General features: G+C 34.0%; 1 long non-coding RNA gene across 1 annotated transcript; it reads right to left on the reverse strand.

Moving 5' to 3' along the window:
• Positions 1-43,356: 43,356 nt before the first annotated feature.
• LOC127713904 (uncharacterized) lies at positions 43,357-45,047 on the reverse strand. Its single transcript, XR_007987529.1, has 3 exons — positions 44,985-45,047; positions 44,547-44,612; positions 43,357-43,641 (listed from the first exon to the last, which is right to left on the reverse strand). It is a non-coding gene; the product is annotated as an uncharacterized LOC127713904 (long non-coding RNA).
• Between the last annotated feature and the right edge of the window lie 27,042 nt (positions 45,048-72,089).

Genomic DNA, 72,089 nt, shown 5'->3' on the forward strand with positions numbered 1-72,089 from the left:
TTCAGTTATCCGACATATAAATAGCTTAATTTAAATACATGTGTATATAATGAAAATTGTTACAAGAAAGCTTATTGTTGAGGATTAACTGAAGGGCTCGACATGACCAGCCGATTGATCGGACCGGGTCCATCCGACCTCCCGTTTAGATGATATCAGAGCCAAAGCAGCTTATTGAACTATCGTCTCGTCCGTCCGGGTATTTTCTGACCGTAAGGAGTCTAACTACAGCCCTCATCCGCAAGGATCTCGTCAACCACCGACACGGGTAGCAACCCACGGCCAACGGGTTGGAGAGCCTATTTTATTCAAAACATCGGGCAACTCGTACGATGTTCGGATCACTTTAGTCTGGTCTCTACCCTTCGACCTGTCCAGCATGGATAACCCTACCAGGAGACGAAGCTCCAGCTGGCATAGCTTTTGGGGTCACTGAGACACGCAAGCCCCCCGACCACGGCAAGGATAGCGATCCACCGGGGGGAAATGATGAAAATAACCGGTCACAAATGTGATAGAAGATTACACTCTTGCCATTCAGATTCAAGTTATAAACAAAAAAGGAACTACCCTGCCATTATCCAGGGAGATTCCAACACTATTAATACCCAAAACGATGTTGTCCCAGCCGCTTCATCTAGTTCAAGCTCAACCGTACAGCAAAATTTTTCCATTGCAAACGAGACGAGGATGCCGTTTACACAAAAAAAAACAATATAAATCAGAACGTAATACAACAGATAAATAACTTAAAACAAGCCTTCTTCTGCTCAGACCAACTTCCAGTTGTTTCAACCAGCACCTACCATCTCACCGTATAATCAAATACCTGACAACCATCTTTAAGATGCCAAACTAACCTCAAGTTGTTCAAGTAGACGATTCACAGTAAACCTTTTCAGAAATATTTGTTTAGTGGAAGATGTTATCAACTTAAATGTAAAAGGGAAAGTTTTCCAAGAGAACGCATCATTGAAGGGAAAAATATCCACTGAGAAGATAAATGCAATTAGCTTCGACTGTCAGAGCTATTATCCGTCAATACCATCAAATGCCGAGAAGAACTGGTCAACTGTTGTGTGAGCAACTGACAAACCTTCTTGGAACTTTCATCAACATTAAAGTAAATACTTTGATCTGTCTCATCTTAATGTTTTAAATTGAATATGAAAAGCACTGATAATTCAAATATCCACCAAAAGTTTGTTTTGATTTTGTTTTGAACACCCTTACAGTAAAACTGGAAGAATATGAATTTTAATATTAATAAGAAACTTGATTTTAAGTTGATTTGATACATTTAGACGATTTTGTTTTAGTTGTTGCAAATACTATTTAAGTTAGATATAAGTTTTACATTTAAAAGTAAATATGATATATCAGTTGAAATAAAACTTAACATCAATTCTCTGTATGCACCAACCAACAGCTGGCCACATAAAAAAATTAATGTGATAGAAAAACTACTTCTAACATCAAAGTTAGTTGTATTATTCATAAAAATCAGTTTCAAATCTTAATCGTCCAAGTCCTTCTAGTCGTTGCTAAGGAAAATAAATTTCCTTAGCAACCAAGTAAAAATTTACCTCAAAAAGACCAGATTTCAATAACAAACAGCTCAGTTTTCATTGCAGATAGCCATAAATAGCTTATCTTTAAAAAAACAACATAATGTGCTTGATAAAAATATATTTATTAAAGTAGATCATATATGGTGACATACAGATAGAATATTAGAGCCAATAGGTACTGTGGATCTTTGAAAAAAGAGTAAAATTTGACCAAGTTTCTGCCCCCAAATTTTTTATTTGCAGAAATATAGCCAAAACATGACTATATACACTTAAAGATTAGGTATTTAGCTAATCAGTAATGAAAAAATATCTCCGGGTAAATATATTTTAAATTAATGGCGGATAATACAAATTGGGTCATATTAGGGGGTGTAAACTGTCCATGTAGGCCAATTTTACGTATCTTTGATATTAAAACAGACAATTTCCACCATATAAACCAACTAATATGTTATATAGATTTCGGTGTTTGTTGAATATGTTTGTTCAAATAACTGACCTTCTGTTGTGACTAAGAAACCTTATTGCAAACCTTAAAAAGGGGGGGGGGGGGGGGGGGGGCGGTGGTCACATCGCGTTTTTTTTTTTTTTTTTTTTTTTTTTGGCACAAAAAATTAGTAATAGTGCACCAATATCAATGAATTTTGGAATTTATACTTCTAATGATGTTTTAAAAATACAGTTTTGAGATGAACCAAAGGGGTTCATTACTGGGTTTGTAATATTTAAGGAAAATTTAGTTTTTTTGTTAAAACTGGGGACTTTGATAATTAAATTATTTAAAGGTTATACTTTAATTAATTTAGGAAAAACTCTTTTGAATCAAAGTTTAACATATAACTTGTTATTCCTTTTTTTCAACTTAAGTAAAGGTTATAGGACAAAATCTTACATTTTTAGCTCACCTGGCCCTAAGGGCCGACATGGCTAAAAATAGAACATAGGAGTAAAATGCAGTTTTTGGCTTATATCTCTGAAACTAAAGCATTTAGAGCAAATCTGACATGTGGTAAAAATGTTCATCAGGTTAAGATCTATCTGCCCTGAAATTTTCAGATGAATCAGACAACCCGTTGTTGGATTGCTGCCCCTGAATTGGTAATTTTAAGGCAATTTTGCAGTTTTGGGTTATTATCTTGAATATTATTATAGATAGAGATAAACTGTAAACAGCAATAATGTTCAGCAAAGTAAGATATTCAAATAAGTTGTCATGACCAAAATTGTCAGTCGACCCCTTTAGGAGTTATTGCCCTTAATAGTCAATTTTTAACAATTTTTCGTAAATTTTTGTAATCTTTTACAAAAATCTTTTTCTCTGAAACTACTGAGACAAATTTAACCATACTTGGCCATAATCATTATTAGGGTATCTAGTTTAAAAAAATGACCCTGCCTTCCAACCATCATGGCCGACTTGGTTAAAAATAGAACATAAGGGTAAAATGCAGTTTTTGGTTTATATCTCTGAAACTAAAGCATTTAGAGCAAATCTGACAGGTGTCAAAAATGTTCATCAGATTTAGATTTATCTGCCCTGAAATTTTCAGACGAATCCAACAACCCATTGTTGGGTTGCTGCCCCTGAGTTAGTAATTTTACAAAAATTTTGCATTTTTTTGTTATTATCTTAGATATCATTATAATATCTAATATCTAATACTATTAATTATGATTTTAACCTTATTTTACATGATTTCCAAAGCATCAGTAAATATAGGTGAGCGACACAGGCTCTTGAGAGCCTCTAGTTTTTGAAAAACCTCAATTTTGGGATGAAGTATACTTTAGGCAGATGCTTAATTTAATAAGTATAAGTGGCAGTGCTACTGTTGTTCTTTCGTATTTATACTTCAAATTTTTTTTTAAGAAAAAAAGTTTTTGTATTTTCTTTAAGTGTTTTTTTTTTGCTATAGACAATTGCTAATAGCCTTTAATAAAGAATAGCTACTTTTCTTCTTTGGCAAAACATGATTAGTTTCGCATGTATTCTAGTTAGTTTTAACAAATGTGTTAATTTAAAATTGCTTGGACTATAAATCATTTTGTATTGAAATTTTTAGTCAATACCCAATATATGTATCATACACATGATACAGTTGTAAAGACATTTTTAAACAATAAATCTAATAAACACAAATCTCTTATTTAAAATCAGATATACTCAAAATTAAAATATGTGTTTATCTTTTAAATAACAAGAATAAGAAAAATGAGATGGCAATGCAGTGCTAAGTCCAAAATTAGTTCATCAATCTATGCAAAATACTTTTAAATATGTCACACTAAACTCCACCAGGCAGATAGAAAATTTTGGATTTTGTAGTTTCACTTATTGTAACAGAATAAACAAAAAAAAATAATTCAGTCAGACAGAGATATATTGAATAGGAAATATCATTTAAGTTATAAAACCAATGTGACTTTATCTGACACAATGAAAAGAAGCATTCTGTGAGTATTTCATGGCAATACAAAGTCCTTTACCGGTTAAAAGTCATTGAATTGGAAAAAAGCTTACTTGATCTATAACTTGTAATGGTGTAAGCTATTTAACAAATATCAATAAAATTGAGAATGGAAATGGGGAATGTGTCAAAGAGACAACAACCCGACCATAGAGCAGACAACAGTTGAAGGCCACCAATGGGTCCTCAATGCAGCGAGAAACTCCCGCACCCAGAGGCGTCCTTCAGCTGGACCCTAAACAAATATGTATACTAGTTCAGTGATAATGGACGTCATACTAAACTCCAAATTATACACAAGAAACTAAAATGATACAAGACTAACAAAAGCCAGAGGCTCCTGACTTGGGACAGGCGCAAAAATGCGGCTGGGTTAAACATTTTTTTTGAGATCTCAACCCTCCCCCTATACTTCTAGCCAATGTAGAAAAAACAAACGTACAACAGTACGCACAGTAAAACTCAGTTTAAGAGAAGTCACAGTCCGATGTCAGAATAGGAAACAAAAGAAAATAAACAAAATGACAATAATACATAAATAACAACAGACTACTAGCAGTTACTGACATGCCAGCTCCAGACCTCAATTAAACTGATTGAAAGATTATGTCAACATCATATGAATATCAGGCACAATCCCTCCTGTTAGGGGTTTAGTATTATACCATCATAAAATATATGAGAGGAACATACCCGTGTCATGCCAACAACTGGTTTTAGAATAAATATGTTTAATTCCGATGCAAAGACCCTATAAGTGAATCAATATTAAAGCCAAAATATGCAATCTTTAATGACCTGACAACAGTATCGTAACTATATCCCTTCTTAATAAGTCTGTTTAAAGGTTTTGTTAGCTTTTGAGGTGAATACTGACATTTTTGTGCTTTGTAAAGAATATGACCATACAAGATTGGATGTGAAATACCCGAACGTATAAGATGTCTGCATGTTGAGTTATATTTACGAATGATGTCCTTATACCGATGATAAAATTTAGTAAATGTTTTGACTAGTTTATGATATCGAAAACCCTGGTGTAATAATTTTTCAGTAATACATAAATTTCTCTCACTAAAATCTAATACGTTGTTACATACACGAGCGAATCGTACAAGTTGAGATATATAAACACCATAAGATGGTGACAAGGGAACGTCACCATCTAAAAATGGATAATTAACGATAGGAAATGAAAAATCATCTCTTTCATCATAAATTTTTGTATTAAACTTCCCGTTAATGATATAGATATCAAGATCGAGGAAAGGACAGTGGTCATCGTTAGTATAAGCTTTATTTAAAGTAAGTTCAACAGGATAAATTTCTTTAGTATACATACTGAAGTCGTCATTATTGAAAGCCAATATATCATCCAAATATCTAAAAGTATTGTTAAATTTTTGTATCAGATGTTGTTTTGATGGGTCTTTGCTGATTTTAGTCATAAATTGTAACTCATAACAATACAAAAACAGGTCCGCAATAAGTGGTGCACAGTTAGTCCCCATTGGAATTCGGATAACTTGACGATATACGGAATCTCCAAAGCGAACAAAAATGTTATCAAGTAAAAATTCAAGGGCAGATATAGTATCAAAGCATGTCCAATTGACATGGCTCTTTTGTTTGTTGCTACTAAAAAATGACCTAAAAGAGTTTGAACATATGTATTCGCATTCCGACTTTTTAAATGCCCATTTAATTAGGTGTGTGAATTTATATCCAAAATGTTAACAGAATCGGTTCTTGATATATTACCAATTCCTATGATATTATCATTAAGACCAAGAGGGTAGACTGTCAAGTCAATATCTTCAACCTAGAAGAAAAAAAATGTTGAAAACTGATAATTTGAGTGAATTTTGTAAGTCCAAGGACCATAACTCTGCACGAAATCATCAGATCTGAGTACAACTTGAACTTGATCTGTAACTTGCGATAAAACTTTATACTAATTTTCAAATCAATATCTTCCAAAAAAAAAAAAAGTGCTGAAAACTGATTATTTGAGTGCATTTTCTAAGTTAAAAGACCATAACTCAGAACTAAATCATCAGACCGGAACAAAATTCAAACTTTACAGTAATTTGTCATGATAAAGCAATACAAGAAATATCAAATCAATATCTTCAAGCATGAAGGAAAAAAGTGTTAAAAACTGATTTGCCAGACTGACAAATTGACAAGACAGACAGACAGAGTGCAAACCTAAAGTCCCCTTTTATTTCGTCGGTAGGGGACTATTAAAAATACTCCTTGCAAAATTATCAATAAAACAAAAACTTGTTCATTCTTCTTGAGCAAATTATTGTCAGCCCATCTTTCAAAAGGCAAATACTTCTATAGAAAATTCAAACCACAATCCAACTCTTTGGCAATTGATACAATGCATATGAAATGTGAAAACAATAAGGTTGACAGGAGTATAACTCTTGAAAATTTAATTACATTGGGGCTTGAAAATTTTCAGAAAAAAAAGTTATTTTTTTCCCTAACCATTCAGAAAAATATGATTCCCCATTATTGTTTGAATATTAAAACAAACCTTTACAAAATAAACCTACTCATAAGAAATTTCTGACTGTATTTCACTTTCCTTGCCTATATATTTATTTCCCTCAGATGCTGGGAAGCGGGAATTTTTAAGCCCTAGACATATGTTAGCCAATAAAAGATAAAAGATGGACTTTAACCATGCTAAAACAAAATCAAAAAGACATTTTTATATTCAAGGAAAGACTTTTACTGCTGTTCCTCATTTTGAAATTTGCTCATTGTTGCTGAGAAAAGAAAAATGTCCACTTAAATGTTCAAAAGACTGGTTATAGTACCTGTTTGGGATGCATTGATAGGGTCAAATTTCTAAATATCAAATACAGCCTTTGCAATTGTTGCAGGTTTAAAATTGTTAATAGAAATGACAATACATAATACAAAATATTGAGATCAGTCACCACAGGTTTATGTGTCTGCATTAATGTTTGCCAATACTTCTTGTGTAATAATTGATGTTTCATTTTCTGATTTAGCAGCTATTCCATCATTATATTTGGAGTTTATCTGTCTTGAATAACGAGAGAAGTAACTAGCAATTTGTTGAGGTACTAAAAATTCTTCACGCTTAAACCGTCTCTTCCCATTCAACACTGCTGACTGCATTTCTAAAGAAACAGAAACTTGATCCTCTTTTTTGCCAGTGATTTGCCCAATTTGAAATTTTTCATTTAAAAATTTCTTTTGGTCTGTGGAAAAGGTGACATGAGCCTTCCTGGATTTCAGAGCCCACCCTTTCATCAGTTTATTAGTGTCTATTGTTTCCTCAGCATTCATACTCAAGTTGAAACAATGACCAACAGCCTGGGTTACTTTCAGTGCATATAAGTTTTTATATGTGTCACTGGTAGATTCGCATTTCGATTGGAAGTGACAGTTCCCAATGATAATGTGGTCTTCTAAAGATTTATGTTTTAGAAAACTTTTGGTACATCCAGAAACTGGGCAACAGAAAATTCCACAACTGTTTTCTGAATTACTGATGGCAGCACCGTCATCTTCAGAAATATCCAGTTCAATTTTTTCCTGTTGATTAATTTCTTGAGGTTTTATGTGTTGTATTTTCATATCTCTGAATGATATATTCTCTGAAGTATTTGTAATCTTTAGGGTCATGGTGAAAATTTGGCTTAGATCTGTCACTTTGCTCCATGGAATATTCATTCCTAAAACATATCAATAAAGGATTGTAAAATTAGTATTCTGGAAAAAAAGGAAGAAGACAATGAGCAGCAAGGAGACTAAATTTCTTAACTACTTTTATTTTACAAAATCCTGAAGGACTCAAATCATAAAGTTATTTTTATATTCTAAAATTAAGAAATATTGCACTGTTATATTATTGAAAATAGAATGCTCCGCTGGGCACAGCTTGATACGACCGCAGAGGTGGAACCCTGAACAGTTGGGGCAAGTATGGACACAACATTCAAACTTGATACAGCTCTGAATTTGGATTGTGATAAAATATTTGACACAGCATAGGTTTCTGACACAGAATGAATGTGGTCTAAGAACTTAAAAAAATTTAATTTACCTATTATGGGCCATTATAAAAAATCTAAATACATACACGGTTAGATTCATCATATCAAAGAACCCCAAGAATTCAATTTTTGTTAAAATCAAACAAAGTTTTTATTTTGGACCCTTTGGACCTTAATGTACACCAATTTGAAAATTAAGAATCTAAATACACGGTTAGATTCAGCATATCAAAGAACCCAAATATTTCAATTTTTGATAAAATCAAACCATATCATTATTATTTGCTTTTATATATAAATAAAAAATAACCAACTTAAAATGGAAAATTTTAAAGAAAAAAAAAAGAAAAAAAAATCCCCCCCCCCAATTTTTTTAACCCCCTTATGATTAATCACCCCAAACTCAATCCCAGCCTTCCCTTTGTGGTATGGTACCTTGCAGTACAATTTCAGAGAGATCCATACACTTGAACACAAGTTATTGTCTGGAAACTGTAAAAAATGCTTGTTTTTTGGCCCCAAATACCTAAACGTTTTGGGCAATTACCCCCAAACTCAAACCCAGCTTTCCCTTTGTGATATGAAACCTTGTAGTACAATTTCATAAAGATCCATACACTTACATACAAGTTATTGTCCTGAAACTAGAAAAATGCTTGTTTTTGCCCCTTTTTGGCCCCTAATTCCTAAATATTTTAGGCAATTACCCCCAAAATCAATCCCAGCCTTCCCTTTGTGGTATGGTACCTTGCAGTACAATTTCAAAGAGATCCATACACTTGAACACAAGTTATTTTCTGGAAACTAGAAAAATGCTTATTTTTTGCCCCTTATTCCTAAAAGTTTTGGGCAATTACCCCCAAACTCAATTCCAGCTTTCCCTTTGTGATATGGAACCTTGTAGTACAATTTCAGAAAGATCCATATAATTACACACAAGTTATTGTCATGTAACTAGTAAAATGCTTGTTTTTTTCCTCTTTTTTTGCCCCTAATTCCTTAAATTTTGAGGCAATTACCCCCAAAATCAATCCCAGCATTATTTTTGTGATATGGAACCTTGTGGTACAATGTCAGAGAGATCCATACACTAACACACAAGTTATTGTCTGGAAGTTACAAAAATGCTTATTTTTGGCCCCTAATTCCTTAACTGTTGGTACCATAACCCCCAAAATCCATCCCCACTTTCCTTTTGTGGTATTGAACCTTATGGTAAAATTTCAAAGAGATCCATTCACTTAAACTAAAGTTATTGTGCGAAAACCAATGTGTCTTCCGACGACGACGCCAACGTCATACCAATATACGACCGCAAAAATTTTTTTGCCGTCTTATAAATATTCAGATAGAACGTTGACTTAAATAATCTAAACTGACATTTTGACTCTTCTACTTGTATTCTATGTAATAACAATTATGTAAGTAAAGATTTTTGTATTTGTTACAAGTATGATTTGGATGCACTTGGCTTCATCTATGTTTTATGCCCCTGACTTGTCTGTCCCTAGGTCTGTCTCTCTGTACCTTCTTATGTCTGTACATCCCAATATTTATTTCAGTACTTTACCTTTTATAGTTTGCATCAACTAAATGTTATGAAACTCCTACACAACGCTTAACAACACAAAACACAGAGAAAGTTCTAATTTGGGTGGTGTTACTGTTGCAATTCATGAGTTATGCCCCGTTATAATGTTCTATGCAAGCAGGGACATCTGTTTAACTTCGACACATTCTCCGTTTATTTTTTATTTTGTGATGAATTTTTTTTTTTTTTTTATCAATAAGCTCAGTCATTGTGGTTGAAAGAGCCAAGTGGAGCCATGGATAGAATTCATTTTTAAAATAAGAAGTAAATTCATTTTTAAGGAAGCGTTTACCTTTCCCAATACCAAATCCTTTCCAAACTGTAAGTCCACTTTCTGAGTAACTGAAGTTAGTGTATGAAGTAATATTAGGGATACTCTTAACAGTTGGCTTCAAACTTTCACATTCCTCTACCACTTTGCACATGTAGGTCTTGTTACCTCTAGAATCAATAGCCTAAGAAATATAAACAACAATATAAAAAAAAAAATACACACAGTCTGATTGTAAATTTTATTCAGATTAACTTAGTGGCAAAATTGCAGTAAAGTTATTCACTCAACTGATTCAAGAAATAGCAACAGTACCAGTTTTGTATACTTATCCATGCATCAAAAACCTAATGTTTTATAGTTTGTAAGCAAAGAAAACATGAAATTTAATGTTCAAGAAAATTCAAAACATTCATTTACAGCAATAGTTTGTATTGATAGCTAGGCCATTTTATAAGACATAGCACAGATTCTGTTTCTACTGTCAACTTGTAAAGTATTAATTACATTATAAAACAACCTGAAATCAATAATGGCTGGCAAGAGAAGCAATTAAAAAAAAACCCAGAAAGCCATATTTTTGAAAAAATTCCAGCATAAACTGAAGCTTAAAATATCTAAGCAACATCTGTTGTTTTCATTTTAAATTTAAGAATCCAGATTGCATTCCTTACAACTAAGAATAGGACAATGCAATTGTATTTTTTATTAATATTCAGGATAGTGCATCAATTTACATACTTGCAAAAAACAGACTTATTTTGGATTTGTGGTAACTATAATATACATTGTGTCATAGGTCAAATTTATTATACCCCACACAACGAGTTGCAGAGGGTATGTTTTTGACCCGTCCGTCCGTCAGTCCTATTTCTTGTCATCGCAACTTCTCTCAAACCACACAACAGAATTTCACGAAACCTTTTTAGATAATAAGGACATACTATGTAGTTGTGCATATCGACAGGAAATTACGATTCAATTCTTTTTCTAGGAGTAACGCCCCTTTGAACTTATTTACTTTAATGTACTACTGCAACAGTTTGTCATAGCAACTCCTCTCAAACCACAGAACAGAATTTCATGAAACCTTTTCAGATAATAAGGACATACAACGAAGATGTGCATATCGACAGGAAATTACGATTCAATTTTTTTTCCAGGAGTTACGCCCCTTTGAACTTATTTGCCAACTATACTACTGCAACCTTTTGTCATCGCGACTCCTGTCAAACCACACAACAGAATTTCATGAAACCTTTTCAGATAATAAGGACATACTACGTAGATGTGCATATCGACAGGAAATTACGATTCAATTTTTTTTCCAGGAGTTACGCCCCTTTGAACTTATTTGCCAAATATACTACTGCAACCTTTTGTCATCGCAACTCCTCTCAAACCACACAACAGAATTTCATGAAACCTTTTCAGATAATAAGGACATACTATGTAGATGTGCATATTGACAGGAAATTATGATTCAATTTTTTTTTCTGATACAATTTTTTTTTCTTACACTTATTTTATTTCTCCAATGACAATGTGGGGACGTGGGGTATGTGAGCGCGCTCACTAAGGTTCTTTAATTTGTTCAGTGTATGTTCAATGGTGTTAATATGTCCTTTGATTGAGTTAAGCTATTTCAATTGATATTTTATAGTGTGTCTTTCTATGTTGTGATGTTACACTATTGTTTCAGAAAAAGGGTGAAGGTTCGGTACCATTAAAACGTTTAAACCCGCTGCATTTGTTTGCACCTGTCCTAAGTCAGGAATCTGATGTTCAGTAGTTGTCGTTTGTTGATGTGGTTCATAAGTGTTTCTCGTTTTTTATATAGATTAGACCGTTGGTTTTCCCGTTTGAATGGTTTTACACTAGTAAAATTTTTTGGGGCCCTTTATAGCTTACTGTTCGGTGTGAGCCAAGGCTCCGTGTTGAAGACCGTACTGTTACCTATAATGGTTTACTTTTATAAATTTTGACTTGGATGGAGAGTTGTCTCATTGGCACTCATACCATATCTTCTTATATCCATATAATATAGTTTGACATTTGGGGGGGAGGGGGGATGGGGGGGGCATTTAGTGCTTGTTATGCAGTATGGACTGTTTCTCACTGTTGAAGGCCAGCAATACTGGATGCTGACATCCACATGTTCTACTTTAATGTCATTTTGTCTTACTCATGCATCCCCCATATCCTTTTTTCCATATTATTGATGAATAAATGTTAACTTTTTGCACCCTTTCAACCAATCAAATTCTTGTATTGTGAAAAATGCCAATCAAAATGGATTTTTCGCCCAACAATTTCTTTTTCAAAAATAATATAAATAAATCATAATACCTGTTTCATTCCGTTTGCATCTAGTACATCATGTCCTTCATTGACATATCGCTTTATTTCTGATTTGATGTGTGAAGATTTTCTGTCACATGGACCTTTCCCATCTTGAGCCTCACAGAAATCATATGATGTTATTAAGGGTTCAAGGTTGGCATAAAGTAGTGCAATTGTCAGTGTGCTTTTGTAGCATCCAGCATTATCAGAGTAGAAACTGACATTTGTTATCTCAGGCTTGAGTTTTACAACTTCTTTAGCAATGTCACATAGTATGGATGCTGAAGTGACTGAATCTTGTGGAATTGGGTTGGCAAAGAAATGTACAAAAGTCAAAGTTTGAAGTTCTTCTTCACCTTTAGTCAAACAAACAGCTATATGCCAGTTAATGCCACGCTTAGCAAACCAATCTGTTTGTCCCTCACGGTATTTCCTTGGCAGAAATTTCATGGCCCAGTCTACCATAATAAAAGCCCTCTTTTCAGAAAGTTCAGATATAATATTGGATTTTGCTCTTGCTTGATTCTTAGAACGCAGGATATGTTTTTTCCAATCCAAAATATCTCCAACTGCTTTGGATGTTTTAAATAACATATTATCAAACAAGTTCTCATCAACTTTATCTTAAAGGTCATTTAATTTTTGTGGAATGGTCTGAAGAACATTTGTCAATATCTGGCAGTTCTGACACCCCTTGTTGTGTGAATGTTCCAAACAGTCATTCTGCAGCAGTGTGTCTTGGTCACTAAGAGCAAATGACAGACAGTGGTCTGGAATATTAGATTTTGTTTCTAAATGGACCTAAAAAATAAAGGAAACATGTGTAAAATTTTAATCACTACACATGATTGAGGTGTACATTGTAAGTAAACTTTAAATTTATTCGTATAAGCTTCAGAAACAGGAAAAAACACGAGCTTAAGCAAGCCTTTCTTACCGCAAATGGACATGATGGATGTTTACTGTCTTTATACTGCAACTATGTATGTCAATAAAATATCAAAATTTCACACAAAAATGTGTAAAACAATAAGAAGTTATTTTAGTGAGTTTCTGATTGGGTGTCTATAGCGCAGTCTGTGTTCAACAGTTATATCCAAATTTGAAGTTTAAATTTAGCAAATAAATGTCCAGCATTCAGGTTTAACAAGGAAAATGAACATATGACATCAAGACTTTCCTGCTATATGAGAATTTTTTGCTTGACCTTGAAATCATGAAAAACCACAACTTATATGAATGTTAATGACAAATTTTGCAATATTTTTGTTTGTCTTTGCTTTGGTGAATTAAAGAAGTTAAAAAATCTTGAAAAACTTTTGTTTGCCTTTGTTTTGGTGACTTAAAGAAGTTCTATATTCTTACATGATTGCACTGGTTTATCTCGTATTTTTATTATTTTGTTCTATTAGACACAGTGTGTATATTTATTAATTATTAACTTTAGATGGTATCAATACAGAGTGTCAATATCAGCTAACAGGCCCATATATAACGTATTGACTGAGTGAAAGTCCTTAATTTATATTTTACATATAACATATATGTAAATATAGCGTAGAAGGTCCAGTAACAACAACACTTTAAGGAATGCTCCAGTAATTTAATGAGATCGACATGTTTCGGTGGACCTTCTACATTTTATATTTTTATCGTAACGACCCTGCATACCCAAGGTATCCACTTTATAGAATCTACTGACAGAAGATTTACCAGGCGTTGGTTCTCTTGTGTTTAAATATATGTAAATAATGTATTAGAAAAATCATGAAAATGGATTTCAATGTTCTTTCGGTGTATTTTTAAATTTGTTTGCAAGATTTTTAAACAAAACTAAAACATTTTCTTTCTGTTTAGGACAAATAAGAATGCAAAAGGAACGCATTTCAGTCTAATTGCAAATTTTCTTTTCGTACTCTGCGAAGCATCCTCCATGATTGTTATGTGTGACGTCACAGATTTTTAACATTGACCCTCAATATACGTATACATACAGATACATGAAATATTATTTGAAACGCGTGATCGTAATATTCAATGAAAACGGGAGAATACTACACCATATGTTATATTTCTATGTTTATGTACATGTATATAGGTATTAAAATTGAAATAGTTAATGTTGTACCTTGTAATCACATTTCAGATATCTTTTACTGTCTGACAGATCTTTCAGGATTTTACCACTATCAGATTTGGGTATCTGTGACTGGCTTACAACTGAATTTAAGTCAGCAAAAGCTCTTCCACCTTCAACAATAAAATAATCTAGACCTTCCACTGACTTCTGAATGGAAGCTGGACAAGCTTGTAGAATCCTGTACATTGTACTATGCCCTAAAATAATTGACATATATAAATAAACAAAAAAAAATAATCAACTATTATTACAAAAATTGGATTAGTGGTATGCATCAATGAGACAACATCATATAAAGCAAATAGGCTAAAATGGTGATCAATATTTTAGGGTGTTTTTGTTTTTGTCTGAATGAGGTCATGTTCACCATACTTTTCCTACAAATCTAGAGTAGTTCATTTTACAATAATTGATATTCCTTTCTACAAAAAAAATATTATCACAATATATAACTAATTTTTTATGAAATTAAATGAGAAACTGTTTATATTTCTGCTTACATTTCATTTGAACAAATTTACATACACAATGTATATAAATTTTTGAAATCAATAATGACTAGCAAAAATCATCCAATCTTTTTTATTTGTAGTTTATATCAACAATTATTAATTCATAGTGATTTTTATGATTTTTAATATTTATGATCCTAAAATAATTAATTTTTTAAACAATGTATAATTTTTCCTACCTAAAGGATCAATGCTGTTTTCGTCACAGTACTGGTCATATTGTCTAACTATTGCTGCAGGTGCAATGCATCTAATGACATTTGGAGTAGGTATAACTTTACCAGTAGACAACTTCATTGTTTTTTCACCGAAGGGCATATCTTGTATGATGTTAGAGGATGTAATTAAATCAATAAAGCTTTCCACTCTTGCTGGGTCAATGGCTTTTCGAAAGTTTGAAATAGAAGGCATAGGTGCACCAATTCCATATTGCATGCCATGTTTTTTCGCAATATTATATCTGTACCGTGTTACTCCAGGTATCAGGTGGTTAACATAATTGTAAGACTTCTTTACTGCCAAAATTGAAAGCAATTGTCTTTGCAATGTCCACGTTTCAGTTGAATTGTATGCTTTCTGTATGGCTTCATCTAAAACATTGTCTTCTCTCTCAGCAGATGGTGTTATAAGTTCAAATAAATTATCTCCCTCGCCAGGACAGATGGTATCAAGCATGGCATTTAAACATGTTTTAGTCTTTGAAATGTATCGCCGCTTGGTACGGTCACATGCATCTAACAAATTTGACTGAATTTTTTTAACTGGAGATATGTCAACTTCAGCAAGAAAAGAGTTTAAAGCTCTTAAAGGATTCTTTACTCGAGATTCATTTGGAATATATGAACTACACTGGCTGCTACCTAAATTTTCTTCTGAGGATTCAAACATGTACATGGATGAGGTACTTTGACTGCTAACTGGATTTTCTTCATGCTCTTGTGATGACTCAAAAAATTGTTCTTGTGTCTGTAAATATATAAAAAAATAAATAAAACATAACTAGGGTTAAGGCCAATAAGAGTGCATACGCTGAAATGTCTCGGCTTTTTTACTAATCATTGATATTATGTTGATAGTCCTAAATATAAAGCTTTACTACATGTACAACTATCACATAAACTTAACATGATTCAAGAAAATGAGATCAAGGTCATATAAACCAAACAAGAAATACATGTACATCTTACAATCATTCAATACACTAAATATAGCTGACCTATTGCTTATAATTTCAAAGAAAAAGACTTAACCAAGAAAACTAAACATTGACCAATGAACCATGAAAATGAGGTCAAGGTAAATGAACCATGCCAGGCAGACATGTACAGCTTACAATTCTTCCATACACCAAGTATAGTTGACCTATTGAATATAGTATTAGAAAAAAAGACAAAAAACCCAAAAACTTAACTTTGACCTAAACCATGAAAATGAGGTCAAGGTCAGATGACACCTGCCAGATAGACATTTACACCTTACAATCATTCCATACACCAAATATAGTAGACCTATTGCATACAGTATGAGAAAAACAGACCAAAACACAAAATTTTAACTATAACCACTGAACCATGAAAACGAGGTCAAGGTCATATGACACCTGCCAGTTGGACATGTACACCTTACAGTCCTTCCTTACCTCCGAATATACTAGACCTTTTGCTTATAGTATCTGAGATATGGACTTGACGACCAAAACTTAACCTGATGATTGTGTGCAGAGTTATGGCCCTTTGACTTAGAAAATTCACTTAAATTATCAATTTCGTCATGCTTGAATATATTGATTTGAAAATTAATATATAATTTCATCAAGACAAGTTACAGATCAAGTTCGAATTGTGTTCTGGTATGATGATTTTCTGCTGAGTTATGGTCCTTGGACTTAGAAAATTCACTTAAATAATCAGTTTTCAACCTTTTTTTTTCGTCGTGCTTGAAGATATTGACTTGATATTTAATTTATAGTTTACACAAGTTCTAGATCAAGTTAGTATTGTGTTCCAATACAATGAATTTTTAACCAGTAGGGGACTATGTATTGCCATGCAATACTCACAGAATGCTTGTTCATATTGTCCTTGTTATTCTAAATCATAATTTATATTCCAACTGTAAGTTGATATAACTGTCTTGCTTAAGAAAAAATGAAATTAATGAAATTTTAGTCGAAATAATTTTATATATCTATAGCTGATTTTCTTTAGTTAGTGATCACATTATCAACCAATGTGTCAATTAAGCAAACAATACTTTTTTTTAGGTTTGTTTGTAGTACTTACTAAACTTAAGTTTCAGTGCTGCACTTAGTTTTATCTCAATAGACTTTTAGCCTTCCTGGCCTATTTACTTAGTTCGAATAAAAAGTTAAAAACCTGTAAATGACATACCTGCCAACATTTCAAAATGCCCATTTGGGTTTTATGTGCAAGATGGCTCTCATAGTCCTACAAAACCTTTAAAGGGGCCTTCAAATTTATTTAAATGTTGTTTGTTTGCTTCTTCATACTTTTACAATCCTACACCCATGATAAAATTGATTATTTTGTTTTAAATTATGGTCAAAATTGCTCTTTCAAAATTTCCATTTAGGAGTCTACATGGGGGAAATCCCCCGCAAATAGTGACAGTTGGCAGGTATGAAATGAACTGCTACCCTCTTCTCTTTGCTTCATATTCAACATTCATATGACATATATATATGCAAAATAGTTCTATTTACTTACTTTCTCTGTCATTTCTGTTGACAACTGAACTATGCTGTGCAAATTTGTATCAAGTTCTTGACACTGAAAAAAAAATACATATATATGATTTTTGTTGTCTTAATATGAAATAAGAGTACTGTCAATTCAGAAATTATTGCATGCATTAATTTTTGTGATTTTTCAAGAATGATTGATTGATTGATTGTTGGTTGCTTAACGTCCAGTGGCAAATATTTCATGCATATTCAGGACGAGAACAAGTTCACAATAAATACAATAGGTAGGATCTGTAATAGATTAAGGGATTACGGTCGGAGAAATTTAGACTGCCACGGGAAATGAGGGTATATTGGATAGGGACAGAAATTTAGCCTTGCAACAGGTCACCTACGGACCCCTCAAAGAGTTGTTGCAAGGGTTCTTAACGTGCAAAGAGCGTGGCACTCTCTTTACACGAGGCATCGGATTTAACGTCCCCATTCTGACCGGACGTGGCTGCAAATTTGTACATCCCGCACAGCCAAACGGACGCCCCACTTTAGCACGGGTTTTACTGCCGGTCGGAGGAAGACCAATGGTGACCATACTTCTATACCCCAGTCACCCTTGGGGTCTTTTTTTTCAAGAATGAAAATAAATGTGTAACTATTGCGATTTCGAATAAAAACTGCACACAGATCTAGGCGAATTAGAATGCAAGTTCTTATTATTGCGATACCCATCCAGTCCATAGGTCACTGATGCCCAACTTGCACTATCATTTAGTCCATAGGTCACTGATGCCCAACTTGCACTATCATTTAGTCCATAGGTCACTGATGCCCAACTTGCACTATCATTTAGTCCATAGGTCACTAATGCCCAACTTTCACTATCATTTAGTCCATAGGTCACTGATGCCCAACTTGCACTATTATTTAGTCCATAGGTCACTGATGCCCAACTTGCACTATCATTTAGTCCATAGGTCACTAATGCCCAACTTTCACTATCATTTAGTCCATAGTTCACTGATGCCCAACTTGCACTATCATTTAGTCCATAGGTCACTGATGCCCAACTTGCACTATCATTTATTCCATAGGTCACTGATGCCCAACTTGCACTATCATTTAGTCCATAGGTCACTGATGCCCAACTTGCACTATCATTTAGTCCATAGGTCACTGATGCCCAACTTGCACTATCATTTAGTCCATAGGTCACTGATGCCCATATTGCACTATCATTTAGTCCATAGGTCACTGATGCCCAACTTGCACTATCATTTTCCATGTTCAGCTGACCATAAAGTTGGGGTAAAAATTTTCAATTGGTGATATATTTACAAAGATAAAATCACACGCAAAATGTGTATTTAGTATTATGTTGATTAGACAACTAACTTGACAGTCATGAGTGACAAGTCTAAATTTTAAAGTAATTATAAGGCCTAAATATGATGCAGGATAATCAGTGTCAGTTATTAGTGTCTTTAATTTCGAGCTCACTATATATTATTATGAGTTATGAAAATTGATGAATCAATTATTGTTTAGAAACCGTACATTGTCAATATATAATTATATCTATAGGGAAAAAAAGACTGAATTATATTATTTTAAGCATGAATAGCTATTTTCTTTAACATACATTTTCTAACCATGTTTCATCTGATAAATCCTTTCCATGTTCAATATGCTGTGGAGTCAAAAGTTTTTGTCTACAATTCCTGCAAATAGCTGAAAAATAAATAGTCAAATTAATGCATGTGTTACAAATGTGCATTAACTTTGATTGATCTCTTTTAAAAGTAAAATATAGAAAACAAGAATGAACCCTATTTCTGGGTTAAAACGGCCAACAAATCATTTGCTTCTTTCATATTTAATGGAAACAAAATTTCCGACAACTTCATTTTTTTAGCATTAAGACCAATACTGGGGTGTACATCATGTAATATCCATGATTACAAATGCACACCATTTGTTTTTAATAACACGTATAATAACATTTGTTAAAATAGAACAATGTGGACACTTTGGCATTCCATACTTGTAGATACACAAGTATCTAAATTTAGTTGAAATAATGGGAGATAATCAGCGAGTGTGTACGTAAACAATATATATTACGCCTTTTACGGTAATATTCATTTTTATGACCATGAAATGATTCTTTTATAACCGAATTTGATTAATTTCTATTTACTAGATTATAACCATAACCAAGTTTGAATTTGATTGATTGATTGATTGTTGGTTGCTTAACGTCCAGTGGCAAATATTTCATGCATATTCAGGACGAGAACAATTTCACAATAAATACAATAGGTAGGTTCTGTAATAGATTAAGGGATTAAGGTCGGAGAAATTTAGACTGCCACGGGAAATGAGGGTATATTGGATAGGGACAGAAATTTAGCTTTGCAACAGGTCACCTACGGACCCCTCAAAGAGTTGTTGCAAGGGTCCTTAACGTGCAAAGAACGTGGCACTTTCTTTACACGAGGCATCGGATTTAACGTCCCCATTCTGACCGGACGTGGCTGCAAATTTGTACATCCCGCACAGCCAAACGGACGCCCCACTTAAGCAAGGGTTTTACTGCCGGTCGGAGGAAGACCAATGGTGACCATACTTCTATTCCCCAGTCACCCTTGGGGGTAGTTTGAATTTAAAAATGACTGAAATATTCAGTACTGAAATATGACTGAAATTTACAGTACTGAAAAATGACTGAAATATTCAGTACTGAAAAATGACTGAAATTTACAGTACTGAAAAATGACTGAAATTTTCAGTACTGAAAACAACTTTTTCTCAACATTACTAAAAATGATATATAAATTAATGTACTGAAAATACATGGGTAAGAAATGTACTGATTAGTGATGTTTCCTAAAAGTACTGTTTATATAGCGGGATTTAATGTACTGATTAGTGATGGTTCATAAAAGTACTGTTTATATAATGGCATTTAATGTACTGATTAGTGATGTTTCCTAAAAGTACTGTTTATATAGCGGCATTTAATGTACATGTAAACGTTAGGCAAATTGTTGGTAGTGTAGGAGATTTTTTGGGACCAAGACAACCCAGTACCTCATTTCCTTTCCTTATTCTGTTGCTTTATAATAAATAGGATAAATTTTATCTATCAAACATATTTTTAAAATAAACATGAATAAATTATTGACTATTAAATTCAGAAAATTATATTTGATCATATGTAAATAAAACAATATTTGATTGTAGTCAGTCAGGGGACTTACTTAAATGAGTGATTTTCTAAATCACTGATTCAAGTAACATTATGTCCATAAAGGTTAGAAGTAAGAGTTGTCTTTCTTTAATAATCACCTATTTAAGTAGTACAAATTAATCACTAGACTAAGTGATTTAATTTTATTGTAGCTTTAAATATAGAATACTAATGATCCAGGAACCGATTATGTTGCTAAAATTATCAGAACCAACATCTGTGTTGATAGGATGAGTGGGTCATGTCAGGTGATGACCTTGTACTAAATCTAGGATAATGACATAAAAATCACTTGTTTAAGTATCATACCTTAATTTCCTACCAAAAAATCACTCCTTTAAGTATCATTATTTTAACAACCCCCACTAATTTCAACACCCCCGAACAGTGAAATTTTGATCGCGAACAGTAGAATTTTATTACATAATCTATAAGATGAAACCTTGAATTTTACAGGAAAAATACTCCCACTGCTGGGAAAAATCTGTTAAGAAAGTATCAGTTCATTATGTAAAGCCATTTTTATAGCATTTTTTCAACTAAAATAGAATTTGAAGCTAAATGATTGCATCGAAGGCATAAACCTTGCTGCTTAAAAGAAGCAAAAAGTTCATTTTTTTTCAATTTTACTATTTAAATGAAAAGATATTATCTAAACCTATGTGTTTAAAATTTTTGTAAAACTACAAAATCACAATTTGTGACAAAACTTCGAATTTGCTACTTAAATAAGTGATTTAAAAATCACTTATTTCAATATGTCCCCTGACTGGTAGTAGGGCATCAATCATAATAATCAATATTTTTAACATAAAAGACCAGGATACAAACCAAATGAGTGTATTATGACTAGCAGGCCTACCAGACTGTGCCTCATGTGCTGAGTCGGATGAGACTTTGGCTTTGATGAATACTAGATTTAGTTGTTCTCGACTCATCTTTTGAAAAGGATATCAAGAGATAATAATCAAATTCTGTTCCATTGTTTTTACTCATTTTGTTCATTGAATCAGCTTAAAATGCAAAAAAGGTTAATATTAAGATTTTTTTTGGACAAGTTAACAATTCCATTCGCACAAGTAAGGTGGTCAAGTCCTTATCCATATCCTTTAACTTTAAGCAGTAGGTCATATATTTGGTGTATGAAGTGATTGTAAGGTATACATGTGCAACTGACAGGTATCATCTGACCTTGACCTCAATTTCCTGGTTCATTGCACAATGTTTAGTTTTTGTGGTTGGGTCTATCTCTCAGATAATAGTAGCAATAAGGCCACTATATTGGTGTATGAAATGATTGAAAGCTGTATTTGCTTGACTGGTTAAACTGACCGTGACTTCATTTTCATGGATCATTATAATGGATCAAGTTTATGCGATAATTGTAGTAAAAGCGTCATATTTTCAATCATAAGTAAAGCAGGCATGACATTTGTGAATGTATCTTGTTGAAATATTTTCTATGCCAAAAAAATAGTATGTCATGTATGTGTGTTTCCAGGTGCATGTAAAAAAAATATAGGGTCAGAAGGTCAGGATATTTTCTTACTAATTTCATAGTGAAGTTCTTTGAACTTTTGTTCAAATGTTTTGAAGTTTGAAACTGTCATGAATGTTTGTATATCATGTATATATATTAGATTTATGGTTGTATTTATATAATCAAGTGTACTGCAAGCACACATTAGCTGGCCAATTGTTTATTAGCATTCATGTTCACAAATAGTGCAAATCAGGGACATATGCTAAGGAAGAATTTTTGATTTTTGATTTTTTTGTCAGAGCCGATAAATCAGCAAATCGAAACACATCTTTTTTGTTGTTAGCCCTATTGAAAACTATAGTAAAGAGAGGGAAACACTTTGAATAGTAAAAATGATCAACACCATAACATCTACAAATAAGTCACATGGCCAAAATCTTCAGTTGAGTTATTGCCTGTCAGTGAAGTTTTCTTTCTTTAATTTTATTATAGAAAAATAGAAACTTTAAAAAGCAAAAATGATGATCATGAGCTTTAGATTCTTTTCAAAATCCAGGTTGATTTGAAAAAGTTATAGAAATTTTTAAAGGTGACTGTCAGAATTTGGTTCAAACTGAAAATTGTAGCTTTTATACCTATTAATTAAATCCTTATGTTTGACAGCAATAAAACAAACTATAAAATAACCTTATCAATACATAATTTATATAGATGGGCTGATTTAATAATTTTATGACCAGTCCAGACTAAAGGAGTAGGTTCGATAACACCCTAAAACAGCCCTTATTTATAGCTACAATTTCAAATTAGAACTTATTGACCAATATCACAATGAATCATAGCTAATACAATGACTAGATAGAAAATATGTCTTTTTGTTGGAAAATTTACGTACTTGCGTTCTATTCATGACGTCACAGATAGCACTCACTCAACAAAAATTCAATGAAAACGGGTAAATTTCCAACGATTTTTTGGACAGGAAACATAGAGCGCATGCGTCGTCGACAAAAAAGCTTTTTTTAACAAAATGTGTGTTATCACATTTAACATATCTGACTTAAGTATTTAGTTTGTGGACGCCTGCACTCCATGTTTCCTAGGCCTTAATTTGTTTGAAATCTGGACGATTTGGTCTAATTTCGCAAAAATCTGTATTTTTGACCTATTTGGGATGTAAACATCAACACTTTAAAACAAAAACTTTGACAAAAAAAGTTCTATTCAACTTTCTCACATGTCTTTCTATCCCTTTAAAACATTTATTATTTTGAAAAATTAAACTTAATAATCGGGGCCAAATATGACCCTTACCGAACTTACTCCTTTAAAGGTCAAGACGGGTGGAGACTGGGTCAAGACTGGTCAAGACCGAGTTGAGATTGGTCAAGACTAAGTAGAGACTGGTCGAGACTGATTGAGCATTTGGCAAGACCTTACCAAGATTATCAAGTACTGTATTAGACTCATTAGGTTAAATTGTAGACCAAAGTCAAGTACAGTTAAGTACAGTCTAGATAATGTTGAGTCTTTTCAAGTAAAATCTGTACTCACTGTTAAAGTCAACTTTACATTGACAGCTGCAATCACAGGCGAGACACTGGGTTCTAAGGAACCCCTTACAAATTTTTCTTAAAACTATTTAAATTTGCCTTGTTTGTTTTAAGACAATTATTGGTAAAGTAACATAATTAAATTAATAGGATTAGAACTTTGCCTCTCTTTTAGAGAAGAAGATATCTGTAGTATGATTGCTAATCCTAATGCTAACTCTAAAAGTAAAAAAAAACTGTTTTCTTTTTTAAAACTTTTCCAGTTTGCCCCATTTGTTTGCAGGTAATAATCGGTAAAGTAACATATATATATAAAAAAATGAGAACACCAGATTAGAAAAAAAAGATGCAGTATGATTGCTAAGGAGACAACTGCCTTAATAAGAACAATATTTAAACATCATCAGTGTGATATGGCTTCAAATATTAAACAAAACAAATGACATACAGTAAGCTATGAAAGGTCCTGTGATAACAAAATCATCTATTATAAGAAATAACAAAATATGTCGACAAAAACAATCATGAATAATATGCCTGAAGGACTTTAAAATATTGAACTTGAAGTGACTTTTCTTTGTAGGATACATAGAAATCTTGGAGGACAAATTGACGAGAGTCTTAAAAGACACAGATATGAAGATAAACAAGAGGAAAAAAGAGCCAAACATAGTTCATTTTGTAGTTTAAAGGACTGCAGACTTCCTGATATCTTTCAAACTGTTGTGTTTTTTGGTATAAATGTAATAATGCATTATCATCTTATTTGTATAGGCATACATCCTGAAAATCTTGTTGGTACCTTTTATCTCCATTAATGCAACCGCTAATTATAAAACATTGTTGTGATTGTAGTTTTATATGTGAGTTTATTAGTTAACTAGTGCGTAGTAATTGCATATATGAATTATTTTATACCATATCTATCAATCTTGGTCTTTTTAATTAAGAAATAATTTTTAAAACCTTGCTCTTTCAATCCTAGTACATCTATTTTAATTACTTTGCATAGTTTATAAGTTTAAGTAATGCCATTTTATTTCCACATTTGAATTTTTCAACAAAAAATACATAAAGATCAGATTTATATCTGTTTTAACAGTTTATTTAATGGAATATTATATTTATGTTTAATTTGTAATATGCACTTTGTCTCATTTTTTTTTTCAATTTGACACATTTTCTTTTATTAATCATCAAATTTCAACAATTGTTGGAAACAAACTTACATAAAAACTTTTCAAATGTATCAAAATTCTGTGTTGTAAAATCTTAAAGATTTTCTTTTTCAGTATTTTTCCCAATATGTTTAAGAAATCTGTAGCATAATTTTTGCTTGTAGATTTTATTTCGGGATTTTTCCCGAAATGGGTAAAAAATCTATGCAACAAGTGTGAACCTGATAATAGATTTATATTTTCGGGATTTTTCCCGATATGTGAAAATAAATTATTAGTCATGAGTTCTAGCATATACGTTGGGTTTTCGGGATAAATCCCGAAGTATTTAAAATCTTGCATATAGATTTTTTTTTTTTTATTTTTCCCGATATGTTTGAAGAAATCTGTAACATAATTTTTTGTAAATTTGGTTTCAGGATTTTACCCGAAATGGTTAAAGAAATCTATTCAACAAGTGATTTAGTTTTTCGGGACTTTTCCCGAAATTTGAAAAGAAATCATTAGTCATAAGTTTTAAGTTATAGCATATTTATATGTTGGGTATTCAGGATAATTCCTGAAATGTTTGAAGACATATATGCTTTATACATTTTACATTTAGATTATTTTTTCGGGATTTTTCCCGAAATGTGTTTAAGATCTGTTTGTCACATAGCTATGCTACCAAAAGTTTTAATTAATGTTGAAAGTGATTTCGGGGAAATTCCCGAATAAAAAGTTGTCACATACATTTTTACCACAAATATTTTGGGAAATTCCCCGAACACTAAATGTAAGTTTTATCAGTTATAAGAATAAAAGCATGGAAGATTGTAAAAATTGTGTTTCTTTATGAAATCTGCATTCATTTATGGTAAACATTGAAAAAGCTAATAAATAGGAATAAAATGGATTTTACTCTTTTAAAATAGAGTCAGTTATTTGCACTTTATTTTGTAAATCTATATAGCCGCATAGTAAATCAGCAACTATGTTTATGTCAGGATTTAATGTATAATACAAATGACAGCAATATTGGAACACAACAACTACAAATTTTTGTCCGCATAAATTTAGAGTGCCAGCATGTCCTCCTTTTGTTCAATATATTGATACGTAACAAAATTTCAGTAGTTTTGATACCCCAGGCTGACTCCTATAACAAAATTATTTGACCGTATCAACCAAAACTGACCATATTTACACTTTATTTTGTAAATCTATATAGCCGCATAGTAAATCAGCAATTATTTTTATGTCAGGATTTAATGTATAATACAAATGACAGCAATATTGGAACACAACAACTACAAATTTTTGTCCGCATAAATTTAGAGTGCCAGCATGTCCTCCTTTGTTCAATATACATGATATATTGATACGTAACTAAATTTCAGTAGTTTTGATACCTCAGGCTGACTTGTATAGCAAAATTATTTGACCGCATCAACCAAAACTGACCATATTTGCACTTTATTTTGTAAATCTATATAGCCGCACAGTAAATCAGCAACTATTTTTTTGTCAGGATTTAATGTATAATACAAATGACAGCAATATTGGAACACAACAACTACAAATTTGTGTCCGCATAAATTTGGAGTGCCAGCATGTCCTCCTTTTGGTCAATATACATGATATATTGATACGTAACTAAATTTCAGTAGTTTTGATACCCCAGGCTGACTTGTATAGCAAAATTATTAGACCGCATCAACCAAAACTGACCATATTTGGACTTTATTATGTAAATCTATATAGCCGCATAATAATTCAGTAATATTTTTATGTAAGGATTTAATGTATAATACAAATGACAGTAATATTGGAACACAATGAATACAAAATTTTGTCCGCATAAATTAAGAGTGCCAGCATGTCCTCCTGTTGCTCAATATATTGATATGTAACAAAATTTCAGTACTTTTGATACCTCAGGCTGACTGGTATAGCAAAATGTTAAGACCGTATCAACTAAAACTGACCATATTTGCACTTTAGTATGTAAATCTATATGGCTGCATTATATTTAATCAGAAGATTTTTTTATGTCAGGATGTATTGTATTATAATACAAATGACAGCAATATTGGAAAACAATGGATGCAATATCTTTTCCGCATCAATTTAGATTGTCAGCATTTCATCTCTGTATTAATAATATTAGACCATCACTAAATTTAGTAGTTCAGGATGGTGTGTATAACAAAACTATTTGACTGCATGATCCAACACTGACATGTCTAATTTCATTTTTACTTTATAATGAAAAGTATAAGAAGTTCTCTTCTGGGAATAGTATACTGTTGGTACGTTATGTCGGTTGATTGATTTTGTTTGTAGCTAAACCTCAAGTGGCAACTATTTCATTCATGTGCACAACGATTATATTGTTTTGGAAGTCCCATATCATCATTTTTAATCCGTAAAGACAAATCTGACGAAATTGACGAGATTGTTCATAATTATTCAACACCTTATGTATCCGGACACTGTACAATTTTCGTTAGAATATTTTGTCGAAAACAGAATCGTAAATCCAAGGCAAACAAGGTGAATTACGATGAAATATCCATGTAATGCATAAAGTTTAATTTAGGAAGAGACTGTAAAAAATGGGGAACGAAGCAACGTCGACAATGATGTTGATATCCCATGACATAAAAATATTGTTCCGATGCGTTGGATAACCTTTCTATCCGCCTTCTGATTAAATAAAAACTTTCCTTTCTTTAATGATAGCTGTATGTGATCACAAGTGTGTAATTTTATAGCCATTGTTTAATGTATATAAGAATACATGAAATGAAAAAAAGAATTTTTTTTAATGTGTATAATATCGATAGAGTCTAACGAGTAAAGAAATTTGCTATACAGTGAAAAAAGAACGATGCGATTATTGTTTACATATTAAAAGCTCAGGTCTGATATCAAAAGTCATAAACACGGTAATCTGTCATAAGCAGACCTGTTCCCAGGTCTGGTCAATAGCAGACCTGTCCACAGGTCTGGTCAGGAGCAGACCTGTCCACAGGTCTGGTCCAGACCTGTCCTCAGGACTGGTCAAAAGCAGACTTGTCCACAGGTCTGGTCTGGAGCAGACCTGTCAATAGGTCTGCAGCAGTCTTAAAAAGCAGACCATAGGTCTGGTCTACCAACGACAAAGTTAACTTGCTTGTCTGCTTAAAATTTCCCAACTTAACTTGAAAAGCAGTCAACAAGTCTGCTCAAAGTTAACTTTTGTACAGGTTAGGACCGCACCCATCTGTAACTCAGTCAAACTTTTGTGATAATTCTATGAAAGTGTTAAATGCTTGTGAAAATGAAACTACTCTTCTAAAAAGCCGATTGACGGCCATAGAAGATGGTTGCAAGACAAGTGAAATTTCTTTTAAATTGCCTTGGCAATGAAGTAAAAGGATGTCATCAACGAAAAAACAGGCACACGTTCATATGCCGAACGTTTGCTGTTAAAAGGCAGTTTATATAAAACTTTAGATATGCAATTTATTTCGACTCTAAATGAGTTTGTACACACCTTAATTGGGAGAACCATGTCACCAAACAAGAGGAAAGAAGTGAAGACTTTGACCAAAACTCATCGCAGGCATTTTATATAAAAAGAAATATTACTGGTCTTGCTCATTCAGCTGCTCATAATGTAATTTTGGTCCAGGAGAATCAGTTCTAGGACTTCGTACTGCTCTTTATTGTGAAGTCCTAGTGGGAGGCTCTGCATTCAAATCCTTAAAAGAATTACAAAATACACAAAGTAGAGAAGATCAGTAAGATAGTGAAAAGTACAAGACCTTGCTGGGCCATGGACCACAAGGGCTTTGGTCCTAACAATGGCACCCACAGTTTCTGCAGCTTGGTTACCAACCTGGACTAGTTCCATGCCTCATCCTGCCACTCACTCAGCTCTTGTATGATATAAAATATTACCAGGCGCCACTTTTGCAAGCCCACATAGATCTGCGTTAGCATATACAATCACCATAGACCTATGTGCACCCATGCTTAAATTTGTGTATTTTAAAATTACACTTGGTATCTGTGGGGGCATCATTTATGTCTTCCAATGATATATCAATGTCCCACATTAATTTTATTATAATAATGATATTTAATAGTGGAGTCTTGTCTAGTTTTTTAAATATTTTTTCACGAACAGTATTTGTATAACCATAAGTTTTAATGATGAGATGAAAGACAATTTGAGAAGGGGCTCTTCCATGGGAATAAAGACTGATAACAATTCTGAGTCAATATTGCAGACTTTAACCAAGAGGGATGCAGGTTGTAACAGTTAAAGGTTTCAAGACTCCAATTTTGAGGCACTGTATTACATGCAAAGGAATACCAGACTGCAAAAACCAGTAAGGATAAGTTGTGCACATATCATGAGAATCATGAGATAAAAAAGAAACACTTGTTTATGCTGATTTAGACAGAAGACGGATTCAGTGGCCAAATACCGGTTACCCTTAACCCACTTCTGATTTTTTCAAGGACAGAAAATGGAACTACTAGAATCACAATCTAAAGAATTTCTGGTTCCTATAGGATAATGAAACTTTCTCCAATCTCATTGTCTAATATATTAGTTATAAAATTAATTTCTACTGTATGTTAATAGTAATTTCAACAGGAGGTTCATTGCAGGGATACGTTATTGCATGCTCACTGTTTAACTTATATTTTACCGTTTAAAGACAATTCAATGCAAATAACAAAATAAATAATAATGTATAAATTCTTATACTTGGTTACTTTTTACATAATGAAAATTGTTGAAGGATTTTCATGTTCATGTTACAATGGCAGATGAAATATAATTATCAGAATAAATAACTCAGGTCACTGATAACATTGGTCAGAATATTGACAAAAATCCATGATAAGTAAGTATGCATGTAAATAAATAGAAGATAAACAGATGTAAGTTGATTTTAGGTTTGTTTTTTATATAAACCAGTAATTACTCGGCTGAAATTCGTCTGCTTATTTGACTGAAAGCCTCAAGGTAAAAGAGTAAGTGAAGTCTGCTCACACTGATACTATTTGATTTGAAATAGTTTTGAGTTAGACGTTAAAATTTTCAGAGAGAATGCTAGTCTTAAAACAGTAACTTACACACAGTGTCAATCTACACTTAGGCGTATCATTTCATTGACTGGTAGAGATCCTCGCCTTTACTTTACACATTCTTTTAGACGGGGATGTGCATCATTTGCCTTTCAGGCTAGAGTCCCAAGCGAACGTATTCAGCCTCACGGTGACTGGGCAAGTGATGCATATAAGCTATATTTAAACTTTACTATGCAGGAGAAAATATCTGTTGCAGAGTCCATGGCCAAACTTTTATCATATTTTTTCAGACATAAACAACAAGCATATGCTGGTGTTAACAGATTCAATCTGTAAAGATTTATCTGGTATTTCTAACATGGACCTTCAAGCCTACAGTGGTGCTCGTATTTCCACTATTAAGAAGAAACTGGTAAAGGTGAAATAAACTTAAGTAACTATTCTTATTGTCTTTTTCATGTTGGAATAAACGATGTGGGATTTTTTCTGTTGATCGTATTATTGCTGATTTAAGAGAGTTATTTGTAAAATTTAAATCTTTGTCTCCGCATATCAAGCTATATATCTCCTCTATTTTACCAAGACCTGTAGATTTTGATTTAACTGGATTTAAATATGTTTATATTAATAGGCAATTACTTTCTGTATGTTCTAAATACAACATTAATTTTATAAAATCCTATAAAAGGTTTCTTGTAAAAAGGGCGTCCTATAAGGTCAATTTTTGCCTTTGAGGACGGATGGTTGCATCTTAATGGGTCTTGTCTATACGAGCTTCGAGCTTCACAAATGCTTTCAACATGGTATCAATCATATATAAGCTGTATAGTCTACTTCTTGTTTTATGATATATCATCTTAATATTTGTTTGTATGCTTTGTACATCGTTAGGTCATCGATGTTCATCTTATAAGGAAGCAATTTTATCCCTTAGGATTTTGATCTTACAAAGGAGTGTGCTATCCTTTGGGATCATAAGCTGACTTGAAGTTAGTGCACTTACAGGGGACTTCGTCATATTCTCTTGAGTGTGTCGTATAAAGGAAGTTTCTTATTCCTTTTTATTTGAGCTTGAACTTTCAAGGAAGTGTCTCATTCCTTGTGTTTCAATTCTTCTATTTGCGTGAATTGAAATTTATTTTGTTGTTTTTGATAATCTTTTTTGGCGGGCTGTTTTTGATAATCTGTTTTGGTGGGCGGTTTTTGATAATCTGTTTGGCGCATTTTTTTATTTCTTTTGGGCCCGCTTTATTTAGATTATTCGTATGTGTATCTTTTGTATTGTATTATATGAATATTTATGTGTGTATATTAAACATATTTATTTATGCCTATGTTATATATATCTTCTTTACTTGAAAGCCCTCGTAATTGTTTTTATAATTTAAAAACCAGTTATGACTCGGCTAAAATTCGTCTGCTTATTTTGACTGAAAGCCTTACGGTAAAAGAATTAAATATAAATTATAAAATGAGTGAAGTCTGCTCACACTTACGCGTTGGTCCTTTATTATTTGATTTGAAACTGATTGAGTTAGACGTAAACCTTTTCACCCTAACCTCCTCCCCATAATTGTATTATATGAATATTTCTGTGTATATATTATACTTATTTATTATGCCTATATGTTAACTGAAGCTGCCAAAATTAAACTATAATGGTTTATATATCTTTTTTATTTGAAAGCCCCGTAATTTTCATTGTTTTATTGACAACGAACGTGAGAGTTGGAGAAAAGTCAGTGCAATTTGATTTTCTCTAAAATTTAGAGAGACGCGTAGTAAACCTGGTATCGAAGGAGACATCTCGCATTTCCAGAAATATAAACTTGAGTTGTTTATGTTATTGTTTGTTTTTGTTCCAGGATTAGCTAGGAAGTCGGATAAGACGTTGAATCTCCCTTTGCGTTCAATATCTTGCAAAGTAGTGCCCTTTCCGATTTTCCTTGTTTTTTGTGATGTGTTTAAAAGAAATCTTTTTTCTTCATCTCCTGTGATAATGCCACACCCCCTGTTTTGCTGTTGGTGTTTGTGTATGCCGGCAGTTGTGTAAATTTCAAGCGTAATTTTTGAACCCGATCCTTTTTCTATATCTTCCATAACTGGATTAATGATCCTGTCAAACGTGTTGGATTTTCCACCACCTGGGTCACTGCAATTAAATAATAGTTCAGAGGGAAATTGACAAACTCAGTAGCAAATGAGTTGAAAAACAAAATATGGGATGATATTACCATCAGAGTAAAATCTACTGGAGTTACTCTTCGTACTTCAACAGAATTACGACACAAATGGAGGTACACCACAAGAGTGGTCAAGGCAGTACTTTCAAAACATAGGAGTGAAATTTTTAAAACTGGGGGAGAACCAGCTCCAAAACAACCCAGCACAGCAGTTGAGAGGGTTAAAACCCACGATAAAGGCCCCACCACCAGCTTTTCTAGACTCTTCTGAAGCCCTCATAGAATGAAGGTTTCTGGTTTCAGCTACAGCTCTAACATTGGTCTTCTCTGGTCGTTCTCTATTTACATCACCTTCATTCACTAAGAAGAAATTCCGTCTGAAATGACAACATCCAGTCTGCGAGTCTTCTTTTTTCTTTAAGATACCTCTGCAATATTGAAAAAAAATCACTGGCATTTTTCACAACTGCTTTTCTGTTTTTCACAGTATTAGTAACAATACGTGTAAAAACCACAAAACCTGCTCTATGGTCGGGTTGTTGTCTCTTTGACACATTCCCCATTTCCATTCTCAGTCTTAATTTTGAATTTTAGTTTAAAAACCCCGAATTCACCATCATATCTCTTTCAAAAAGTGGACTAAATCATCAGTAAAAGAAAAGAAAGTACATACACTGGAGGATTGCAATCCCTGTAATACCGTCTGTGAACACATATCCAAACTGCATAAGTCTGCTTTACTTAAAACCATTGCCATGAGTGCATTATGCAGCAGTGCTACCAAACCCGTTATACACATTACTTTACCAAAGGCTGTCAAGGAGATTAACACAAAAGGACTTAACATAGTTAGAAACTATTATAAATATGATTCAGCCAGAAGTAGAAAAATAAATGAACATTTCATTTCACAAATCAATATCTGTTTCTATGTCTGATATTCCCACACCACAAGATAGAAAAAAGAGAGATTAATAAAAACATTGTCGAGTCCAGAAACAAATTCACCGAATCAATCACGGATGGTGGTAATGATGTGTATAGTTTTTTAGCTACTGAAAACTCGATCAAACAATATAACAGAGACAGAATGTCAAGTTGTTTTGAACCAAAACAAATGGCAAGCCAGTGCGATTACAAGACAAAAGAGAAAACCAAAAATAACAGCATTGCAAATTTGAGCTTTTTGGACAAACAAAGATATCTACAACTCCTCAACTCAAATCCTACGGGGTCTTATATTGACTAGACCCAGTTGGCACATCAGTACAACCTCAAAATTTATGACAATTTTCCTGCAAATGCAGGACAAATTCTGCAAGAGTTCGCAAAGGTCAACAATATTGACACTACTATATACACTGGACATTTAATCATGTACCACAGACGAGTATGATTGATTGATTGATTGTTGGTTGCTTAACGTCCAGTGGCAAATATCTCATGCATATTCAGGACGAGAACAAGTTCACAATAAATACAATAGGTAGGTTCTGTAATAGATTAAGGGATTAAGGTCGGAGAAATTTAGACTGCCACGGGAAATGAGGGTATATTGGATAGGGACTGAAATTTAGCCTTGCAACAGGTCACCTACGGACCCCTCAAAGAGTTGTTGCAAGGGTTCTTAACGTGCAAAGAGCGTGGCACTCTCTTTACACGAGGCATCGGATTTAACGTCCCCATTCTGACCGGACGTGGCTGCAAATTTGTACATCCCGCACAGCCAAACGGACGCCCCACTTTAGCACGGGTTTTACTGCCGGTCGGAGGAAGACCAATGGTGACCATACTTCTATTCCCCAGTCACCCTTGGGGGCCAGACGAGTATGGAGAGCAAATAAAATTATATACATGAAAACAACAAAAATCACGATACCAACTCCAAGACCAGAATAACAATTGAGAGATGATATAAAGAAAAGTTACAATCTGGAGATATTAACATTGGAGAGGAATGTACTCCAAAACTTATAATAATAAAATGCTACGCTGGGGCGCAGCTTGATACGACCGCAGAGGTCGAACCCTTAACAGTTGGGGCAAGTATGGACACAACATTCAAGCTTGATACAGCACTGAATTTAGATTGTAATTAAATATTTGACACAGCATAGGTTTCTGACACAGAATGAAAGTGGTCTAAGAACTAATTTTTTTTTGATTTACCTATTCAAACCATATCATTATTATTTGCTTTTATATATAAATCAGAAATAACCAATACAAAATGGAAAATTTAAAAAAAAAAAAGGTAAAAAAATCCCCCCTAAATTTTTTGAACCCCCTTCTGATTCATCACCCCCAAACTCAATCCCAACCTTCCCTTTGTGGTATGGTACCTTGCAGTACAATTTCAGAGAGATCCATACACTTGAACACAAGTTATTGTCATGAAACTAGAAAAATGCTTGTTTTTTCCCTTATTTTGGCCCCTCATTCCTAAAATTTGAAGGCAATTACCCCCAAAATCAATCCCAGCATTCCCTTTGTGATATGGTACCTTGTGATATAATGTCAGAGAGATCCATACACTTACACACAAGTTATTGTTATGAAACTAGAAAAATGCATGTTTTATGCCCCTTTTTGGTCCCTAATTCCTAAAATTTGGAGGCAATTACCCCAAAAATCAATCCCAGCATTCCCTTTGTGATATGGAACCTTGTAGTACAATGTCAGAGAGATCCATACACTTACACACAAGATATGTCTGGAAGTTACAAAAATGCTTATTTTTGGCCCCTTTTTGCCCCCTAATTCCTTAACTGTTGGTACCATAACCCACAATCCAATCCAATCAATCCCCACCTTCCTTTTGTGGTATTGAACCTTATGGTAAAATTTCATAGCGATCCATTCACTTAAACTAAAGTTAGAGTGCGAAAACTAATGTGTCTTCGGACGACGACAACGACGACGACAACGATGACGACGCCAACGTCTATGTACGACCACAAACATTTTTTTGCAGTCGTATAAAAATTAGCAGTAGTGGCTCTTTAGTTGAGGTTGAGCAGGATATCTATGGTCGGTAAGTTCCACTGGCACACTTAAGAAAGTGTGCTCTTTTGGATCATCTTCAAATGGGAATTTAAAGCTATCATACTGACCAGGAATACGCCTATTTGTCCACAGAGGACTTGAAACATTGTGTTGAGAGACTCGGCGAATGGCAACCTAAAACAAATTAAATGCATACAAAATAAATGCGACCCATCTATGATATGAATATGTCAACCCAGGAAAATTTCTGTTGTTTAGTTCGATTCAACAGACATGGTTTTGAATGAAGGAGAGTCCATATGGAATCAGTCTTCTTTTCTTTTTTATTAAAATAACGGAATTGATTGGCAAAGTTTACAGAAAATATAATTCTTGCCGAACATACCATCGATGACTTCAGGGGCCTAGTGAGGTCATACAGTAAAATAATATTGACGGTGCTAGTATGACGAGGCTAAGTGAGATGATTTTTGTCCTGCGCCAATGCCCATTCTGTCTGACATCTGCATTGCACGCCCCAACACAATACTACACGATCAACGTCAAAATTATTTATCTGTAAGACTTCTCCAATGCTGGGAATCAAGACTCAACGCACAGCCAAACGGACGCCCCACTTTGACGTGGATTTTACCGCCGGTCGGAGGAAGACCAATGGTGACCATACTTCTATTCCCCAGTCACCCTTGGGGTAACTTCGGTTATGGAATGGGCGTCAATTCCTTTAACTCCGAGCAGAAGGACGCTTTGAGGATGGTGCCGCCGTTTCGGATCCTCCTAGAGAGTGATGCACCTTCCTTCCCCCTCCTAACGCACAGCATGGCCACCCTCTTCACCTGTATCAGGTGGCTAAGGCAGTGGGCGATGTGAGGGCAGACTCTCCGAGGGAGATTCTACGGCAGGCACGCCTCAATGGTGGCCGTCTGTACGGAGTGACCCCGAAGGCAGGCCTCTTTCCCATGTATATAGTAATGACTTCAGAGCCCGTTGGCTATCAGTTAATGAATTAAGAGCCCGTTGGCTAACTGTGAATGAATTTAAATTTTTAATTGCGTTTTGTATAGTATGCTCCAGGGGAATATGTTTAGGGGGTTCAATGGTCATTGTGATACTGGGGGTCCGCTTGATTGTTAATGAAAGGCTCCCCATTTTTATTGTACTCCACACCCTTTTTATCCACCGGGATTGACCCCCCTGATTCACTCCTCTTTTATAAAGTCGGGGGAGTGTAGTACCTCGGAGTAGGGTCGGTGGTGCTCCACTGGCGGAGGTGACAGATCCGGAAGACAGACAGCCTCGTTTCGGATCTTGTCATTCGAAAAGCCAAAGCAAAAACATAGAACGTCGTCTACACGGAGCCCGCAAGTGAACCGACGAATTAACCATCAACTGACAAGTTACTGCCAGGGTAAGTTTGATAAAAGCTTACGACAATAACATTTTTTTAGAAACATAATAATTGTGCCAAATACATTTAATCCGTGAACATTTACAGGTGTTTAGAAATACTGTTTATGAAAAAAAAATTACACAGTTATATAAGAAATGGTAAAACACAAGCTTGAACAGTCAAATTAATAAATCAGTTAAATCAAATAAATAATCTGTTATATTAAGTAGAAAATCTGTTAGGGCCTATTTCAAATTGATAATATGTTTTATTATATGACTATTAACTTTCTGTGTTCTCATTGGCTAATAGCATAAGAAATCCTTTTCGATAAATATAGATTATAAGATGGCATTTTTCATATCAGACCCTTTTTTCAGCCCTAGGTCATTATATCAGCCTGAGAGCCGTCATCTTTCTTTGAGTGTTTTGTAATTTTCAGACCTTAAGAGACACTTAAATTACCAGATCAAACACTGATCTGAAAATGGATAACCTGATATCTATCGGATTAGGTATTGCCTGCCACTTCTACCCAGAGGTAAAGCAGCCACAAGCTTGGAAACTCATGGTAGTAACAAAAAGTAACCAAGCCCTGAGACGTCCAGTTAAACAGCAAAAGAAGATCATGTTTTAGTTGACTTTTGATTTGACAATTTCATATTTGTGCTAAAACACTTGATGTTGAAGGAAAACTATATAATGTATTGTTAATATGACAATTAATTATAACAATGTTTAATGCATTAATGTTCTGACTGTAATTATCTTTTTTACCATCAGATTAAAATTATATAGTTTAATGAATATTATCTACTAGTATTATTAAATTATAACACATATCACTTTCGTTTCTTATGAAACTTTCAAAAATTGCTGTTGCTTCAGAAAATAACTTTAAATATTACATTTATTATTCATGTTATGTTTAGAAAAAAAACATACAAACCTGAATAAAATAAATAAAAACAAATAAAAAAAAACAAAAAAAAAGAAAAAATATACAAAAATCAAAACATTGAAAAAAACAAACATAAAAAAAAACAAATTAAAAAGAAACACATACAAAAATGAATAAATACAAATAAAAATTTCCACCAAAAGAAAAAATAAATAAAATTAAAACAAAAAAAATAAGAATAAATAAATTTAAAGCCAAAAAAGTAAACAAAATTGTATTATACAATTTCAAGAATATGTTAAAATGTAAATTTTAAAAGAATCATTAGTTACCTGTACAGGTAAATTTCACCCCAATAAATGGCCAACATCTCAAGATTGAATATCCCAATTAATGGTTACCATATGAAGGTGACCATACAAGAGGGTGGACATAACTAAGAGGATGTCACAGGTTGTACAGAACCTTCTACAGTTATATGGGAAAGACAATCAAATCTGCAGCACGCTGGGAAAGCACCGACTGTTGTTTCTCCTTCACATCGTCTGTTAGGACGTATCGGTCAGAATACCGATTCATTTGGCCGTAAATATTGCAACTTGTCTTTCACTCTATGTCCATTGTCCACTTTGGCGGAAATATACTTTGTCTTCTTGACTAGTTAATATTTGTTAATAATGGATAACTTGTCAAAATATTTCAAAATCGTCACCACAGACGTTAACCTAAATTTGATCCTGATATAGCTGGTCATTTTCTCTAGCAGAAGAATATATTTGAATAAAATGCAAGACATAACTTATCCTTGATAATCATAGGTCTGTTCTATGTTCCTTTGGAATTTCAACCAAAGATGAAATACTGTATCTTCCATCACTGTATTGGATACCTAAACTGCATTAGTGTCTTTACAAACAACGGTATATTGCTGGGTCTTCCAAGTGCTCCACGAAACCGGTTTCTAAATTATTAACATCAATTGTATAAGCAATTAAAGCAGGGCTTCAAAGTTATTGTGAAACTGTCTATTCTAGAGGTGGCGTGAATCAGATTTGGATACTTCATACAGGAACTTCTTAGAAAGAAAGATAAAAAGTTAGCAATATCCTTTAACAACTTCACGTTCCGCTATATAGATGAGTTTATCTCACTTAATAATACAAAATTTGGTGACTATGTTGAACGAATCTATCCCATCGAACTATAGACGACAAAAGATACTACAGATACAGTTATGTCTCATATCTTGAATTACATCTAGAAATTTACAATGAGGGTCGGTTAAAAACAAAACTTTAAGACATAAGAGATGATTTCAGCTTCCCAATTGGGAACTTTCCATTTCTATGTAGCAATATTCCAGCAGCGCCTGCATACGGAGTATATATCTCCCAATTGAAACGATATTCCCGGGCTTGTATTTCCTATCATGATTTCCTTGGTAGAGGGTGACTGATCACAAGGAAGCTATTAAACCAAGAGTTTCAAATGGCAAAGTTGAAATCATCCCTTCGTAAATTTTACGGACGCCATCACCAGTTGGTTGACCGTTATGGAATAAGCGTTTCACAGATGATATCCGATATGTTCTTTATGTCGTAACTACAATACCCTTCCCTTTCACCGGATTTGTAATACCTTCCGGAGCAACTGAGACCACCCCCATTTTTTGGTGGGGTTCGTGTTACTTAGTCTTTAGTTATGTTGTGTCTTTTGTGCTGCTGTTTGTCTGTTCGCCTTTTTCTTTTTTGGCCATGGCGTTGTCAGTTTGTTTTCGATCTGTGACTTTGACTGTCACTCTGTTATCTTTCGCCCCTCTTGTAAATCAGCAGCATGACTTCCGGTTTGATGGCTGCTGTCACTTCTATTATTTATCACTGAAGAAGTAATCCAAAATCCTATAGTTAAAGATGTTGGAACTTTATTATGGTACTAGTATTCAAATCAGGTCCTATTGATAATGATGGCATTCCGATTTACTTGAACAGATGATTAATCATGTCAAACATATCAATTATCAACTAACAAGAGGCGTAAAATCTCAAATCATCTGATATCATGACAGTTTCTACTCGAGAAAGCAAACCTCCATCAAAATATGTGGACTGCATAGTTGAAAATGATTTATATATAACATATTTAAAGATAAAAAAACAAAGAACTAGTTCCACATGAATCGCCCGTAACCCATTTACAGAATGAATAAGAATAAGAATAGTTGTATTTGTCAATCAAGACGCCCATGAAGAGCAGAATAATTAATACAAATTGTGATATATACATACGATTATCATTGATTTTGTTGATATCAGTGATGAAAAAATTTTTTTTTTAAATAATTGTTATGGTCTATAAAGGACTTAAAATGATATATATAATGTCCAATGTCAGTGACCAAATTTTTTGGATATATATGCACAACCCAGTCTTCTTTGTTATTATAGACTGAATAATTTATATCTAATAAAAATAACATATATTATAATAATTTTAAAGAATTTGACATCTTATTACAACTAGACATTTCTAGAGTTAGTAAGGTTTTTTTTTCTCACATTCTAAATCAGAAATTAGGTATTGCAATTTATGAACATATTTATCTTTACATGACATAAACCAAATAAATTTTGACTTTAAATCAATGTTTTTAAGTTGACATATTTTTTTTTAAGTTCTAAAATTACATCTTTTCATTTGTTTTTTAAAATTGGGCACTGTAATAAAAAATGTTTTTCATCCTCTATATCTCTTTTACATAATTAACATATTCTCTCTTGTACCTGATACATGATGGCAGAATCAATAAATTCACGTTCAGTACAGTGCCCTCGAGAATCGATTAATAGAAAAATGCTATCATACAATACTTTGGTCCCGGTAAAAAACTACATCGGTGAAAGATGGTGCTGTTATAAAAATTGTATGCGATTTCGAAAATGACAAAAACTGCTCACTAACTGTAAACTTCTATAAAACAGGCTCTGTTGTGAAACAAAAAGTAAAATCACAAAAATACTGAACACCGAGGAAAATTCAAACGGAAAGTCCCTTATCAAATGATAAAACACATCAAACGAATTGACATCAACTGTCATATTCCTGACTTGGTACAGACATTTTCAAATGTAGAAAATGGTGGATTGAACCTGGTTTTATAGCGCTAAACCTCTCACTTGTATGACAGTAGCATCAAGTTCCATTATATTTACATCGATGCGTGAACAAAACAAGACAAAATAGGTAAAATAGTCAAAATATGGGTATAGCAGTCATCAATGTGTCTCAATCTCTAAAAAGACAAATATTTAACAAAAAAAGCATCTATCTAATAAAATATCAAATAATTTTGTCGTTCAAAGTATTTAAAAAATAATATAATTCTACATGGGGAATGGTGGTGTACAGGGTTTAAATATCAAAGTTATGTTAGAACTAATTTCAGAAACAGACCGAGGTTTAAAATTATCCAGAAGTTCTTTAAAAATTTTAAGAATCCACATATGGTCAATACCATTACGAGAGTAAAATAAATTAGTCGTTCAAAGTATTTTCAAATCTATAATAGAACAATAACATAGTGACATGTGCTGTGAATCTAAACTGGACCTCTGTTCTGTTCACCTATCGCTACACTGACAACAGTACGGCCTAAATCCCGTGGTCAGATTTAATAATTCGACGAGACTAGTTCATCATGTGCTATGTTTATTATATAGTATACTGATAGGAACACAAACGAGAAATTAGCACATTTAAAACCCTACTGAGTTCTGAAGGGAATGAAAGATACTGGCTCATTTTGTCAAGAACATGATAACAGACATCTTCCATTTAAAAGTGCACCAACAACTACATTGAAAATATTTGTTTTTGTTAACTCTTTTCTACTAGCTTTTTTTGGCAAATTAGTAGAAAATAAGGTACAAAATCAAAATATGCAAAAAGAAAGTTTATTCCCCTAATAATAATCTTTTATTAAACAAATAAAAAAAAATTGTTCCTAATGTCATTTTTGACAGACATTTTGACGGAATTTATGACATAAGCAACAAATATAAATAAACATTTATGCCATAAAACTCTGATAGTTTTGCTTAAAGTTGAGTTTAGTTGTTTTTTACTTCTATAGATAAGCTATATAACAATGCATCATACATAGAGATTTTATTACAAGAGAAAAAAATAGATTTTTGTATTTTGATGTCATTTTTTGACTGACAAATGTAGTGCTAATGTCAGCATTTGACGGACTATTAGTTGCTAACATAAAATTCTGACGGAATATTTTTTGCTAACTTAAAGTTTTGACAGAACAATATTCACTAACATAAAATGTGGACAGATTGATATTTGCTAACATAAATATTTGACGGAATGCCCTTTGCTAACATAAAAGTTTTACAAATTTATGCTATTTGCAAGCATAAAATTTGACAGAAAGCTATTTGATACATGTACCAACAATTCTAATAAAATCATGCTATCGATTTGCCAACATGAAGTTTTGACAGAAACAGACACCTCCTGTTAAGATCAAACAAGTATTTAATGGTATAATAAGTAAAATGAAACCAATTAAGGAAGGGTACACAGCCAAAGGGTCAAAAAGAAGGTTGTGCTGATGCGGAGTAAAGCAATCAGCAATCAATCAATCAAAAAGAAGGAAAAACAAAGGACAAAGACAATCTCAGGGACAATAAACATATACAACAACAACCAATTGACACTCAATACTAAAGAACTAAAGACAAAGACCCTGTAAAAACGGGGTGGCCTCAGGTTCTCTGGAAGGTTAAGCAGGGTCTGCTTCTTGCAAGACACTCCCCTTTTTTCTCATGAAGGTCATTTTTAGGAACATATATCTACAAAAATTGGAGAAAGTTTGATGTCATTCTGGACACAGGCATCCCATAGCAAACAACCAATTAGTGATGATGTCCATAGATGATTGGCCATTATATTTATTATACTTATGCTATATTTCATTACTATTCCATGTATCTATTTCGGTTTTTGTTTTTGTTTTATATCATGGAATAAAATAACTTAATTTGCTAGTATTAATAAAGAAGTTTCTGCAACTCATTTCACAAAAAATCTTACGAGAAAAAGTACTCGTAAGTCGTGAACATTTCAGTATAACTTGCAATCAATTTTAGTCGTAAGACCTTTTTGGGAAAAGAGCACCTGGTCTGAAAAAGCTTGTTAAATGTTTCGGTCAAATCTTCCTCACAATCACTGGTAACTAAAATAAATATCAAGTAGTCGCAAGTTTTTAGCCAATAATACATATATTCTAATTTTTTTTTCAGAACAAGATCTACACAGTTTGCATTGAATCCAATTTAATAATATCATTATAACAAAAAATATTGACAGAAATTTGTTTTCTTCATAGTTCATGTAGTTAGTCCAAGATCTTCTGAGGCCCATTCTTGAAAACATCACCTTAAAAGAAAAAAATGTATTGACTAAAATAATTTGCATTTATAACACTATATTTATAAAAATTAATATCATTGATAATACACAATATATAATTTGTCACTTGTTTTATAATTATCTAAACAGGCACAGTAACAACATGGAAGCAATATGCAATTTACTATAACACCTTATCTGCAATAGATAAAGCTAGCATTAGAACTATGGTTGCTACATGTACAACATTGGTTAAATTTACATGTATAGTAATGTGCTACTCTACTGATTAATCAATGATTTTGTGAACATATAGACAAAACTAGTTTATCCCCTCAACATATTTCTGTGCTTGTCAAAAGTCAGAAGCCTTGTCAATGACTATCAGTCAAGTACCTACCACTGAATATGTAGAACAGGTGATGGCCTTCTATTTTAATATCAGGCGGGTCCACAGTTCTGAGAACATCCGTGGCAGCAACAGTATACAGTGTCTGTCCATCCATCCATTTTCCTTCTTTATAGTATTTGTAATAATGTATCCATGGCCATTCAGAAATCTTTAAGAACAAAATTTGAAATAAATGAACAGAAAATATTGGAAAGACTACTTAGAAATGACAGCCAGTTGTGTGTATATATATATATATTCAGTAGTGAAAATAAAATGGTGTGAATATACAAGCTTTTCTTTACAATTTATATACTGAAATTTCTGTATACTCCAGTTACACTTGTTAAGAGAGATTTATTTTATTTTTTTATTTTTTAACTTCAGACTATATGATATTTATATAATTCTCCTACTACATTTGTACTTGCATAACTAATTATTTGAATTAATCTGCTTTTTTTTAAACATGAACTAAAAACATAAAAGTTTTGTTCTTCAAACTGAAAGTTTATGCTTGCAACATAGCACATATTGAACACGAGAGATGATTATTGTCTGACAATACCAAAATTGTGTAAAACCCCAAAACAGTAAATGAAGGGACATATCTAGAGCTAATGTAATGGTTCACATAACACACTCCCTATGAACATAAGAAAAGCACTGAAAGTAAAGGAACAGTTCCCTGATAATGAATGTATTGATAGGATTTTTGAGGTGACACAGTGTTCAATTATACACTGTGTACCAGTATATTTTCGAGAATAATCATCTCATGGTGTACTGTGAATAAAACAAAACAGAAATAACAAGAAAATTGTTCATGAACTCAACTTACTACTGCTGGAATAATACTATCTCCAAACTTGACAGCCAAGTTTGTACCATTATTAAAATGTCTGTTAAAAACATTGAGAACAAGTTGAAAGTGTTGGATTACATCCTGATTAAGCAAGTGTCTGAAATAAATGCTATTTCATTTTTCATTAAAAAATTTAATTTTTTAATTTTTACTTGTTTATCACATATACATGTATGTATACCAATGTTGAGAATATCACTTATACATACCTTGTTGGAACATCTTGAACATTGTTTTCTGTAACAATGTTTGACTCTTCTGTGTTTTCATGATGCCTGTAAACATGAAACAAAAATTATTAACTTGAGTATGCCAGATGTTTTACACTGGGCAATACAATTCTAATCAGTACAATGAATATAAAATTATGATTAATAAACATCACTGCCGTAACATTTACTTTGAACAGTAATCAAAATTTCTGTCATACTTGAGCCTTGATGAATGTAATTTGCATGCATATAAGGTGGTATACATACAGAAGTGTATATTTGAAAATGGGTTCCAGTTTTATCATTCATGGCAAAAAAAATCTGTTATTCTCCGAGAAGATTTCAATTAAATGATCATTTGTATTTCAAAATCTCTTTTATCCAATAAAATGAAGCATAAATTTCAAACATAGCGGAAAAGGCATTTAAAGCTACCTTCCTGCTCTGCTGCATGGAGTGGATGGTGCTTTATCCACTATAAGTTCGTCTAGTATGACCTGCTCTTTTTCTCTTTTGTCTGCAGTTTGGAAAAACGTGTCCAGTGCTGAAAGATTGAAGAACAATGTTGAACAAGACTTGCCATGTACTTATTGAGCAATTCATGAGGTCATTTTCAAATATATATGTTGATTTTCCTAACTTCTGATCATGGGTTTACCTGATGAATTTTTAGACAGGAATGTTCGATGTTTTTTAGTGTTTACTGTTTAATGTTTGTCGTTGTGTGTCTTTTGTGTACCTGTTCTTGTAAATTTGTTCTATTACAACACTTTCTCATGTTGACATACATTTGTATCATCTGTATAAAAATATGAGAAATATAGAGATATGGGGTATGACTGCCAATGAGACAACTAGCCACCAGAGTTCAAATAAGTGAATATTTGTAATTATAGGTCACCGTACAGCCTTCAACAATAATAAAACCCCATACCGTATACTCAGTTACTGTGGATTCATTTATTTTCGTGGATACCAATTTTCGTGTATTTGAAGAAAATTTGTATTTTCGTGGATATTTTATTTCGTGGTTTAGCAAAAGTCTGCATACAAGCTTATAGAAAGTTTGTGATTCAGTGAACATTTAAATTTGTTGTTTACCTATACCCTTAAAATTTGGTATCCCATGAATAATAATGAATCCACAGTAGTCACCTATAAAAGGCCCCGTTTGGTATTGGTTTTGTTGTTGGGTTGCTGTCTCATTGAAGTTTACAAAATAAACCCTAGATCTGTTTTTCTTCCTAGTTAACTATATATATAAAGATATCAAACCTGAGAATTCAAGGCTAATATCAAGCAATGGTTTGCCTTCAATATCCTCCAGATGGTCCAGGATTTCAGACACTCCAACATTCCAGTTTTCTTCAGATTCTGACTCCGAGTCCATCACAACATCAATTTCCTGAGTTATGTTGTCCATTGGTAGTATTACCACAAAATGATTTGGTCTCCACAAGTTTCTATCAACATTGCAGCCATGTATGTGAGACCACATAATACAGATTTCATTCTCAAGACTAACCCCAATATCTCTTGGGAAAATGATGCGGTTCAGATCTTCTCGAACCATTCCACTGCCATAAAGGGGATACACTAATCTGACTTTTGATTTTAAAACAGATGCCAAACAAAACATCTGCCAAATCCCCATGTACCTGCCTGGTTTTATTATTTCCATGAGTTCTTTGCGATATAGCCTTCTTTCAACAGCTGGTGTTTAGACTGCAGATGGATCAAATTCATCAGAGTACTGAGCATACAAAGATGTATGGTTTTTGCCAGATATGTGCCCGGAACCCTTGCTAAAAAAATTTGTTATCCATGTATAAATGCTCAAAGGCAATGCCTTCTATTGCTATTCTTACCCGCAATTCAATATGGTGCAAGCCAGTAAATACTGCACCACATCGGGGTAAGCAATTTCCATCACCATAAACTTCTATTGGGTACATATTTACTGCTAAAAATTCTTCTCCCAAAAGTTGCAATGCTGCCTTATCTATTCCACATCGGAGGTTCAGAATTGAAATATGGTGATTGACATTTACTTCAAAGCCCTCTGAGTGTTAGTGAATTTAGGCATTCAGCTTGGAATTCATCAAAGGATGAACAATTTATCAATTTGTATTGCAATTGTATGAATAAAGCATCCCTATCTGATATATGTTCCCTCACATTATTTTGAACTTTTCCAGTGGTTTTAATTTCAGTGTTGTCACATTGTGTTTTTATATCAGAGTTGTTTGTTTTCAAGGGATTTTGTTTCTTCTGAAGGATATCTTTCTTTTGGACTCCATCTTTCTTCTTCATGTTTCCAGTTGGCTTTTTCAATGGTTGTTTTGTTGTTTTATTATCTTTCATTTCATTTTTCATAATCTGTGGCACCTTTTTCTTTTTTTCTAAATTATCTGATGAAGCACTGAGAGGTTTGGGTTTTGCTATATTTTAATCTTCATTTTTTTTCCAAACATGTTAAAGTTTGTAAAGTAAATTCTGACACGTATTCCCTGTTAAGACAATTTTGGTAGTCTTTTTGTCTGCAATACTGACAAAAACATGATAGGGTCCTACTCTGTAAAGTATATCGCTCATCTTTAATGTTTAATACTTGGTGAATCTTTCGAGTATTAGGTACAGGTTTCACCTCCGTTTCTGGTTTATTTCTGTTTATGTCTCCTTTCTTTACAAAAAAGAAACTTCTTTTTCCCAGATTCTCGTTCAATTCAAGGTTAGTTTTGCAGTAATTGAACATATCTTTACTGTTGTTAATGATCACCTGGTTCCCTATAATCGCTCTATCAACAGCTCTATTAACAACTCCTGTTTCAGCATCTGAATCTGACTTCCCATGTTCTGAACCAAAGAAATTTCTGTTGATTTCAACAGAGTTTTCCAAAGATAAATCTGCAAACGGGCCTTTAGACTTATATTGACTACTGCAGCCATCAGAGAAGATTACTTTTCGAGTTGGGACATTCCCAGTTTTACCCTCAATGTGTCTATCTACAATAGCAGTGAAGTGCCTAACTGCATGATAATCGTGTATACAATCTTCAGAAATTATGATTGCCGAGTCTCTCACCAATCCAACTTCACTTTGATAGTAAGTTACTATGGGATGCATTGTTATTTGCTCTGGGGAGAAAAAGGCTGATTTAATCTCGTTCTGATAAATTACTCCTCTTTTTTTTCGCAAAGTCCATTATTTGTAGTGTCCAGTTCGGTGGCAAAGTATTTTTTAATGTGCTGAATTGTTTATTTTGCCATTGCGCATTATGCAGGTGTTTGATAAAGGTTGTTCCTTGTGCAGGCTTCATGATGTCTTCTTCTACCATTTCTTTCAATAATGTACCCTTATTTCCAGACTTAGTTACTATAATTCTCTTTACTTTTTTGGTTACGCTGTCTGTTGATTTTTCCCATCTTCTCCACTTCATTACTTTATTTTCAGGGATTTCGTTGTAAAACAGCTGGAGTTTCCTATTGTAGTTATTACATATTGAGCATTCACCATTAATATACTGGGACTTATGAAAGTGCTCATTGTCTGATTTGCTGCATAAAAGTATATCCAAAATATCCTTTTCACACGTTTTCTTTTTGCTGGAATCTTTCACTGTCCTGCTCAATACCAACAGTTTGTATCTGATGTTGACACAGTAAACACAGGCACAATACTCCCTGTGACTGGCTGCAAGTTTACGTACATTTTTAGGCCGTAGAGCTGCAAATTTTCCTAGACTAACAGGCTTTGCATGATTTTCTGCCAAGTATTTTGAATGAGCTGCTTTCACGGAAATTTGCATACCATACCCAGGGCCATCTTTGGTAGCAAATCTTTTTTGTGGTAGTATCCTTGCGATATCTTCTCTTTTGTAAAAGTTCTGTATAACCTCTTTACCCACTGTGGTACCTTTCTGTTTCCCCATCTTTGAAATAACTCTGGTGATTGTTCTCCTATTAAGTGCCAATTGTTTACTCAAAAATCTTTTGCTTTCATGAACAAAGGACTTTGCAATTGTTTTGAGGGCACTTTTGCCTTCTGAAGATGCCTTGATGTCTGTAGGTATGCCATTTAATCTAGTTTTACCAGATTTGATACCTATTTTTTCCATAGATCTTCTCTTCATTGGTGTGGCGTTTTCCACTAAATTCTTGACAATTTTGGCAAATTTTACAGGTGTATTAGGCAATGCAGTCCTTATCTTTGTTGTTACATTCCATTCAGTTTGTTTTGAACTGAATGCATTTCCTTGCTGATCTTGCATGAGTTTGCCTTTTTTATTGATCTTTGAATCAGCGTCTTCCCTTTTCTGTTTTCTTTTTGCAGCTTTCTTTTCTCTGTCTTTTTTTCGGATCCACATCATTTTCTGGTATGACATATTACTCCTTTCTAATCTTTTTTTATCTCTATTGTATTGCTGACGACTTTTTATTGCATTCCTGGTTTGCGTATCAGTAACTTTCTCTTTTTTCTTGGGTTTCCAGTTTACATTCTCTGATTTCTTTCTTTCTATGTACTGAGTTTGCCTTTGCCTTTGTTGTTCTAATTGTCGATGTTTTTTTTTTTGCTTCATCAGATGGTTTTTTTTTCATCAATTCTTTTTTTTTAGATTTTCTCTATTCTTTTTGGCTCTTTCACGTTGTTTTTCCAGATATTCTGAATATTTTAGAGGATTTTCTTCTTTAAGTTTTTTCCTATATTGAGCAGATCTACTTTTAACTTGATCCGCCATGTCAAAGAACTACCTAAAAAATATATGCAGGTGTAGAATGTTGGTCTCTGACCAGTCTAGAGTTGTCTCATTGGCAACCATACCACATCTTATTTTTATAAATGTATAGAACGTGGTGTTTCATCTCATCAATCAATCAACCCTACAACTTTATTTATTTTAGGCATTTTGGAACCCAACATTTTAATTAAGTATTCCAAATTGCCTTGAAGGCTTGATATATTTTTATCATATTTAATTCTGGTTTCCGTCGATTCATGGTATCCAACTGTCCAATGCAGGGTATTGACATTATTATTATTGCGCACATTCCATTTACTTTCAGATTGTTTGAAGTACCATCAAATTTGTCAAAAGTGAATATCGTTTTGACCATTTATATCTTTAAGTCTGTTAGAAGAAAATGACCGTCTGTCATATTATAACGATAGCAAAAGAATTTCTGACGAATGAATGAGTAATGTCCGTTAAAATGTGACGATCGCAAAAAAAAAATCTGTCAAAATTTGACGATCGGAAAATAAAGATCTGTCAAAATTTGACGATCGCAATCACAAATTATCGAGGGGTTATTGCCACAACCCAGTAACAGAAAAAAATAAAAAAAATGATTTTGTTTGCAACATATTTGCCATCGCGATTCTTGAATTCTCTCAATTTCTTGTTTGATTTGGCCAATTAAAAGTATTTTTAATTACTAAAACATCAATCATGTATCTTATTATAATCAGAGTAAAAAATGCATCAATCATTTATCTAATAATAGCATATTGAGCCAACACAATTATAATTATTTAATTATAAATTGTATTGCCACATTATATTTTCTCAAGATACTTTGTGTTGAAATTTTTTTTCCTAATTATTATTGTAAAAATGACATGCAACAACATGGTAATAAACGATATATGTTTGATGCTTTAATGATAATAATTTGTAAATGAATTCTTATCATGCCACAATCTGTGTAACTACAGTTAAGTGGTTGCAGATGTTTTGTTAATCATGAAATGCAGTGTATGAAATCCAATAAATCTTGATAATATTTTGAGTCTTTATCACATATGTAAACAAAAATACTTTCTAGAGCTGAAACAAAGTATCATCTTTCAAAATCTACTGTAATTTCCCAAGAACGTGTACACGAGGAAAAGAAAACAATAGTATAAATGTGTATCTTATTTGATATTCATGATATGGTAAGTGAATTTATTTTATTATTAATTAAAAGATCAATTATAATTATTTTCATGCTAAGTTTTTAACTTTTAATATCATTAGTTATTTTCATATATATTTAGCGATAATTATTGAAACAAATTACCCCTTTTCTAGAATAACAAACCTGAGACATTGTAAGAAACTGTTTCTATATTTCTGAATAATTTTAAACTTGTATGAAAAACATATAGTAGCTTTTAGATCTAATTTTTCAGGTGATATTCAGCAGCGCATGACAATTATTTCTGGCAGTATAAACAAGAAGTCTCTCAAGGTAGGCACATTTTGAAAATCAAATATTTATGCCCCTATTTTTTTAAAGGATAATAGCCTGATACTAATTTATTTCTTCTAAACCATGAACATTTTAGCAAAAAAAACTTTTGTGCAGTACTTCCCCCTTTACAGACACACTACATTCAATACAACTTGATAACAATTGCATGAATGTTTTGGTACACTTAATCAATATATATCTTAGACAAAGGCATGACACGAGTGAACCTCTGATCAATGTACAGAAAAGGGAATGGAAATAAATGTAAATGAAAAAAAACTTAACACATTCTGATACATTTAAGAATTGGAACAGCGCTTTGGTGCCATAATATGCAAACATGAAATGAAATGCAACACATAGAAAATATTGACAACATCTTAAAACGAAAGTTTATGTAAAAGTATATATTGTGTTTTATGTTTTCCTGCCTTTGTGACCACTAGGTAGTTTTATAGTACATGTTAATGGGGGAGAGTATAGTAAATGTAATGATATTTTATTTCAGAATGGATTATGAATGGTCTTCAGATGAAGATTGGTTAGACAAAACAGACGAGCAAAATCAGAATACACATCCAGAGAGGACAGTACAGAAAACCCCTGGAGCAGAGACCAATACAGAGATGGCAGAACAAAACAACTCTGAAACAGAGACACATACAGATTCGTCAATAAATGATATCACAGAGACAGAGATACAAACAGAGGTGGAAGTACCTGCGAACCTGGAAACAGAGACACACAGCGAGTCAGCAGTACAAGAAAAAACAAAGACACATACAAAGGTTGCAATTCATGATAACCCCGGAATAAAGACAAATACAGATATAGTAGAACATGAAACCTCTGAAATAGAAGCACATACAGAAGGGGTAAGTCATGATAATGTCAAAACAGAAACACATACAGAGGTGACAATTAATGACAACGCCGTAACAGAGACACACACAGAGGTGGCAATAAATGATAACGCCAAAACAGAGACACATACAGAGGTGGCAATAAATGATAACGCCGTAACAGATGCACACACAGAGGTGTCAATAAATGATAACGCCGAAACAGAGACACACACAGAGGTGGCAATCAATGATAACGCAGAAAAAGAGACACAGTCAGAGGTGGTAATACATGATAACGCAGAAAAAGAGACACATACAGAGGTACCAATAAATGATAACGCAGAAAAAGAGACACAGTCAGAGGTGGTAATACATGATAACGCTGAAACAGAGATACATACAGAGGTGGTTATTCATGATAACGCCGTAACAGAGACACACACAGAGGTGGCAATCAATGATAACGCCGCAACAGAGACACAGTCAGAGTGCCAATAAATGATAACGCAGAAAAAGAGACACATACAGAGGTGGCAATAAATGATAACGCCGAAATAGAGGCACACACAGAGGTGGCAATCAATGATAACGCCGTAACAGAGACACAGTCAGAGGTACCAATAAATGATAACGCAGAAAAAGAGACACATACAGAGGTGGCATTAAATGATAACGCCGAAACAGAGGCACACACAGAGGTGGCAATAAATGATAACGCCGTAACAGAGACACATACAGAGGTGGCAATTAATGATAACGCCGCAACAGAGACACACACAGAGGTAGTAATAAATGATAAATCCGTAACAGAGACACATACAGAGGTGCCAATAAATGATAACGCCGAAACAGAGACGCATACAGAGGTGGTTATTCATGATAACGCCGAAACAGAGACAGATAAAGAGGCACTGGTTGAGGCAGAGGTAAACTATAAGCCTGATATAAACAAACATATCAAACAAATATATCAGAATATTTATAAAAGAAACGAGCTTGATGATGAGAGCAGTGATGATGACAAACCGCTTGCGTACATTCAGAAAAAAGGCCTGGGCGTCAGGTTTGATGTTGATGGCGATTTAGAATCCATAGTAGACAGCGAAGAATCCTACAAATTTACAAAGGAAGATATGAATTCTTCAGACTCCAACCTGTCTCATTTTACATCTGAGGAGGACAATACTGATTCAGACAATTCAATCTTTAACAAAACTTCAGTCAAATCAAAGCTAGGAAAGAGAAACATATCAAAGAAAGAAAAAGGTCAGAAGACAAATAAGATAAAAAAACGGAAGAAAGAAGTAAAGGTCAGTAGTATTACCATTGAGAATGAAGGAGTTTCAACGACAAGGACAGCCAATATTGTCCATCAAATTCCTATAATAGACACAAGAGGAACTGAGCAGGATATCGTACAAGCAGTAAAGGATGTCAGTGAACAACAGTCCCATGTTATGGCAGTTGAGAAATTGCATTATGAAGAAAAGCTTGATACTTTACTTGCTGCAAATGGGTTAATGCGAAAAGAAGTATTAGCCGATGGAGATTGTTTTTTTAGAGCTGCTATGTTGCATTTTCCATATTTCAGCAATGCAAATGACCTGAGACAAATATTATGTAATCATATCGTGGACAATGCCAATGAATACATTTTCTTCTTCTCTGCCAGCGATATAAATGAATCATATGAGGAAGATATTATATGGATAGATTTCAGGACAGAAGTTGAAGAACTGAAATGCCATGGTAAATGGACAAATCGTGCTGCTGATCTTTTGCCGCTGGCCTTGGCAAACTGGAGTAGAAAAAAAAATCAACATTTTCTCAAGTCGTACAGAAAAACCAGTTATAGATGTTGAACCAACCATTTGTTCACCGGATTCATTAGAAACAATTTCTCTTGCGTATTTGACAGCTGATGACAACACATTTCCTTCACATTATGATGGTTGTATTAATATAGGAACAACACAAAATGATTTTAACATAACAGATCAAACGGCAATGAACAAAGATGATGCAAACATAACAGATCAAACGGCAATGAACAAAGATGATGCAAACATTGATGTCAGTGAAAATATTGAGCATGTTGAGAACATACAAGATACAACAACAACACCAGTAAAGTCTAGAAGAAAACCTGGACGTCCAAAAGGAACACCCCCTCGTAAATCACACACGTTCATTACACCTTCGTAAAAGAAAGTCTAAGCCTGATGAATGGAAAAAAAATATAAGGAAGAAATTACGATTGACTGGTAAAGAATATGTATCCCAGAGAGGAAAGGTTGTGGCAGAGAGAGTTGTCAAACCAGTTGACTGCAGTAAATGCAAATACAAATGTAATGAAAAGGTCAATGAAGAGGAACGAGAGAATATATTTCATACTTTCTGGTCACTGGATTCTTACGAAAGAAAAAAAGATTTCATTATATCTAAAATTCAAGAAAAACAGACAAGAAAGTACATTATTCTAAATGAGTCCGAGAATAAGAGAAAACGAGATATTTATAGGTCTTACTCTTTTGAAGTTGAAGGAAGCAATAAAGTAGTCTGCAAAAAGTTTTTCAGGAATACTTTGGATGTCGGTGATGCGTACATAGACAATGCTATGGCTAATGTGACAGGAGGGGTGTTTGTAGGAATGGATAAACGTGGGAAACACAGTCCCCACAATAAAACTAAGGAAGAAGATCTTGAGAGAGTCAGAAGGCATATTGAATCCTTTCCCGTAGTAGAAGGGCATTATACACGAAAAGAGTCTAATAGACAATATCTAGGAGCCGAACTTAATTTACAAAAGATGTATCAACTCTATCAAGAGCATTACAAAGGTATAAATGCTGACAATGTAAAACTTGTAAGTCTGGTAACCTATCGAAAAGTCTTTAATGAGGAATATAATTACTCGTTTCATGTACCAAAAAAGGATCAATGTAGTACATGTGTAACCTATAACAAAGGAATTGCAGATAATACCGTAACTGAGGTTGAAAAGAAAATATATGAAGAACATCAACAAATAAAAATGCGAGCTAGAGAGGAAAAAAAGAATGACAAGGAGTCTGCCAAGTTGTCTAAAGATACATTTGTAGCAACATTTGATCTACAAGCTGTGCTACAAACGCCATGTTCCCTAGTAAGCCAGATTTATTATATGAGAAAACTTAACTGTTACAATTTGTCCATATACAATCTTGCCACTCAAAATGCTACTTGTTACTTATGGTCAGAAATTGACGCAAAACGTGGAGCATGTGAGATAGCAACTTGCTTGTATCTACAGCTTTTAGCACTGCCAAGTAACTTTAAGAATGCCATACTATACTCAGATGCATGCTCCGGACAGAACAGGAATCAGTTTACGGCAACATCTTTATTGCATGCCGTAACTAATCTCCCTAATCTAGAAACAATTGACCACAAATTTCTTGAGAGTGGACATACCCAAATGGAATGCGATAGCATGCATTCAGCCATAGAATTTGCTAAGAAAAAGACGGAAATTTATGTGCCAAGTCAATGGGCAACAGTTGTCAGGATGGCAAGAAGAAAAAATCCATACTTGGTTTTTCCCGTTCAGTATGAAGACATTTATGACTTTAAAGAAGTTACAAAATCAACAGTTAAATATATCAAGGTTGATACTGAGGGTGAAAAGGTTAATTGGTTAAAAATTAAATGGTTGAGGTTTTCAAAGAAAGAACCAGAACATGTCCAATTTAAATTTTCGTACGACGGAGAATTTCATAAAATGAAAGTGATAGATGTTGACAAGAAAGGGAAGGCTCTGACAACTTTGCGGGGAAAGGAATTGCCTAAAAGGTACAAGTGTAAGCAGGCGATTTCACTTGCTAAGAAGAAAGATTTATTAAATCTATGTAAAACCCGTGTAATTCCAACAGAATATCACGAATTCTTCAAGGGCCTTACTGCAAACAACAAAATACAAGATACACTGCCATCTCCTGACGTACAAGAAGATGACCAGGATTCAGACAAGGACTAAAATGGTTATGAAAAGGACATTTGGTGACATTTTTTATTTACTATGTTGAACATTTGGAACAAACGTTTGAAATTGTATATTTGACAAGAAATAGTTTATATTGTTCATCATCGTACATTTTTTTGAATTCTTTTAATAAGATTTGAAATCAAACTTCTTTTGCCAAAACCAAATATTTAGATTTACTTTGTTGCAGAATGAAAAAAATATGTATATTTTATATTTTGAATGTGCCTTAAAGAGATTACTAGAAATAACGGATTTTAGAAATAAAAATCAACAATAAAGAAATACATTTTTTAGAAGCCAAAACCAATTATTAGTTGCTGACGGCATATGGCATTCATTGAAATTGGAGTTAAATTCATATTTACAAACGCAATAAACAATTATCTCTTATTACCATATTGTGTACAACTGATTTTCCATTTATAAATACATCATATGAACTGCAACAACAAATTAACGTCTGGTACCTTTTTGTGGCAATTTGATTTTGAAATTGTGTATAAGTTGAGTAGAGTGCAACAAAGGCTTATCATTAGTTAATAGTTTGTGGAAATTTGTTTTTCATTTAATAAAATGCATTTTTTATGTCAAAACCAATCTTGAAGTTTATCATCAAATAAATCAATAATTGAAACATATCTTGAGATTTTGGTTTTTATTATATATAATTACGATAATGATTGACCAAAAAACACTGGGATAGCAGCAATTGGTTTTCAAACAGCGATAAAAATAATAAAAAATCGTTTCCTGAAAACACGCACATTTTACGTTACTGGGTTGTGGCAATAACCCCTCGTTATTATCCATGTGCTTTCGAGTCGATTTTTGCGCGTTTACTGGTGTTTATTTCTTTAAAATAGGTACAGGATGGTGTGTGTAAAATTATCGGTTACAGGAACTGTTAGAAATCACATTTTTAATAACATGTTTCAATCGTCATTATTTGCTAACGTCAAAAAATATTGACAGACGGATGAAAAAATAAAAAGATTGCTGTTTACCAGTTGATGTTGGCAGTCACCGGCCATGCTTTTCGTTGTGTGACGTAATCTAAAAGCGCTCCAAGCGGCAAAAGATTTATTATCGCACTGAATGACACCGAAAGTCAAAGTTGAACATTGCTAACGTCAGTCCATAACTTTGACAGAAAAGACGATCGCAAAATTATTTACGTTGATAAATATACTGTCAACAAAAATATGTGGTTCAACTGATGCATATTTAGTCTTTGTGGTCGTTTATTTTTATAACATGAATCAGCAGGAATAGTTATATATAAATAACCAACTGTTCACGTGTGTTTGAGAAAGATTGCCAACGTCAAAATTTCTGACAGAACGGTTGTTTTGAAATGATCGATTTTCAAATTAAAAAAACTGACATATTTATGATCATCCAGCGATTAAAAAGCACCGTTATTGTTTGGTTGACTTGTGAAGAAATATACTATAACCGTGAATAGTCGTAATTCCAATAGGTTACAGACAGTTGTAGACCTCAAATACGACCTCATAAATTACGGTAGCGCAAGTCCGTCAAATTTGTTGCGAATGCAACATAGTTTTATCTAATAAATGGCAAATAATAACTTATATTCTTTATAAAGTTATTTTTTATTGTTAAATATTTCACAAACAAATCCCCCAACATTCCGGGAAGGTTTTTGGAATTGTAATTAGTTGATTACAGCCCATTTAGATATTTGACAGACACTGGTGCACTTTTAAATGGAAGATGTCAACACGCTCGTTAGTCATTTATCGGCTGTTCCACCATGGGGTTAATTAACAGATACTTGTTTACTTTGCGGAATCGCAGTTTTAACATTTGAGGTCAATTTTCTATATTATAATTGATCAATTTTATTAGCAAATCGTTGAATTTGTAAGACTCATCCAATTAATGCCAATGTGACAATGGCTCCAACCCGCTCCTTCGGTGCAAAGCTATAGATGGAACGGCGGACCAGTTTACTGTGAATCAAGGCAGATACATTTAAAAAGTTGTGTAAAAAGTACAAGGAGTTGACCTTATTTGCCTTTCCAATTTACGATACGACGAACTGTCTGCATCGGTTATAATTATAGGGGAGCAAGTATTTAATATATGATGTTAACAGCACCTTTGTGTTGCCAGTGTATTCAATGTGCTTCAAAGAGATGTCAACATATGTTTGCAAAATCTAGCATTAACTCCAGTCTACTAACAATGACAAAATTATTATTTCAGTCAGCTAGCAACAATGAAAACCAGCAACGACAAAATTTACAATATTAGCAAAAAAATAAATTCATTTACCTGTGCGATGAGACATGGGTAATAATTCCGTAGCATAACTAGATTGTTGTCATGTTTCTCGTGTATTATTGTACTTTCCAATGTGATATGCACATTAAAATCATTTCTATGATTCAGTAGTTGATTAGATGTGTTTTTGTATTTTCTGTTGCCCATAATTCGCATTTGATAATAATAAAGTTGGTGATGAAGGATTCTGTCTTTACTTAATTAGAAGTTACACCCCTGTCACGTCACGCAGGTAAAATTGTTTTGGCGTTATAAGTTCTCAAATAATTATGTTAAAGTTGATAGTTCTCAGGTAAATAATTATGTCGTTGCAGTTGATAATTAATTCTGGCACGCGAATACATGCGGTGGATTCAGTCATGTTAAATATGTAGGTGTCTATATTTAACGATCATCTTAGTAACATGCGAAATAAAAAGCAATAGAAATAATATTTCGGCACCATCTAATCCTTCAAAAATTTTACATACAGCTTTGAGAAAGCGGATTTGATTCAAATTCTTGTCCCCAAGCTCACTAATTCTGACGGCAATCTTAAAATTTTCAATTTCCGCTGGCTCATACCAGTTAGTTATGCTATATTTACGTGTTCACTCGTTTTGCATTCAGTTTTAATTAAACGCATTCAAGGTTAAAAATAGTCAGTTATTTGATTCATGTACTGATCAAGCAAATCACGTTCTGTTCTTATCACACCGAAATCCTTGTTATCGGACCAAATTACTTCTATGTAGTTCTCACGTGAACGCCAGACAGAGAGTGCATTTCTAAAATTTTGCTTCAGTGTGTATATTTACCACACGAGTTCTTTGTCGGTTAATTTCCATTGACGAGTGCTTATGTGTAATTCAAGAGAAAGATTTTCGGAATCCATAGCTTATTTACGCACCTGTTGCTAGGCTAAATGTCTGTCCCTATCCAATATACCCTCATTTCCGGTGGCAGTCTAAATTTCTCCGACCTTAATCCTGGACGCGCTTATTACAGAACCTACCTATTGTATTTATTGTTAATTTGTTCTCGTCCTGAATATGCATGAAATATTTGCCACTGGACGTTTAGCAACCAACAATCAATCAATCAATCAAAACCTACAAATACATTAACATCTACTAAAACATCAGACACGCCCAAAACTATAAATCCTACACCAACTCAAATATCTATCTTACTTTAGATATTGAGAACAAACAGTGTTTTCTGAAGAAAAAAAGGAAAAATTAAATATTGATGTAAAAAAAAACAAGAAGAATGGACAGATTGTAGAAGCAGGAACAATAAAAAAATAATTTGCTACCCTGTTATTGATCTTTAATTTTGTGTGTTTTTTACAAGCTTTTGGAAGACATTTGAATGATTAGTGTTTTTTATACAATTTTAACGAATGATAGGAGACAGATCAAATTATTTCCTCAAATGTTGATGAAAGTTTTAAGTAGGTTCATTAATGGCTCTCACAACAGTTGATCAGTTCTTCTCGGTATTTGATTGTATTGACGAATAATGACTTTTACAGGCAAAGCGAATTGCATTTATCTAGTCAGTGGATATCTTTCCATTCAAAACCCCAAGGGTGACTGGGGTATAGAAGTATGGTCACCATTGGTCTTCCTCCGACCGGCAGTAAAACCCGTGCTAAAGTGGGTCGTCCGTTTGGCTGTGCGGGATGTACAAATTTGCAGCCACGTCCGGTCAGAATGGGGACGTTAAATCCGATGCCTCGTGTAAAGAGAGTGCCACGCTCTTTGCACGTTAAGAACCCTTGCAACAACTCTTTGAGGGGTCCGTAGGTGACCTGTTGCAAGGCTAAATTTCTGTTCCTATCCAATATACCATCATTTCCCGTGGCAGTCTAAATTTCTCCGACCTTAATCCCATAATCTATTACAGATCCTACCTATTGTATTTATTGTGAACTTGTTCTCGTCCTGAATATGCATGAAATATTTGCCACTGGACGTTAAGCAACCAACAATCAATCAATCAATCTTTCCATTCAATCCCCCCAAGGGTGACTGGGGAATAAAAATATGGTCACTACAGGTCTTCTTCCGACCGGCAGTAAAACCCTTGCAAAAGTGGGGCGTCCGTTTGGCTGTGCGGGATGTATCAAGTACGCAGCCAAGTCCAGTCAGAATGGGGAAGTTAAATCCGATGCCTCGTGTAGAGAAAATGCCACGCTCTCTGCACGTTAAGAACCCTTGCAACAACTCTTTGAGGGTCCGTAGGTGGCCTGTTGCAAGGCAAAATTTCTGTTCCTAACTAATTTTCCAGTGGTAGTCTAAATTTCCCCGACCTTAATCCCGGAAGCCCCTATTACAGAACCTACCTATTGTATTTATAGTTAACTTGTTCTCGTCCTGAATATGCATGAAATATTTGCCACTGGACGTTAAGCAACCAACAATCAATCAATCAATCTTTCCATTCAATGAAGCTTTCCCTTGAAACACTTTACATTTTATATTTTTGTTGATAACATCTTCCACTGAACATATGTTTCTGAAAAAGGTTTACTGTGAATCTTCTACTTGAATCACATGAGGTTAGTTTGGCATCTTGCAGATGGTTGTCAGGGATTTGATTACACGGCGAGATGGTAGGTGCTTGTTGAAACAACTACATGTAAGTGTGAACAGAAGCAGGTTTGCTTTGCAGAATTGTTGTCACAGAAAACTCAAAGCTATAAAACTGTGGGTCAATCACTGGTGTCTATTGTGGAGAGAAATTGGTGCTGCTGGTTTTATAACTGGAATGTTGCTCTGGCAGTTCAGTTCGGCTAAGATGTCTCTGGCAGATGACGTTGACAATATATGTTGCTTCTGTAGCTTAAGGCAAAAATGATACTAATGGTTCTGGATTTCTTACTTGCTGTTGCATACTTTTTTATGAGCGATAGATGAAAGGCAACTGCAGTGTAGGATAGTCGGGGGCTGGCCCGAAATTTTTGTTGTTGGGCCAATAAAGAAATAACTTCACAGGCCCAAAATGCATAATGATAGCCCAATTATTTTACTAATATTTTATTCAGTGTTGAGAAATAAAAAAATGCCAATAAAGCAATATCAATATACTGTATTTTTTCTTCAATCAAACCCTCCCGACACATAACTATAACTACCCTCCCCTCATTCCCATAGTCTTCATTGTCACTAAATTGGTAATCAATGTCTGCACCATCTTCAGCATCTTGGACCAAGTCCATATTACTTTGTTTGTCTGCTGCAGCAACAATGACAGCCTCCAATCATCAGTGGTTGTTACCTCTTGATCCACACGCTTGGGTTCGGTTTCTTTTGCAATGACTTCGTTTATATCAGAATTAACAGTTTTTTGCCTTTCTAATTAAGGCCCGCTCCTTGGAGTCCATGTACAGTGGTCTTCTTAGACCACCAGCATTCCAAAATCGTATGGCTTGGATTGAATCAAAGCTGAAAAATGATTTAGATTTATAACTAAAAGAGATCAGTCAACGTAATGTTTCTGACCTATGTATTGTAATGGTATAAAGTTAATAATGTATTTATACCATTGGAGTCATCAGCTAGTGCCCAAACCAAGTCATGATTTCTGTAGTCACTGTCTTGTTTAAATGTTGTTTTGAAGTTTTGGGAGTGCTGGTGCTGCCTTGTTATATATATACAAATGCACAGTCTGGTCAGCTCGATAAAGTTTGTGTGTTTTGGTTGAAATTAGTTCAAAAGGCTTAAAAATGAGAATATAGAACAGAAAGTCACATGTGAAAAGTTGAAGACAAAAGTCACAATTCAGTTTCGAGATTTGTTTTCTTTGAAAAAGAGAACACTAAATAAGGCCGTTAGTTTTTTCGTTTGAATTGATTTACATTGTCATTTCGGGGCCTTTTAAAGCCTACTATGCGGTATGGGCTTTTCTCATTGTGGGAGGCCGTACGGTGACCTTCAATTGGTAATTTCTGTGTCATTTTGGTCTCTTGTGGAGAGTTGTCTCATTGACAATCATACCACATCTTCTTTTTTTATACTTCTAAAAAAATTTTTTTTTAGTTTTCTTAAACTTTTAAATGTAAAGCAACTTTAAAGTTAACATGTATTATATACACTTAACTGCGGCCAAGCTTAGCGAAAGGTCGTGCGACATAATCAGTCAAACAAACTTTATTAGATTAACTCTTTAAGGAACAATCGTTTTCCTTGGTCAGTACCTTCGACCTCACTCCTGCGAAAATATAACACGCGTAGCCCCCAAGGGTGACTGGGGAATAGAAGTATGGTCACCATTGGTCTTCCTCCGACCGGCAGTAGAACCCTTGCCAAAGTGGGGCGTCCGTTTGGCTGTGCGGGATGTACAAATTTGCAGCCACGTCCGGTCAGAATGGGGACGTTAAATCCGATGCCTCGTGTATAGAGAGTGCCACGCTCTATGCACGTTAAGAACCCTTGCAACAACTCTTTGAGGGGTCCGTAGGTGACCTGTTGCAAGGCTAAATTGCTGTCCCTATCCAATATACCCTCATTTCCCGTGACTGTCTAAATTTCTACCCCCAAGGGTGACTGGGGAATAGAAATATGGTCACCATTGGTCTTCCTCCGACCGGCGGTAAAACCCTCGCTATAGTGGGGCGTCCGTTTGGCTGTGCGAGATGTACAAGTACGCAGCCACGTCCGGTCAGAATGGGGACGTTAAATCCGATGCCTCGTGTAGAGAGAATGCCACGCTCTCTGCACGTTAAGAACCCTTGCAACAACTCTTTGAGGGGTCCGTAGGTGACCTGTTGCAAGGCAAAATTGCTGTCCCTATCCAATTTACTCTCATTTTTCCAGTGGCAGTCCAAATTTCCCCGACCTACTTCCCGGATGGCCTACATTACAGAACCTACCAATTGTATTTATTGTTAATTTGTTCTCGTCCTGAATATGCATGAAATATTTGCCACTGGACGTTAAGCAACCAACAATCAATCAATCAATCTAAATTTCTCCGGCCTTAATCCCTGACGCCTCTATTACAGAACCTACCTATTGTATTTATTGTTAATTTGTTCTCGTCCTGAATATACATGATATATTTGCCACTCGACGTTAAGCAACCAACAATCAATCAATATAACACGCGTACTATTAATAAACTCATCATAGATACCAGGATTAAATTGTTTCTGCCTCTTATCTCCCTTGTACTTTCTTGCCATATTTTATTGATGTCCACTGTTTTTTCTTGGATTCAGTGTAATGAATTTCCTATAGGATTTTCTCATGCTGGGCAACTACAACCATCATCAAGATCTGGATAAAAATCTGACATGTAGTCTATTTGATAGACATATTGTCGAAACTGATGGAATGCTTCTGTCATTAAACTTGTGTATATTGGTTACCCTAAAAGATACATAATACGCAACAGTAATGTCTTTACCTAAATGAAACAACTCTTAGCAATGGGTAAACAAACTGGATTAAAAATAAAATATCAAAGGTAAAACCTTGTAATTTTTACTACGCTAGACGTGCATTTCATCTATGCAAGACTCACCCCAAAACCAGTCTTATTTAATATGAATAAGATGTGGTTTGAGTGTCAATGGGGCAACTCTCCGTCCACTTCGGATTTAAAGTTAACAATGATAGGTCAAAATATATATTGCTTTCAACACAGAGCCTGAGCTCACACCAAACAGACTGTATAAAAAATATATTTGGTATTCTATTATTTGAATAAGTATAAATCAATTTTTTTTTATAAATCTTATGACTAAATGGTCCCAAATTATAACCCTGTCATCAGTAAGTATTTGGTAGGAATTATGTAACGGACCGATTTAAGTTTATAATATTTGTTTATTTATTGTCTTTTTTTTTCATCTAGTATTTTGATAAACTTGAGTTACTATTAGTAAGTAGACTGAAAAAACAAATTATCACAACTTTTATTAATCCCTCTAATTTTTCAAGCTTCTAGATCAGGCTATGTAGAGGCATTTGCCTGCTCTTTTAGTCTGCAAGGCTTGCCCCAACACAAAACAGCCATTTGTTTTTTATTTTCTCGTTAACAGTAGCATATTAAGGGCATACGATACAGTTACATGGGAGGTAATGACGTTGCTAACGTAAAATGTTATTTTGGCGACGTCAAACTGTGACATATTTGGAAAAGATGTATTTTTCGAGTGATTTTATCATTCAAACTGATTTAACTTGAAAACGAGTTCATGGACCCCTTTTTTTTAAAATGACATTCGGTTTGATTACGTATGAAGATTATTTGTACCAATTCATGAAAAGTCAATAATGCAATTTTTTTTAAATTTGATAAATATACAGCAAAAAATGACGTTTTTTTCTACATTCATGAACATTTGATAAATTTGAGTTATTTCTAAACAAAAGATTTCATAAATTTATAGGATACTTATATAAAACAGAAATTACAAATAATTTAACAAAAAACGTGTTCGAAGCTGACACAAGGCGATGCCTTTGAAACATACAGATCAGCATATTCTTCTAGAATTGATTGGGCTGAAATATTCGAAGATGACGTACTCAACTGGCTAAAACTTTTTGAAAAAGGAAAGAACTGTTCCAGCCCTGTTGTCCATGACAGCAGCTAGTCTACTAGGACCAACGACAAGAATAAAGGGACATTACAATGGTTTTACAACTAGCACGAATTTATACCTTTTAGCTGTTTGAGAAAAAGTATTACATCAAAATGCAATAGAGCCAAAAAAGTTATCAACAGAGTCGTACACGACAGCAGGCCTTCAAAGGCACCAAATAGCCTCTGGTGGTGTAGGTCTAATTACAACAGACGTAGATTATAGATTCATGGCATCCGTGAATGCGAAGCAACTGAAAGGGGAATCCAAAGGATCTTACCTATGCATGTTGTAGAGCGGTTAAGGTGATTTTGTTGATTTGTCGAATGGAAGTCGCGGGTTCAAGAGGACCTCGATGTTGTTGTGTCTTTTTATACATCTTTACCCTTGTAGTCTGAAATGGCTTGTTTCCTTGACATATTTCTTTTTATGGTATCAAGGCCATTTCTGTTCCACACAAAGGTTGTAGAAGAGAATTTTTGCAGAACCAACTGAAAGTGGAATGGAAGATTTTGATGATGTATATTACAACATGTACCTTGATCATCAAGACGGAAAAGAGCATTTCTTGTCAGCGGATGCACAAAGGGAATATGATGAAATGGTAGATTCGTATGCAGGATTTACTAAATGACAAGCACATGGAAGTGTCATATGAATATGTATTTAAAGAATCACTGCTGTCACGTGTTTATATTTTTGGCCTGCCAACCGGACTTCACAAGCAGATACCAGTTAAAACTTACTGCTTGACTGTTTTTGATGTGTCCTGTCCCTCAAATTTCAAATACCTACTTTATACAGTTTTACTTAAATTTAATCTAATTAAACTTTAATCTCCACACAAGTACATTTTATTATGCTTGGTCACCTCGAGTTCCAACGCATCGATTAAGCATGAAGAAATGAGCGAGTGCGGAGATTTATTTATTTTTATCTAGATTGAATAACAATGAGCATACGAGTGTTATTTCAAATGAACATTGGTTCTTACAATTCAAATGGTTTGAAATAATTTGTATTTGTGAAGGGCATACCTGAAAATGAACAGACTGGTACAATTTGTTTGTTATTAATGAACAAAATTTATTTTAGCATATGAACTATATCTATAATTGTATTTTATTATATTTTAATGAAAAAATCTATTGCCGATAATTATAATATTGTATGTATACAATATACCGTATAAGCATTAAAGATATAACATTTATTTGTAAGAGCTTTAGAAAAAGGACGAAAAATTAGGCTTGACAATCTTTTCTCCTATTTCGTATCGAGTAGAACTACATTTTATATTTTCCGGCAATGTACACATATTGTTTTTATCCTTAATAAAGTAAAAATAATGTTTAAAATATCTCTGGTGTGTCAAGATTTTATTCCAGTGCACATTGCATTTATTAGTTGTTTAATTTCTAATTGGAAATATTTCATGCTGATAAAGTTGTGAATAATAATATACAAAATGCAGATCCTGTAAGATATGACGGTTGAGGAAATTTGGAAAATGAGGGTATGTTGGGTAGTAACAGGACATCTACTGACCCCTCGAACAGTTGTTGTAAGGTATCTTAACGTTCAAAGAGCATAGCACCCTTGTATCGGAATTAACTTCCACATCCTAACCGGACGTGGCGGTGAACTCGTACATCCCGAACAGCCAAACATACGCCGAAATTTAGCAAAGCTTTTACTGCTGGTCGAAAAAAGTAAATTCACAAAAATACTGAACTCAGAGGAAAATTCATAAATGAAAGTCCCTTTTCAAATGGCAAAATCAAACGCTCAAACAAATGGATAACAACTGTTATATTTCTGTATGAAAATGTACTACAATTGCGGATAGGATAGAAATACATTAATATCTATATTAAGAAGCTGTCTCCGTCTAAACCAAGCAAAATGTTGAATCTCCTGTAGTTGGTGATCGCAATATACCCGTATTGTACACAATACTGCAGAATACTGGTTTAAACATTTTGAACCCGTATTGTACTAGTATTGTGTTTTTTTTTAAATAATCAATACATATAGATAATTACTCTTTTATTAAATGCGCTCTTTGTACGCTTAGAACCCTTGCAATAACTCTTTGATGGGCCCGTATGTGGCCTGTTGCAAGGCTTTATTTCTGTCCCTATCCAATATACCCTCATGTTACAGTGGCAGTTCAAATTGCTGTATCATCAGCATTGGTATTGTCTATTTCATCTGCAGATGGAATTTCTGCAACCCTCCTCTTGCTATATTGGTAGTCAGTCTCTGTGGACTTTCTCTTACGCTTTACAACATGACCAGCTTCCTCAGATGGCACTTGTACGGCTCTCTTACTGTTGTAGGTGTTGGAGTGCTGACGTCATAGGATGGTAGCAACATCTTTAGCTCGTGTTGTACTTTTAATTGTACCAGTTGATACATCTACTACAAATCTGCTTCTCCCTTTGCCATACAGAATGCCAATTTCTTGTGCCTTGTGACTTCATTATTCTTCATATTTTCTTTGTAAGTAGATTCTGTGATTGGCTTTATAGGTCTTGTTGTATAAAATTTGTTTGTCTGATCTAGATGTCCAGTTGCCCAGTTCTTGAAGTACTTGTTGTGTCTAGTAACTATGATGCATACTCTGTACTAACTTACTTTTCTTTCATTTTTTTTAAGGTGAAGCCCAGCGATGAAGTTTTTGAAAGTAATGAACCACCAAAAAAGAATTATAAAGTAAGTCCTAGACGATCAGCTTCAGATATATATAATTCAGCAGAGAACAGCTCTAGCAGTTTCGTCTGGTTTAGCAATCGCTACCAATCGTCATCTAGATTTTGGTTTATTATTTTATAGTTTCTGTAACTTTCGTTTATTTGTTCTTAATAGCACTAGTGAAGAAATTGACGAATAGGTGGACTTTAGAGTGATACTTGGTGAAAATATGGGCTTTTATAACGTTTAAGGAAAGCTGAAATGAATACTAAACGGGATAGCACATGGTGCGAATCGGAAGTGGATTGCCTACACACCGTACAGTTTAGATTAAATTATTTTCTATACACCGTACACACCTGCGGCAGTTCCTCTTGATTTGTCCACATGGTATATAAATACACTTCCTTTTAAGATGGACATGTTTATCTTCTTCTTTTGGTCGAGTAAGTGCTTTGTTGCAGTAATCATAGAGTGTTTTGCATCTGAAACCTCTGTTGATCTGCTCTTGACAGCCCAAACAACATTCTACTGTACTGTACATATTTCCCTATCACATGTGCCTTCTTCCAAAGAAGTGATTCTCTGACTGAAACCCAAGGTCTTGATAGGAATAAAAAAGATTGGCAAAATTAACCTTTCCCTTATATTGAGAGGATGCACCATCTGAAAATTGTATCAATTTTTAATCTTAACACCTTTTGCGAGAAGCTGATTAACAACGGTTTTAAAGAAGTGTTGAACAGCATGGTTATCATGTTTATGGTCGTCACTGATGAACATTATGCTCCCTTCAACTATATTACTACAGCCTTCCCGAGGACAGTTGTAGTAAGACGTCCCCAAGGGTGACTGGGGAATAGAAGTATGGTCACCATTGGTCTTCCTCCGACCGGCGGTAAAACCCTCGTCAAAGTGGGGCGTCCGTTTGGCTGTGCGGGATGTACAAATTTGCAGCCACGTCCGGTCAGAATGGGGACGTTAAATCCGATGCCTCGTGTAAAGAGAGTGCCACGCTCTTTGCACGTTAAGAACCCTTGCAACAACTCTTTGAGGGGTCCGTAGGTGACCTGTTGCACGGCTAAATTTCTGTCCCTATCCAATATACCCTCATTCCGCGTGGCAGTCTAAATTTCTCCGACCTTAATCCCGGACGCCCCTATTACAGAACCTACCTATTGTATTTATTGTTAACTTGTTCTCGTCCTGAATATGCATGAAATATTTGCCACTGGACGTTAAGCAACCAACAATCAATCAATCAATTGTAGTAAGACACAACTGGATGGAGTGTGACCTGGTCATAGGACCAGTGTGCTCCATGCGCCTCATCTTGCCAAAGACAGGTTTAGTTCTCTGCAAAATCAAAAGACATGACTGCTCATTTGTTATCTTTTTAAATTGCTGTGCCTGCCATTTTGAATCAACAATATGTTTAGCAAAGGGTTCAAGTTTTACTTTTTATATTGATACAAAGTTATTCATTATTGTATGGCACTTCAGCCTAAAGAATGTGGTCTTTTGCATTGTTGCAAAATATTTTTCCTTCACTGTTAGCTTATACAACTCATTGTTCAAGAACACATGAGTGTTGTCAATTTGACCATAAGCGATGGGGCGTGTGTTTAAAGATGTTACTCTTTTTACTCTGATGTCCTACAAAAAGAAATAATCACAAAAGCAAAAGAAAAATTTCGGTATGAAAAATTAATTACAAATCACAACTAATCGAATTTAATAAATGGGATGTTGTCTAAGTACTTACATTACTCATCCCCATCTGTATGATAAACAGTTGGGCTATAATTTTTTTTTGTGGCAACTATTGGATCGTAGGATTAAATATTCAAACCTTGTGAAAAAACAAACTCATCCCTTTGAAATATGAGAAAATCTCGCAAAGGTTCGCTTGATGTTCTTACGCCCATAAATTGTATACCAATTTCAAATTATTGTATCATAGCAATGTGCAGGAATTTAAGCTTACAACAACTAAGACAAATAACTCTAGAAGGTTAAAGGAAAATTTGTCATTTGACTCATTTTCTTAAATGGCTCAATATAATTAAAAACTGCACTTGAACCTTACTAAGATTTCTACAAGAAAATCTAACATGTGTATCTCCTCCATCTTTACGAAGCTCAGTGTTGTCTTTAGACCTCTGTTCTAGATAATCACTAACATGTGTATCTCCTCCACCTTTACGAAGCTCAGTGTTGTCTTTAAACCTCTGTTCTAGATAATCACTAACATGTGTATCTCCTCCACCTTTAGGAAGCTCAGTGCTGTCGTTACACCTCTGTTCTAGATAATCACTAACATGTGTATCTCCTTCACCTTTAGGAAGCTAAGTGTTGTCTTTAGACCTCTGTTCTAGATAATCACTAACATGTGTATCTCCTCCACCTTTAGGAAGCTCTGTGTTGTCTTTAGACCTCTATTCTAGATAATCACTTACACGTGTATCTCCATCTTTCAGAAGCTCAGTGTTAATTTCACGCTTTTTTTCGCAGGCCCAAGTTTTATCCCTGACAAAATCAATAGTGCTTTAGGTCGTTTTTTCAAGGCACCTGCAAAAGAAAGCAATGTATATGACATGTATATAAATACGAAGATGTGGTATAAGTGCCAATAAAACAACTCTATGTATTAAAAGTTAACAATTATAGCTAAAAGTACGGCCTTCAAGACTTGGATAATGAGGTTAAGGATAGGGACAGAAATTGAGCCTAGAAGCTGGCCAACTACGGTCACCTCAAGAGGTGTTGCAAGTTTCGAAGCGTGCAAAGTGTGTGCGCGGGATGGTTAAGGTCATTAAGTACTGTTTTAGCTATTTGGGCATAATAAACAATAAAACCACCAAAGCGGTACATAATTGCTGTATGAATGGGAAACGTTTAATCAGTGGTATTCTATGATAAAACAATAAATTATGTTTCATTTTGTTATGATTTACCCTGGGAAAAAGTCACGTGACGATCACCTGACTACTGTAGTATTTATATATAAAATTATTGTTTTCCGTAAAGTTCTAGTGCGTACACTTTACGTAAATATTTCCTTTTGGTCTCATTTTAACGGGAAAAGTACGTGGAATAAGAAAAATGCTATACACTGGTGAATACTTGTAAGAGATAATAAAAAAATAAAATAAACAAGCGAAAAATCGTTACGATCAACCTTTTTAAGTAAACAACGCTATCTATTAAATTCACCAATATTGCCACGCCAATTGTATATCAGTTTTCATAATCCTGAGAATATTCCGTTTTGAAAACGCTAATCATATTAGAAAAATACAGATGATTAATTCTAGAACTTTCGCTCTGAAATTGACCAATGTCAACTTTTTAATGTACGTCATTACTTTCAAACGTTCAAGTAACGTCGAAAGGGACATAACTCTGTAAATTATTCTGGCGGTCTTTTCAACATAAAAATAAACCGACGAGAGGACAATATACCTATATTTTAATAAAATAAACGTCAATCTCTATAGATATATTAAGTTATACGTTTTTCAATAACTTCTAAAGCTATTTCATACAGAAATTATTGAAATAAAACTCCAGCTTTTGTATAAAAGTCGTTTGTTTAGCAGGATTTTTTTTTCTTAAATTGATTTTTTGTGTGAAAAAAAACTTACCTTTAAATGCATGATGTTGCTGATATATATTACAGCTGCAGAATAATATTTCAGTAAATATTATGTTTTTTTTTCAGTTGCAGATAGTGAGTTATAAAGCCTTTCAGATTGGGGGGGGGGGGGGGGGGGGGGGGGGGATTGGGGGTTCTGGTGTTTATAGTATGACCAGGTCTTAACATTAACCCATCACATATTTTATGTGTATTTGAAAAAAACCAAACAACACAAAAAACATTTATGCATCCTCCCCTGAGAATAAGTAGTTTTAATCAATTGATAATCAAACTTTTTATGTGGAGCATATAGACTCTAGTCTCATATATTTCTTCCCCCCCCCCCCAAGGGTGACTGGGGAATAGAAGTATGGTCACCATTGGTCTTCCTCCGACCGGCAGTAAAACCCGTGCTAAAGTGGGGCGTCCGTTTGGCTGTGCGGGATGTACAAATTTGCAGCCACGTCCGGTCAGAATGGGGACGTTAAATCCGATGCCTCGTGTAAAGAGAGTGCCACGCTCTTTGCACGTTAAGAACCTTTGCAACAACTCTTTGAGGGGTCCGTAGGTGACCTGTTGCAAGGCTAAATTTCTGTCCCTATCCAATATACCCTCATTTCCCGTGGCAGTCTAAATTTCTCCGACCTTAATCCCTTAATCTATTACAGAACCTACCTATTGTATTTATTGTGAACTTGTTCTCGTCCTGAATATGCATGAAATATTTGCCACTGGACGTTAAGCAACCAACAATCAATCAATCATATATTTCTTTCCATTATTTTTGGTTTTTTAATCATTGTTGTAATTTTCTGAGAGAATAGCAGCAGCAGCAAACCAAACATGGAAGTCATCTGAGTCATAACACAAACATTTTTCATCTTGAATTTTATTTTGCATCTCAAAATCTGACATATATATTATGAACAATAATACAAACAAGAATATGCAATGATATAACTTGCAAAAAAAAATCAAATACAATGAACTATTGCAATTTTGCCAAAGTAATTGCAAGGTCAACAAAGGACAAGACTGCAATTGACTGGTATAACCAGTCAGAACAACAAATTCCAGAGCCTGATAAAATTCTTAAGCCCCAGTATAATAATCATTTGTCGATTCAACAGCGTTATGAAAATTACAGCATTTTCATGGGAAAATATCCAAAAATGCTCATCAGCAGCTACAATTATTTTCGTCTAAAACT

This window comes from Mytilus californianus, unplaced genomic scaffold (assembly GCF_021869535.1).
Source record: "Mytilus californianus isolate M0D057914Y unplaced genomic scaffold, xbMytCali1.0.p SCAF_87, whole genome shotgun sequence".
NCBI lineage: Eukaryota > Metazoa > Mollusca > Bivalvia > Mytilida > Mytilidae > Mytilus > Mytilus californianus.